At 47.1% G+C, this 72,089-nt stretch overlaps 2 protein-coding genes across 4 annotated transcripts; both read right to left on the reverse strand.

Annotated features, from left to right (window-relative positions):
* Positions 1–304: 304 nt before the first annotated feature.
* Positions 305–33,686, reverse strand: LOC143927260 (uncharacterized). 3 transcript variants are annotated; one of them, XM_077451263.1, is made up of 10 exons: positions 33,567–33,686; positions 21,716–21,850; positions 21,342–21,512; positions 19,529–19,637; positions 19,315–19,412; positions 13,377–13,427; positions 7,340–7,400; positions 5,697–5,797; positions 5,520–5,586; positions 305–1,018 (listed from the first exon to the last, which is right to left on the reverse strand). In XM_077451263.1, exons 1-10 carry the CDS (start codon positions 33,669–33,671, stop codon positions 570–572), a joined length of 1,347 nt encoding a protein of 448 aa, XP_077307389.1. In that variant the 5' UTR covers positions 33,672–33,686; the 3' UTR covers positions 305–569. The 3 variants fall into 3 exon arrangements, with proteins under 3 accessions (XP_077307389.1, XP_077307388.1, XP_077307390.1); XM_077451262.1 differs by having other exon boundaries at positions 13,377–13,430; XM_077451264.1 differs by lacking the exon at positions 33,567–33,686 and adding an exon at positions 24,211–24,364 and having other exon boundaries at positions 13,377–13,430.
* Positions 33,687–55,882: 22,196 nt separating this feature from the next.
* LOC143927263 (uncharacterized) lies at positions 55,883–71,356 on the reverse strand. The gene is made up of 4 exons (XM_077451267.1): positions 71,266–71,356; positions 59,306–59,839; positions 56,698–57,438; positions 55,883–56,030 (listed from the first exon to the last, which is right to left on the reverse strand). Exons 2-4 carry the CDS (start codon positions 59,831–59,833, stop codon positions 55,983–55,985), a joined length of 1,317 nt encoding a protein of 438 aa, XP_077307393.1. The 5' UTR covers positions 59,834–59,839; positions 71,266–71,356; the 3' UTR covers positions 55,883–55,982.
* Positions 71,357–72,089: the final 733 nt, after the last annotated feature.

Here is a 72,089-nt window from a genome sequence, read left to right on the forward strand (position 1 = left end):
AGAGGTGAAATGTTCCAATGGAGGTACCTGTTCCTTTGGTGGCCAAGGATTCATTTCTACTCATTTCCGGTTGTCACTGAAAAAGACAGAGGGGACATTTTCCTAAGGGGACACCTGTTCTTGTGATGGCTGAGGAAAGTTTTCTACTCACTTCCTGTTGCTCCTGGAAAATAAATAGGAGGGATACATTTTCCTGCGTGGACATCTGTGACAGCTAAGAAGAGATTTCCACTTGCTTGCTGTTGTGTCTCTCAAACAGGAAGTGAGGGTAAATCACTCCAATAATAATAACACAGGGCACAAAAAAAAGGTAGTGGCTTTAATTCTCTCCCACTCTATACAAAGGTTTTGCTTGGGGTGCCACTTTTAAAAGACCAGTAGCGAAAGTGGGAGCCCCTCACAGCGACCAGACCTGAGAACCCAACATCCCGTATCTCACAACGGGAGTCTCTGATTTACGAACCCATCTTATCATTTACCTTTCAGTAAAAAAAAAAAAAAAATAGTTAGTCTACATGCCCTGAGTAGGCCGAAAATACAGAATCTTCCTTTCTGAGTGGAGCAAGCCGCTAGTTCAGACCTAAAGTCGTTTTGGTGGCTGTACAGCGTCTCTCATGGCGCAGGAGGTTGCAGCTCTGGGAGAAGGAGCGTCCGCACTTGCCGCACACGAATGGCCTCTCCCCCGTGTGGACGCGCTGGTGTTTGACCAGTGTGGACTTCAGGGCAAAGCAACGTCCGCACTCCGTGCACTGGAACGGCTTCTCTCCGGAGTATCGGACGATGGTAGACCTGACCAAGAAGCTCCGCTCCCCCACACAGGGACTGGATGGCCTATCCAGGTGACAGCTTTGGTGCTTAAGAAACGTCGACTCAGACTTGAAGGAGAGCCGGCAGATGGCACAGGAGAAGTGGTGGTTGGCACTGTGTGCTTTCTGGTGGAAGGAGAAGTCCGAGGGGTCGGTGAAACATTCATCACACTCCATGCAGTGATACAACTTTACTTCCACTTCCGAATGGTCTGTCAGAGAGAAAATGTACAAAAAGGTCACAAGACTGAATGGTTTAGATCAGTGGTTCTCAACCACCAGGAGCTGGAGCCATGGCCTCCCTTTTCCCAGGCCTCCAGCTAGCTGCAGATTCCCTAACCTCCTACAAGGCCTCCCAGATTCCATAGGGTTATCCACCTCCCATAGCGGCTTGCAGTGCCCCTCAACCTCTCACAGTGCCCCCAGGCCTCATAAGAGCCCTCATTCCCCAACAACCTCACACAGTGCCCCCAGTCCCCAACAACCTCACACAGTGCCCCCAGGCCTCATAAGAGCCCTCATTCCCCAACAACCTCACACAGTGCCCCTATTCCCCCAACAAACTCACACAGTGCCCCCAGGCCTCATAAGAGCCCTAATTCCCCAACAACCTCCGTGCCCCCAGTCCCCAACAACCTCTCACAGTGCCCCCAGGCCTCATAAGAGCCCTCATTCCCCAACAACCTCACACAGTGCCCCCAGTCCCCAACAACCTCACACAGAGCCCCCAGTCCCCAACAACCTCACACAGTGCCCCAAGGCCTCATAAGAGCCCCCATTCCCCAACAACCTCACACAGTGCCCCAAGGCCTCATAAGAGCCCCCATTCCCCAACAACCTCACACAGTGCCCCCAGGCCTCATAAGAGCCCTCATTCCCCAACAACCTCACACAGTGCCCCTATCCCCCCAACAAACTCACACAGTGCCCCCAGGCCTCATAAGAGCCCTAATTCCCCAACAACCTCCGTGCCCCCAGTCCCCAACAACCTCTCACAGTGCCCCCAGGCCTCATAAGAGCCCTCATTCCCCAACAACCTCACACAGTGCCCCCAATCCCCAACAACCTCACACAGTGCCCCCATTCCCCAACAACTGTGCCCCCAGGCCTCATAAGAGCCCTCATTCCCCAACAACCTCAGTGCCCCCAGTCCCCAACAACCTCACACAGTGCCCCCAGGCCTCATAAGAGCCCTCAGTCCCCAACAACCTCAGTGCCCCCAGTCCCCAACAACCTCACACAGTGCCCTCAGGCCTCATAAGAGCCCTCAGTCCCCCCCAATATGTTGAGCCTAGTGCCCCTAACAGTGTCCCACAGAGCCCTCTAGTCTCCCCATTGCCCCAGACTTCTGGAAACACCAGCTTCCTCCAGAGACCCCCATCCCCCAGAGGCGTCCGCAGCTTCCTCCAGAAAACTCATCCCCTACATGGCCACCAAGTCTGCTGCAGAGCCCCCTTCAGAATCTTCATTCTACAACAGTGACAGCCAGACCCATCCAGAGCCTTCAAGCATTTTAATAAATATTTTGTATCTCCATACTTTTAATTTTGTGAGTAGAACCTTTTTTTGGGGGGCGGCATGGGCAGTTTTGGAAACATTTACCGGGCCCTGGTCTCATTAAGGTTGGGCAGCACTGGCTTAGATCACATGGGACACTGCACACAGCTGGTAACACAGCACAATCTTATTGGATCGCAACCTCTAGAAGCGTGACTGTAGTGCGAGGGCCCTCTTGGCTGTAGAAAAACAATTTGCCCCTGACGATACTTCTACAAATCAGCAGGGGGCATAAGCTTTACTGTTCGAAAAGAGCCGTCTCTGACTCAGCAAGGGGCGTGTTGGACCTCTGCAGAAAGACCACCGCTTCCACGTAGAGAGCAAGGTTTCTTCTCTACAGCTGCTGGGACAGAGCAGGCTTTTCTATTTAGACTGTGGCTGTTATCTAAAGAAAATGGACTGCGAGACTTGTCATGCCTTTTCTTACAATGGGCCTAAAATGTATTTAGATTTAAATATTCCTGGCCTATGTTTAGTTATTAATTATAAAAGAACACGGGTCAGCCATACTTCCTAATTATACGGTATGTGCAGAATCGACTTTACTTCCTGCTTTGTAGTGCACAACACTATGTGCCATATCACAGTCCCATCCCAAATCCTAACCTTAACCTCTGACTCAACTCCAAACCTTTGATTCCTGACCCTACCCCTAAATCTTTATCCCTTATCTTGACCTTACTTTAAGGGTATAGTTCATTTTTACCTAAAAACAAATGACTACGCAGATAAGGGAAGTCTGTAGATAAAAACAAGCTATTGGATGAACTCTTCATTTACATTGCATCCAGAAAGTATCTCACTCCCACCCGTACATCTCTGAATGGGAAATGAGACTTGGCAGTCTCTATAGATTTAGAGGACTGGAGCAAGGCCTGGTTGTCCGTAGCCAAAATGTTCCTTCAACATGGTCACCATATAAAAGTTCTCTTCCGCTGGTATTGGGTCCCAGCCCATGTAGCCCATTTGAACCCGTCATACAATGATAGATGCTTCAGGGAATGTGGCCAACGTGGAGAAGAGGTCCATATCTGGTGGTCTTGCCTGCATTTGGTGGGATTCTGGTTCAGGGTCTACCACCTCCTCTCAACCCTTCCACAAGCATGCCCAGCATGCACTTCTCCACTGCCCCCTCCCAGGCCTCTTCTCAAACCAACAAAAGCTGGCCACCGATGTCTTCATTACCGCAAAGCCTGCGACTGCCAGACCTTGGAGGAAAGCCCTCGTTGGGTTTCTACAGGAGAGGTGAAGAGCACTACCCTCATGCTGAATGAGAGGACGACCAGTATACTTCATGACTCTCATGCTACGTTCCTCAAAGTGTGGATCCCTTGGTGGTCCTTATGCTCTCTCCCCACTCTGCCCCGGCCAGCTTGGGTATTCCAGACCATGCTAATATACCATCGAACCCGCAGGCTCCACTCTTTCTCCCCGTCTAAGCTTACATCTCCTTTTTCTATTGTTGTCTTGACCTCCCAAGCTCCAAACCCCACCCCACCTAGTTTTGCATCTCTTTTCTTCCTTCTTTACTTTGCTCAGTTCTCACCTTTTTTTCCTCCTTCATCCCACCTCACCCTCTGCTTCCCTATTCCACTTCCCCCAATCCCCGCCCCCCCCCCCCCCCTTTTTTTCTCTTTATTCCCCTTTCCCCTCTCCTCCACCATGGGAAGACTATCCCACCCCCGTTGTCTTACCATGTCTCGGGGCCCGCTTACTCATTACCACCTCCAACACTAGTGCCGGATGCTTCTACTATTCACTTTAAAAAAACATTGGAAATGTGTTTTGTTTGTATTCCCAAGTAATTTGATGTTTTGTTCCCCTGCTCAGGGCCATTCTGCCTTGCAGAATGACTCCATTTACTTGAATGGGTCGTGCATGGCAGGTGCTACACCCACCAACCATGACAGGGTGTACAACTCCTGCAGCAGCTGCGACATGTGTACACCCCTGACCACTGCAGCTAAAGTGGGTGCGATTGGGGCAGGGGGTGATAAAACACGTATTACCACCCCCCAAACTGCAAATGTCAATGAACCCTTACTGTTCTGAGCCCCCTATAAAACTGCTTTCACAGCGATTGTCTGCGGTTTACCTGCATGGGTGCAGTGCATCTGCAACTTTCCTGGGAAGTTCTCTTCTTTCTTACTGCTGGCACCACTCTGGAGACCACTAGCCAAGATAAGAGGTGGAGTGCAGTTGGTATTAATCTGCATGGTACAGGAGCCGACACTACAGAGGAGGCATTGGCTTATGCGGCTCTTGCTCCCTACTACAGCTCCAACTTTACAAGTAGTTCCCTCTGCATTGCTCTCCGTTTGATGCTCTGGAATGTTGGGTCAGCAAGCCCAGTCCACAATCTACCAGTCACCTATCTACAGGTTGCTGATCCCTGGCCTATAGCAAGGACATCATTTAATTTTGGTGAAAGCTGCACATGGCTTTTTTTTTTTTTTACACATGCCCCTTACCTGCTTATGTAGTTTTATTAAGATAAACTAACCCTTTAGCTCAGGGGTCTCCAAACTTTTCAAACAAAGGGCCAGTTTAATGTCCTTCAGACTCTAGGAGGGCCGGATTGTAGCCAGCGGGGGCAGAAAATATCCCGGACCTGGCACCAGTGAGAGTAAATATGGCCTCAGGGTTGGTGGGCAATAGGAGGAGGAGGAGTGCCTCGATTAGTAGGAGGAAAAGTATCCCATCATTGGTATCAGTAGAATAAATAATTCTCCATTGTTAGTGTCAGTGGGAGGAATAGTGCTCCAAATCGGTGGGAGGAAGAGTGCCCCAGGGCCGGATAAAGGCTAGCAAAGGGCTACATCTGGCCCTCGGGCAGCAGTTTGGAGACCCCTGCTTTAGCTTATAACTTCTGACCCTCTTCGAACCTTAACCTCCAACCATTCCAACCCCCAATCAGCAACACTCCCCTTCTAATCCATACATCAGGGGTCTGAAACTGTTTGCCCTCCAGCTGTTGCGAAACTACAACTCCCAACATGCTTGTAACGGTCAGCCTTGCAATGCCTCATGGCACTTGTAGTTTCAGCTGGAGGGCCATTAGTTTGAGACCCCTTCCATACAGATTCTCCTTGCATTGTGTTTAAGTAAACTGGTACTGCAGATACAATTCTCTCTATTAGTTCAGTTCAATCTCACCTTCTGTGATGTGATCTGGTTCAATCTCTTCCTCCTTACATCGGATTATTAGATCTTCAGCCTCCACCTATCACATAAGAACACATTGTGCTGATCATGAAATGTCACAGAGAAGACAGGATACATGACACTGGAATGGACAGGAGGAGAAGAGGAGCCAGGAAAGTATAGTTATACCTGGTAATCCTCTGCATCTGTCCTGTTCTCCCTCTCTGTGCAGTCCTGAAGATAGGGGGCACTCCCACAGCTTTCTGCCCGTTTCCTCTTACTGCAGCCACCTGGATACAAATACATGAACACAGAAGTGTCAGTTTGTGAAAGTGAATCTAGGGGAAGAATTATACTTCAGCTACGTTTGCTTGCAGCCCAAAGCAACAGAGTGATATATACTATAGAATAATAAGAACCAAAATGACTGATAAACTGACAGTGGCCGGCACTCTGCTGACTGCAGACCATGAACTGAATTTCCTTTCCTGGCGCCAATCCACAGCAGCATACTAACCACATGTATGCTACCATGTTGGTGCTAGGAAAGTAGACTAGAGCTCAGGGCCAGGCTGAGGGGTAGGCAGAAGAGGCATCAGCCTGGGGTGCTTTAGAAAGAATGGTGGTGCAAAAGGTATAGGACCCGCAACCTAAGCCCCAATATGCTGCTTGCAGGACTTTTTTTTTCACAACCTGCAAGCGCACCGCCCCAGTGTGAAAGCACTCAGGCTTTCACACTGGGGGAGCGTTGAGAGGCGCTTTTCAGGTGCTATTTTTAGAGCAAAAACGAATGAAAAGCGTCCCAGTGTGAAAGGGGTCTTAAAGCAAACATCCTTTATTGACTGACTCCCAAATCCAGGATTTCTTTATTATAAAAGATCACCCCCATATCTAAATATTTTCTCCCTATTAATAATTCTCTCTCCAGTTTGCTGTGCAGTTCCATCTTTACCCATTCTTCTGCTGCTGCCATGCCCGGGATAGTGTTATCAAACATCTTGAGGTCTCTGAGCTGTGACCTACTCAATTAACAGGTTGCAGATCAAATACCTTTTGCACCACCATTCCGCTAAAGCACCCCAGGCTGATGCCTCTTCTGCCTACCCCTCGGCCCGGCCCGGAGGTCTAGTCTACTTTCCGAGCACTAACATGGTAGCATGCTGCTGTAGATTGGCACCAGGAAAGGAAATTAACGGTAGGGATTTAATACAATTTTCAGTTTTCCTGGTTCCGACAACATGTATGCTGCCATGGATTGGCACCAGGAAAGGAAAAATTACTGTAGGCATTTAAAGTGTAGCTCCACCCACTTTTAAAAGGTGGTCTTAAACTAGAAATCACCCCTCCACCCCTCGTTTTTGGATATAATTTTTTTTCCCTCTTACCTACCTTTTTAGAAAGAATAAATTTACTTCCCTCCTAGCCCAGCTGTGGCGCAGTACGTCACGTCCTCTTCTGCGGCTGGAACTCCGCTTAAAACTCTGCATTACAATTTTCCATTATCCTGGTGCCAACATGGCAGTTTACCAACCACATGTATGCTGTCGTGGACTGGCACCAGGAAAGGAAAACTACTGTAGGTATTTAATGCAATTTTTCAATTTTCTGGTACCAACATGGCAGCATACTAACCAAATTTATGCTGCCATGGCTTGGCACCAGGAAAAAGAAAGCTACTGTAGGTATTTAATACAATTTTCCATTTTAGATAATACTACAAACAGTGAGGAGCAGACCGTTATTCTCCCCAGCCCCTGTAGTTGACAACACCATCAATGAGAAATAAACAACATTTATTACTATGGCCATTCCAGGAACATTGCATGTCTGACCTGAGGTCATGTGATCAGCTTCTTCCCGCTTACACTGCTGGGGATATATCCAAGTCCCCTCCTGTACAAAAACACAGCACATCAACTCTTCACTCCTAACAGCCAATACAACACAATACAATACAATGGCTACAGAATTGTGAGAGTAATCATATAAAATTTCATTTTTTCACTTAAACAGAAATATGGCCAAAACTTTTTTTGGCCCCACTTCTCCTATGGATCACAAGAGTGCAGTTCATTCTGCACCTTTGTGACCAATTTTCAGTCAACAGCGAGCTAAAGCCCGTTGTTGGCTGACGTCACACAAAACCTTCCAGGACGGCAACACATGAGAGATGATAGGCTCCTCCCTACAGGAAACACAATCAAATCACAGCTGTTTATAAGACCCCACCTTACCCCTTGTCCCTCAGTTGTTGTGAAGTAATACTCCCAACCGATTCACAAGGGTTATTCCAAAATGTAGGCACTTACCACCTAGTGTGTATATACTCCTCCACCCATAACAGGCCGAGAAGTAGGTCTGCTGTCCTGGAAGGTTTCGTAGAAACACCATTATCGGCAAGACCCCTTTCACACCACACCGCCCATAGCGTGGGCGGTAAAACGCCGCTATTTTTAGCGGCGTTTTACCGCGCATTTCGGCCGCTAGCGGGGCGCTTTTACCCCCGCTAGCGGCCGAGAGAGGCAATAGCGGCTTTTTGCCGGCGGTATTACAGCGCTGCCCCATTGATTTCAATGGGGAGCAGCGGTGGAGGAGCGGTAAACACACCGCTCCTTCACCGCTCCAAAGAAGCTGCTGGCAGGACTTTTCACTGACGTCCTGTCAGCGCACCGCTGTAGTGTGAAAACCCTCGGGGCTTTCACACTACACACAATGGTGCAGCTTCTTTAGGGCGGATTGCAGGCGCTATTTCTAACGCTATAGCGCCTGCAAAACACCCTGGTGTGAAAGGGGTCTAAGTAACCGTCTCACCTCACCTTCCAGGACAGCAAAACATGAGGGTATAATAAAGTAATTCACATGTCTACCTTAGGGTAGGACCACTGCCTGTAACACTTTTTGACTGAAGGCTAGGTCTTGCTGTGATGGGACCTACACTCGGTAGGAAGGTGTCCTGACTGGACCAAGTGGCTGCACTATGAATTTGCTCCGAGGAGGCTCCTGCTTTTTCGGTCCAGGAGGTTGCTAGGGCTCTAGTTGAGTGTGCTTTCAACTTTAGTGGTGCAGGTATGCCTGAGCTTTTGTATGCTATAGTAATGGCTTGCCTTATCTACCTAGAGACTGGAGATTTTGAGGCTTGAAGTCCCTTTCGAGGTCCAGAGAAGAGGATTAAAAGATGATTAGATCTCCTGAATTATTTTACCCTCTGTAGATAAGGAGGTATCTCCTGACATCTAAACAATGAAATGTCTTATCCCCTTCATTCTTAGGGTTCTCGCAAAAGGATGGCAAGATTATTACCTGAATCCTATGGAAGGCTGAAGACACCTTAGGGCAGGGGTAGGGAACCTTGGCTCTCCAACTGTTTTGAGACTACAAATCCCATCATGCCTCTGCCTCTAGGAGTCATGCCTGTGATTGTTAGGGTCTTGCAATGTCTCATGGGACTTGTAGTTTCAAAACAACTAGAGAGCCAAGGTTTCCTACTCCTGCCTTAGGCAGATACAATGGATCTGGCTCGAGGATGATTCTATCTGGTAGGATCAACAAAAATGGTTCTTTAATGGATAGGCATTGTAAGTTCCCTACCCTCCTAGCTGTAGTAATTGCTACGAGAAAAGCTAGTTTTATGGACAAAAAAAAATAAAACTTCTAAAAGGTTCAATAGGATGTCTAGATAACGCCTCCAGAACCCTCCTTAGGTCCCAAGGTGGGGGTAATATCTTTCTTGACAGGAGTAGCCCTATACCTGGCTACCAAAAATCTTTTCAATAAAAGGTTCCTTCGCTACTCTAGCATCAGGAAAAACCCAAAAGAGCTGCCACTTGTACTCGAAGAGGGTTGACAGCAACACCCTTCTCTATCCCATCCTAGAAGAATTCCAGGATTACTGGAATAGAAGTGGAAACTGTTTTTGTTTACACCAAGTACAAAAGACTTTCCAAACCTTAAAGTAAACATTTTTCTTGTCACCGGCTTTCTGCTCAAGAGAAGAGTGTCTATCCCTCTGTCTGAGCAACCTTTGCCTTTAAAAGGCTCTGGCACTCACTAACCAGGCCATCAGATAAAAAAAAAACCTGGTCTGGGGTGCAGCACTGGACCCTGCGAGAGAAGGTCCGGAAGCTTCCAGGTAGGCGCTACTGATAGTGCCTTCAGGGTTCCAAACCAAGCCCTTCTTGGCCACCAGAATGATTTGCGGAATCAGTGCCGGGGGGGGGGAGGCGTAAGCTAACTGGAAAGTCCAGTTTCGTGCTAGAGAGCATCCCGGCCCTCTGACTCTTTCCGGAGAGGGAGAAAATAACTTCTTTACCTTCCTGTTCTTTTGATTGGCAAAGAAGTCCATCTCTGGGCAGCCAAACTTTTGAACCAGTACTCAAAATACTTTCAGGTCCAGTTCCCATTCTCCCTGTCTGACAGGTTGGCGACTGAGGAAGTCTGCTTCCTGGTTGTCTGTGCCCCTTATGTGGACCGCCGACAAAGAGACTACCCTGTGCTCGACCCAGGTCAGGATCCTGTTTGCTAAAGCTAGAAGGGTTTGGGACCTGGTCCCCCCCCCTGATGGTTCAGATAAGCTACAGCCGTAGCATTGTCTGAGCAGACCATGACTTCTTTCACTGTGACCGTTTTTTCAAAGGTTTTCCTGAGATTGGAAGAAGATCCGGCTACTTCCTTCTGCCAGGAGCCCTGTGCTTTGGCTTTCCCTAGGTGGGCTCCCCATCCCCGGGCACTTGCATCTGTGGTGGCCTTTAGTGGATCCCACTGACCCCAGGGTCTGCCTTGCCTACCAAATTGCCTGGGACTGACCACCACACCAAGTAGGATTTTACCTGGCGGGTAACGATTAGACTTAGCCCTCAAAAGGAGAGGTCAGACTTTTTTTTTTCACTTGGGAAAGGCTGGTGTCCAACTTAGGAACCTTTAAGAATTTTTCCGCTTCCTCCTCCTTGAAGGGGAACCTTCTCTTCCAGGTTTTAGGATTGACCAAACTCCTTTCAGGAAATCTCCACTCCTGAAGAACCATGTCTTTTAGAGACTGATGTAGGGGAAATACTCTAGCCTGGTTTTTAACCAACCCCCTGTACATCTCATCCTGTGCAGAGGTTTCCTTAACAGGTTCGGGAATTTCTTCAGTGGCATAGATAGAGGACTTTGAGGGACTCCTCCAGGCTAAGCCAAAGAGGTGTATACTTAACTTGATGACTTCTACATCACTATCTGGACCTAAGCCGGCCTCCTCTTCTGAAGAGAGCTCAGATATCGCATGGCTTTCGGTTTCCTCTATCTCATCCTCTTCCCTGGACTGAGGGGAGCTGAGGGAAGCCCGAGAGAAAGATAAAGAGATACTTGGTCCTGGCTTGGACAGTAAACTCTACTGTGATGAGGGACCCTCTTTAGGGGCGAGTTCCTCTGAAACTACTGCTAGAGCTGTGCGAGTAGAGGTGCAGAAGGATTGTATAGTGGGCAACATTTCCTCCTGAGAAAATCTTTCATTAATCCTGAGGCCTCTTTCCCAGCCAGTTTGTTAATACACCTATAAACAAAGAGGCTTGGTGTGGGATTTTGACAATATTTCCCCGCAATTACTGCATTTTTAACTGGCACTGGTGCTAGCGAATGAGGAAGATGGTTTGTCCAAGACCTCCTGTGCTCCTCTTGAGGAATCTGCAAGAAAAGAGGGAACAAGCCATAGTCACTCTTCCTGCCCCTGTATCATGGCTGCAAGCCTCCTTTCCCAGAGGTGAGAGCATGGGGGATTACCAGGGATCCTTCTAATCTGGTGTCACCCCTAATTAGGGAGGAAAATGACACTTACCCGGCCCCGGCTTGCTCTTGCCTGCAGCCACCTGTGCTGCCTTTCCATCCTCCTTGTCCATGAAGTGGGCTTAGACAGACTTTTAGCTCCTTACAGCTCACTGAGCCCTGCTGTGGGCAGGAATGCTTTAGTCTCCATGGGTCCGGCATATCCGCCACGCTTTAACCCACTTCCTGAGTCATGTTGGGCTCGCTCCACCCCTCTTCCTGCTGTGACAGGACGTTTTTAGCCTGAGAGTGAGGCTTGGAGCATACGAGTCCTCCCCTTGATGCTCAGACTGTTTGGACTCCGGCAAAATGGCACCCGCTGCACCAGGAGACTCGAACTTCTGAGTGGCGTGCAAAGGTGGGGGGCTTGAAAACACCCAGCTCGCCTGCACAAATGCTATTTTGGGGGCGACCTGTGAGAAGTTCTGAGGCAACAGGTTAGTGCAGCCCTCACCCGCATTCCTAAACCTGGCTCACAGGGGTACCATCCGACTCTCTTTTTAGTAACAAACTTTTCGCTGTGGGAGAAACAATTAATACTGAGGGACAAGGGGTAAGGTGGGGCTTTATAGACAGCTGTGATTTGATTGCGTTTCCTGTAGAGAGGAGCCTATTATTTCTCATGTGAGAAAATTATATAGTTACCTGTTGATCCTGCCAGTAGTTCCATTACCTGTAACAGGCTGACAACTCTGTTCTGCAGTGACATCACACAGCAGTGTTGTCACCCTGTGGACAGGGTAATCTTAGATGGACATTATGTATTAAGTATTTTAAAATGGACTTAAAGGGTTTCTTTTTAATAAAACAAACATATTATACTTATCTTCCCTGTGCGATGTTTTTGCACAGAACAGCCCTTATTCTCCTGTTTTGGGGTCCCCCCCCCGATGGCGCTCCCAACTCCTCTTGCCTTCAAGTATCCCCCCCAATACTCATGCAGGCTCACTCCCAAGCCCCACTGCCTGTGTCCATAGACACACTCCCACTCCCTTGTCAAAGGATTTGATTTACGGCACTGTGCCAGGTCTGGGAATGCTGTGAAAACACCTCTTTGCCTTAGGCTGCATTCACACCTGAGCGTTTTCAGCTCATAAAAACGCTGCGAAAAAAAAACACGCCTGAAAAATGCCCAACAAGCAAAATCCCATTTGTTTCAATGGCACCTGTTCACATCAGAGCGTTTTGTCACCTGAAGCAAAACGCCTGAAAAACGTCCTAAGCTCAAAAAAGAACACGAGCTTCTTTGGGGCAGATTGCAGGCGTTTTTTTTTCTGCCTTTTAGATTGGTGACCTGAACAAAATCGCAGCAAAATGTGGCAAAATCGCAGTAATGACACGTGACTTTGAAACGCTCAGGTGTGAATGCAGCCTAGATCACAGATCTGTACCTTTATTTCCAAATCTGACAAGAATAGGGGTAGGGTGGGTGGCATACAAGCTATACGTATACATACAGCCTATTTTTTTATTTTTTTTGTATGGGTTTAAAGCGACATTCTGCTTCTTTGCCTTCCTTAGCCATTAAGGCTCCATGCACACTGAAGCTCAAAAAAGCTTTTTCTGGATGCCTGATTGCTGGCAGAAAACATTGGTTGAAAAACGTGCTTTTAACAGTGTTTTGCACTAGCGTTTATGAGCGTTTTTTAGCGTTAGCGTTTATGGGCGTTTTTTATAAAAATACACAGAGGACACTCCAAAAATCCCACAGTGCATTCCAAACTCCCACAATGCATTAAAAAAAATAGAACGCCGAACGCTAATTAACATGTGTTTATGAGCGTTTTTTTGGCGGTGAAAAACTGCACTTTGAACGCAAATTTCTGGCGTTCAGAAAAAAGGCCCATAAACTCCACTGCTCATTAAAGCTAAAAAACGTCCATGTGTGCATGGACACATAGGCTAACATAGAGTGGAGTTTATGGGCTTTAAAAAAAAAATAAAAATAAAAAAAAACACGCCCAAACTCCAATAAACTGCAGTTTATGAGCTCCAGTGTGCATGGAGTCTTACTGTTTAGCTATTACACACAATGCAGTTCCAGTCAGCAGCAAATAATCAAACACTTACCCGCAGCTGCTGGGAGTTGACCTGTAAATTGTAACCATCACTGTACAAGTACTGCTGCCATAGAAAATAAAAAGAAGCAAAAAGAATGGCAAGTATACATAAGTGAATTATGCAAGTAAGTAATATAAGTTTACACAAGCTGAGGATGCAAGTATGATATAAAAACTTAAAGCCCTACTCTGGGCAAAAAAAGTATGGGAATGCAGTGGGGCTGTGCCAGCACTGCATGGTGTAACTGCTCATTCTTTTCTCTAGATCAGGGATATGCAATTAGCGGACCTCCAGCTGTTGCAAAACTACAAGTCCCATCATGGCTCTGCCTCTGGGTGCCATGCTTGTGGCTGTCAGAGTCTTGCTATGCCTCATGGGACTTGTAGTTCTGCAACAGCTGGAGGTCCGCTAATTGCATATCCCTGGTCTAGAGGATTGGAGAAGAATCCCCCCCCCCACATCTTGGCAGTCCTGTGAGGTGGACTGTTCCCGATGTCATCGTGCCCAAAGACCTGCTCTGGACATGAGGACGTCAGAACAGTCCACTGACGGATCATGGGGGAGCGCCGTTTGCCGGTGGAGCGAATGATAAGGAAAGGATAAGCTTTCTTCCCCCCCCCCCCCCCCCCCCTGGACAAAATAAGCAGTTAACTTGTGCAGTGTGGGCACAACACCACTGTATGGGAAAGCATTTTTTGCCCAGAGTTGGGCTTTAACCGCTTCCATACCACGCAAATTCCAGCACTCCTCTTCATATAAAAATCTTATATATTAGCAGACACCCTAGGGCAGTGATGGTGAACCTTGGCACCCCAGATGTTTTGGAACTACATTTCCCATGATGCTCTGGCACTCTGCAGTGTAGTGGAGCATCATGGGAAATGTAGTTCCAAAACATCTGGGGTGCCAAGGTTCGCCATCACTGCCCTAGGGAATAAAATGGGCATTATTGCAACATTTTATGTCACACAGTATTTGTGCAGTAATTTTTTGGGAAAAACACTTCATGAATACAAAAAAACAAAAAAAACAAACAAACAGTATTTAGCCCAATTTTTTGGTATAATGTGACAGATGATGTTACGCCCAAGTAAATTGACACCCAACATGTCACGCTGTAAAATTGCGCACAGTCGTGGAATGGCACCAAAATTCATTACTTAAAAATCTCCAGAGGTGACACTAATTTTTTTTTTTTTTTTTACAGGTTACCCGTTTATAGTTACAGAGGAAGTCTTTGGCTAGAATTATTGCTCTCGCTCCAACGTTCGTGGTGATACCTCCCATGTGTGGTTTGAACGCTGTTTACATAAACGTTGTCTACGTATGCGTTCGCTTTTGCGCGAGAGCTCCCAGGAAAACTTTTTCTATTTTTATTTTATATAAAATAAACAAGTTTTACACTTTCCCTTTATTTATTTATTTTTTAAATCACTTTTATTCCTATTAAAAGGAATGTAAACAGCCCTTGTAACGGGAATGGTGCGTGACAGATCCTCTATATCAGGGACGCCCAACCTTTCAAAGAGTGAGGGCCACTTAAGTGACTTGGTAACCAATCGCGGGCCACAATGAGTGGAGCGGGCGGATGACAGGTCTGTGTCCACTCTGCATATAGAGAGCAGACACGGATACAACCCACTCTACTCTATGGGCCCTCCGAGGTAGGTAGTGCACCTGCACCATGATGCTCAACTTCACTGCAGAGTGTATGAGCATCATGGGAAATGTAGTTCCAAAACATCTGGGGTGCCAAGGTTCTCCATCACTGCCCTAGGGTGACAACACTTTCTGTATCTATGAAGAAGCAGCATTGTCACCCTGTTGGCCATTGCAGAACAGATATGGCCATATTTGGTATCACTCCGCCTGTGACAGGAGCAAGCGCTATGCAGGAAGCATTGGCTTATGCGGCTCTGCTCCACAGCCGCTTGCTTTCTCCGTCGCCAGCTTCATTTACAACGCGGAGGCTCTAGGATCACGGATCGGGGATCTGGGCTTGCCAATCAGCCATCCCAGAGCAGGAGGTCGCGGGCCACTTTAGAAGGCTCCGCAGGCCACATGTGGCACCCGGGCCACTGGTTGGGCACCCCTGCTCTATATGGAGAGATGTGGGGAAGATGTTTCCTCAAGGCTGGAAAGATGGAGGTCAATAAATAAAAAAAATGAAAAAGTCTTTCCTGCTGTGTTCCCAGCTTTGTTTACTTCTGCCGGCCCGGATGTGACATCATAACGTCGCGCCCGGGCCTCCAAGAGTCAGAGATTGCCAGGGACCCTCTGTCTCTCAGTTAACTCTATGGCTTCCTTCTGGCGCATTCCTTCTCCAGGTCGCCGATTACCCGGGCAAGCCCAGAGAAGCACCGCCCCCTCCTGCCGCTGGTAATATTGATCAAGCCACTATGATTGTTCTTATGGTGTAGGGAATCGCTGGCTGAGAGAAAAACGATATCTGGATAGCTGCAGGCATTATTCAGATATTACCACTGGAAGCCGAGGACATCATATGACGGCCTGCGGTATGGAAGTGGTTAAACGGACATATTTATAAGGCAGTGAAGGTGACTTTCACCAAACATTCACTGGTGGTGAATCAACCATTGCCATTTAAAACACATGCACCAAGAGGAATCAGCTGCAGTGAATGTTTGGTAAATGTCAGATTTATACAAAGACCCCTAGGTATATGTAAGCCCTAATAATGAACTTCTCTTGTTTGCATGCTTTTGTTTAATATACAGTTGGAAAGATTTTGTTAGATCTGTTCCATAAGTCCAAAAAATATACACATCTGTTAATCCTGCCAGAAATCTTTTGAGGCGGTAACGTCCCGTGTTCTCCATCTTGTCAGTGCTCAAAGCTCTCTGCGAAATCACAGAGCACCTCCCACTCAAGTTATGTAGGAGGAGAGAGGGAAGCGTTTTGTAGTACTAGGGTGACAATACTGCTTCTTCATAGATACAGAAAGTGTTGTCACCCTAGGGCAATGATGGTGAACCTCGGCACCCCAGATGTTTTGGAACTACATTTCCCATGATGCTCATTCACTCTGCAGTGTAGTTGAGCATCATGGGAAATGTAGTTCCAAAATATCTGGGGTACCAAAGTTCCCCATCACTGCTCTAGAACGTGTTACTGCCAGGTTTACCAGCTGAAAATAAAAAGGACAAAAAAATAAAATAAAAAACACACATTCAAAATAAAAATAATGCAGCCACCACATCAGGGTGGATTTGATTTAAATCATGATTTTTAAAGAGCAACCATCATCTCTGTCCCACAGCAGCTCCTCCTCTGACCCGCTGTTGACTCCCCGAGAGTCCCATTCACTTTATTGGGGCGGCTGGTGATTGGTCAGTGACACAACGCGGTGAGGGACATGTCGGCAGCAGGCGAGTGGATGCCCGCTAACAGGCGCTGCCATGATGGATCTGAAACGACAGGTGCTCTTTAAATTTAAGGACTCATTCTTGCTGGTAGTTAGAATCTTTACTATTTTTAAATAAAATTAAGGTTTCCTATTTAGTATAATAAGCTGTCAGGTTAGTAAAACAGCGATATCCCAACCAATTCAATCATACAGTTTGTAGTGTACATAGATTTAAAAAACAATGGAATATTCCAGAACTTTGTTTTATCTCATGGTTACTGTGAAATTGTGTGAATGGATTCATTGAATGAGTTTACCACAAATGTAAATATTGCAGAATATACAGCCTCATGCTACATAACTAAGCTCCATTTCATGCCGAATAAACCCAATTATTAATGTATCTTAAAAAAGAAAACTATCTTTAGATAGAATTTTACTCCAAAAGCATTTTATTAAAAATTTTATAAAAATATCTCTCCCCAAAAAAATATAAAATCGATTCAATGAAAAAAAAAAAAAAAAACAAACAAACAAACAAAAAAAAAAAAAACAGATTTAAACCCACCCTGCACCACATCCAAGGACTGGCTGCACTATATTACATTTTAGTTCTTGGGTTTAAAAAAACACTTTAACCACTTGCTGTTTGGGGCAATTTTGACATTTTTCATATTCATGTTAAAATTATGGTAGCTTTTTTATTTGCTAGAAAATTACTTATCCAGCCCCCAAACATGATGTAGTTTGTGAAAGCGCAGGCCCTGGAGAATAAAATTGTGGCTGCTGCAATTTATGTTGCACAATATTTATCCCAGCCCTCTGATTCCTCCTATGTTAAAATGTATTGAAACTGTACTGTCTGTCTTCATGTTGCTGTGCAAACTGTTGGGGCTATATAAATCCTGTATAATAATAATACTACACTTAAAGCGGGAGTCCGCGTTTTTTTTTTTTTTTTTTAAAGTCAGCAGCTACAAATACTGCAGCTGCTGACTTTTAAAATAGTGACACTTACCTGTCCAGCGCGCCCGCGATGTCGTCACCCGAAGCCGATCTCTAGATTGTCACTCGAGTGCTGCCGCCGCCATCTTGGGTATGGGAATCAGGAAATGGAGCCTTTCAGCTTCATTTCCCGGTTCCCTACTGCGCATGCGCGAGCCGCGCTGCGCAATGAGGACGGTCCCCGCTGCCTCTGGGATCTGTGTGTTTCCCAGCAGGCAGCGGGGCACTTGCGGAAAGGGGCGTAATCTACGCCCCTTTCCGCAGAGAGCTAGCCCGGAAGTGGGTGCAGTTACCTGGATTATCCAGGTAACTGCACCCCCCTGAAAGGTGCCAATTGTGGCGCCGGAGGGGGGGAGGATTCCGATGAGCGGAAGGTCCATTTTAGGGTGGACCTCCGCTTTAAATGAACGCAATATAATACACCATTTTTAGGTAAAATATAAAATATGGAGGGAGCCTCCAACGAGATGAAACAACTGTACAAGGTGTACAAGGATAAATAAATAAAAAGTAGGGCAAAATATAAGAAGATTAAACATCAGCTGTTTGCACCTTATGATAAACACAGCAGACAGAGTATTCTCTATACAAAATTAAATACGTAAATATTAAAAACAGAACATATAGAAGCTCCATACAGAAGCGTCAATCCTCTTTCTGGTAACGTAACTAAAATAACTCAATATGTGTATAGGCTGAAAACGTACCCTTTAACCACTTCCTGCCCATGCTATAGCCGAAAGACGGCTATGGCGCGGCCTTAGTTTTCTGGGAGGTGATCCATGGATGTCCTCTTGTGATTCTGCTGCCCAAGCTTCGGACTCAGCAGATCACAGATCGGGGTAAAGGGACAATCACAGCGGCCCTATTACCACGTGGTCAACTGTGTCCAATGATGGCTGATCATGGAAGTAAACACAAGCCGGTCATCTGCTTTTCTTTCCTCACGCTGACAGCATGTGGGGAGAAAAAGAGAGCCGATAACTGGCTTGTTGTTAGAGGGACATCGGCACTGATCATCAGTGTCCTGACTATCAGTGCAGCCCCAATAGTGCCCACCAGTGCTGCCAATCACTGCCTCCTTTATCAGGGTCACCTATCAGTGCTCCCCATCAGTGCTGCCTACCAGTGCCACCCATCAGCGCCCTACAGTGCCTCCCATCAGTGCAGTCTCATCAGCGAAAGAGAAAAAAAAAATTACCCTTTTTTTAAAATATTTTAAAGAATGATGAAAATGTTTTGAGGATTTCAAAAAAAAAAAATTCTGGCCTTTGTTTAGCAAAAAAATAAAAATAAATAAAAAAAAAAACAAACAAAAAAAAAAAAAACAATGGTGATTAAATACCACCAAAAGAAAGCTCAATTTGTAAGAAAAAATAAAAATAAAAAAACGTCCTATGGGTATAGTGTTGCATGACTGAGCAATTGTCAAAGTGCAACAGCGCTGAAAGCTGAAAATTGGCCTGGGCAGGAAAAGGGGTAAAAATGCCCTGCAAGCAAGTGGTTAATAAAGGGGAGACCAATACTCCGATTCAACAAAGGTCTGGGAACACAGCTAACTAGAATGTCCTGTACCTCATAATCCCGAGCCATAACATGGTTATCTTCTGCCATACAGTCCTGAGGATAGGGGGCGTTCCCACAGCTTTCTACTGTATTCTCACTGCTGTCACCTGTAGGCGATATATAGAAAGCCACGTTTAGGAAATCCAACAATGGTTTTAATGCCCATTTATTAAACCTGCACCTCAATATAAAACATGTCTTCATATTAAGACATAACTCTTACCCACTGAGCCAGGAGTCTGTGGAGTATCCAGGTCACTGTCCTTATGTAACCTTGAATGGTCCCATTCTTTCAGGGACAAGCTGGGCACCTCTTCATCTTTTATGGAAACCTGCAATACAGAAGTGAAGTTTAAAGAGAAACGGTCATCACTAATGCAATATTTTCCTAATCAGTCTTTAACTACTGTATACAGTATCTGGGGGTGTGTAGGGAAGGAGCTCTTGGGTGATGTAGGGAAGGATCCTTGGGAGATTTAGCTCTGGGGTGTGTAGGGAAGGGCTCTTGGGTGATGTAGCTCTGGGAGTGTATAGGAAAGGAATCTTGGGTGATGTAGCTGGGGGGGGGGGGCTAGGGGTATAGGGAAAGACTCTTGGGTGATGTAGCTCTGGGGGTGTGTAGGGAAGGACTCTTGGGTGATGTAGCTCTTGGGGGTGTGTAGGGAAGGACTCTTGGGTGATGTAGCTCTGGGGAGGGGGGGTATAGGAAAAGGACTCTTGGGTGATGTAGCTCTGGGGGGGGGGTAGGGAAAGGACTCTTGGGTGATGTAGCTCTTGGGGGTGTGTAGGGAAAGGACTCTTGGGTGATTTAGCTCTTGGGAGGGGGGATAGAGGGGGGGTATAAGAAAAGGACTCTTGGGTGATGTAGCTCTTGGGGGTGTGTAGAGAAGGACTCTTGGGTGATGTAGCTCTTGGGGGGGTGTAGAGAAGGACTCTTGGGTGATTTAGCTCTGGGGAGGGGGGGGGGGTATAGGAAAAGGACTCTTGGGTGATGTAGCTCTGGGGAGGGGGGGGTATAGGAAAAGGACTCTTGGGTGGTGTAGCTCTGGGGGTGTGTAGGGAATGACTCTTGGGTGATGTAGCTCTGGGGGGGTGTAGGGAAGGACTCTTGGGTGATGTAGCTCTTGGGGGTGTGTAGGGAAGGACTCTTGGGTGATGTAGCTCTGGGGAGGGGGGGGGGTATAGGAAAAGGACTCTTGGGTGATGTAGCTCTGGGGGGGGGGGGGGGGGAAGGGCTCTTGGGTGATGTAGCTTTGGGGGGGGGGTAGGGAAAGGACTCTTGGGTGATGTAGCTCTGGGGGGGGGGGAAGGGCTCTTGGGTGATGTAGCTTTGGGGGGGGGTAGGGAAAGGACTCTTGGGTGATGTAGCTCTTGGGGGTGTGTAGGGAAAGGACTCTTGGGTGATGTAGCTCTTGGGAGGGGGGGTATAGGAAAAGGACTCTTGGGTGATGTAGCTCTGGGGGTGTGTAGGGAATGACTCTTGGGTGATGTAGCTCTGGGGGTGTGTAGGGAAGGACTCTTGGGTGATGTAGCTCTTGGGGGTGTGTAGGGAAGGACTCTTGGGTGATTTAGCTCTGGGGAGGGGGGGGGTATAGGAAAAGGACTCTTGGGTGATGTAGCTCTGGGGGTGTGTAGGGAATGACTCTTGGGTGATGTAGCTCTGGGGGTGTGTAGGGAAGGACTCTTGGGGGTGTGTAGGGAAGGACTCTTGGGTGATGTAGCTCTGGGGGTGTGTAGGGAAGGACTCTTGGGTGATGTAGCTCTGGGGGGAGGGAAGGGCTCTTGGGAGATGTAGCTCTGGGGGGGTGTAGAGAAAGGACTCTTGGGTGATGTAGCTCTTGGGGTATGTAGGGAAGGATTCTTGGGAGATTTAGCTCTGGGGGTATGTAGGGAAGAGGAGACAAGAATTGCTTCCTCCTGCCTGCAGCAGACTAATGACATAATCTCAGCCCAGGTAGTGTCACTAACTGGAGCATGAGCGGGTTTTAAATGATAAAAGGAAAGAGCTTTTTTTTTTTTTTAAACAAAAAAGTCACCTTTTTGGTTTTCTTCTGAGAGGTCATTACGGGTTGCAGGTCCATTTGGTCAAAGCTGCTATCCTCTGTCCCAGACTGAGACTCCGCCATGGGGCTCGTGGCCTTACTTCCTCTATCCGGGACGCTGCCATCTTTGAGGTGATCACGTGACTTCCTCACAACAACAAAATCCTACACAATAACCCAGAGCAACATAAAATAAGCGGAAAAATACACGTTAGACAAAATCTAATCACCATTACCCAAAGCAGATTTTTTTTAAACACCCTTTCAATACTAGATGTATTTAATTTTACCTATTATTTTATTATGATTTATTTAAATTTTATTTTTTAAATACTAAATACTACCAATTATAGCCAACGTGCCCTCACCTCCTTGGTCAGCAGGTGGATGATCTCCAGAGTGAAGTTCAGGAGTTTCTCTATGATCAGATCTTTGTTCCTGTCCAGGGTCAGCGTGTGGCGTATGTGTTCCATCAACTGGACCTCCATGTCTGCTGGCAATGTCTGAGGAGAGAACAGAGTGATGGGAACGTTGTACGAGATCGTTGTCCCTATACACAAGATCAGATGTTATTCTTCACAAAAGGAGGTCACTAGCCACATGGAGGGGTAATGGAGCCCACGGGTGAAGACATCTGGGAACCTGTATGGAGAGGTTGCAAGACCCACAGAGAGAGAGAGAGAGAGAGAGAGAGAGAGGGGAGGTCATAGAACCCACATAGAAGGGTGGGTTCAAATAAAGAACAGTAGAAGAGATCACAGAACCTACATTGAGGGGGGATCATGGAACGTACATAGAGAGGTAAAAAATAAAATAAAATAACCCACAAAAGGAGAGGACATAGAACTCACACACTGAAAGGTCGTGGAGCCCACAAGTTAAGAGGTCGTTGAACCCACATGAGGAGGAGGTGGTGGTCGTGGAACCCACACGAGGAGGAGGAGGAGGAGGTGGTGGTCGTGGAACCCACACGAGGAGGAGGAGGTGGTGGTCGTGGAACCCACACGAGGAGGAGGTCATGGAACCCACACGAGGAGGAGGAGGAGGTCATGGAACCCACACGAGGAGGAGGAGGAGGTCATGGAACCCACACGAGGAGGAGGAGGAGGTCGTGGAACCCACACGAGGAGGAGGAGGAGGTCGTGGAACCCACACGAGGAGGAGGAGGTCGTGGAACCCACACGAGGAGGAGGAGGAGGAGGAGGAGGAGGTCGTGGAACCCACACGAGGAGGAGGAGGAGGAGGTCGTAGAACCCACACGAGGAGGAGGAGGAGGAGGTCGTAGAACCCACACGAGGAGGAGGAGGAGGTCGTGGAACCCACACGAGGAGGAGGAGGAGGAGGTCGTGGAACCCACAGGAGGAGGAGGAGGAGGAGGTCGTGGAACCCACAGGAGGAGGAGGAGGAGGAGGAGGAGGTCGTGGAACCCACACGAGGAGGAGGAGGAGGAGGAGGAGGAGGAGGTCGTGGAACCCACACGAGGAGGAGGAGGAGGAGGAGGAGGTCGTGGAACCCACACGAGGAGGAGGAGGAGGAGGTCGTGGAACCCACACGAGGAGGAGGAGGTCGTGGAACCCACACGAGGAGGAGGAGGAGGAGGAGGAGGTCGTGGAACCCACACGAGGAGGAGGAGGAGGAGGAGGTCGTGGAACCCACACGAGGAGGAGGAGGAGGAGGAGGAGGAGGAGGTCGTGGAACCCACACGAGGAGGAGGAGGAGGAGGTCGTGGAACCCACACGAGGAGGAGGAGGAGGAGGTCGTGGAACCCACACGAGGAGGAGGAGGAGGAGGTCGTGGAACCCACACGAGGAGGAGGAGGAGGTCGTGGAACCCACACGAGGAGGAGGAGGAGGAGGAGGTCGTGGAACCCACAAGAGGAGGAGGAGGAGGAGGTCGTGGAACCCACACGAGGCGGAGGAGGTCGTGGAACCCACACGAGGAGTTGGAGGTCTTGGAACCCACACGAGGAGGAGGAGGTTGTGGAACCCACTCGAGGAGGAGGAGGTTGTGAAACCCACACGAGGAGGAGGAGGTCGTGGAACCCACACGAGGAGGAGGAGGTCGTGGAACCCACACGAGGAGGAGGAGGTCGTGGAACCCACACGAGGAGGAGGAGGTCGTGGAACCCAAACGAGGAGGAGGAGGTCGTGGAACCCAAAACGAGGAGGAGGAGGAGGTCGTGGAACCAACACGAGGAGGGGGTCGTGGAACCCACACAAAGGGGTGAAGTAAAAGAATCCACAGTGGAAGAGAACACAGAACTTGCATAGAGTGACCAGAAACCCACAAGGAGAGGCTCAAAGAACTTGCTTAGAGGAGTCACAGAACCCACACACAGAAAAGTTACGGAGCCCACAGAGGAATTGGTAAAAAAAAAAAAAAAACATGCATGAAGAGGTCACAGAAACCCACATGTAACCATAACAAAAAAAGAGGACTTTGGGGTCAACAAACCCCGGGACTTTAAAGGTGTTGAGAACCATGCAATAGATAAATATGAATATTCATAAAAATATATATTTTATTTGACAAATTCATAATACAAAACAGAATTTAAAAATACATTTCAATATACAGATTAAAGAAGCACCAAATGACCAAATTTTCTTGTATCAAACAATTAACTAGCAGTTCCATATATCCCGCTCTACATGTTTCGCTCATCTGAGCTTCCTCAGGAGTTTTAGGTACACAATGAAATAAGCTAGGAACAAAGAAATATAAATAATAAAGCTTCAGAACATGTATGAAATGTATGCAGGTAATTTACAAATGCACAAATATACACAACAAATTGAATGAATATATATCATAAACACAATTTAATTTTATATATAGCGTAAATGTCCACATGAAATCTTACCAGTTCTAACAAAGAAAACGGTTCGGATCGTGCCAAAAAGATGTTGACCAATTTTTTTTAAATATATTTTCAGTGTAAGGGCATATCAATATTAAGAGCAGTGGAAAATCCCTCTGTCAACCATACCAAAGTCCAACAAACTGAGGCCGCAGGACGATATATAGTAAATTCCTCAGCACTATGAGTAAAAAAGTAAATAAATGAATATCACCAAATATGTAAAGTGAATAAATCAATAATGAGTAAAGAAAAAAGTTGAAAATAATATTGTAATGATTGAATCCAATAATACAATGTATTGAAGATAAATTCCTCACCATATACAGAGATAAGCAGCCTTATGTACAATCAATTGAACACAGGGGCGGACTTACAACTCATGGGGCCCCTGGGCAATAAGAGATCGTGGGCCCCGTCCCCGCCCATGTGTTCCCACCCACACTCACACAAATCCCCACAATCATACTGCAAGGGAAATTCTTCCCACTGATCACCAATGTAAGGAACATTCTTCTCACTGATCACCAATGTAAGGAACATTCTTCCCACTGATCCCCAATGTAAGGAACATTCTTCCCCACTGATCACCAATGTAAGGAACATTCTTCCCACTGATCACCAATGTAAGGAACATTCTTCCCACTGATCACCAATGTAAGGGACATTCTTCCCACTGATCACCAATGTAAGGGACATTCTTCCCACTGATCACCAATGTAAGGATCATTCTTCTCACTGATCACCAATGTAAGGAACATTCTTCTCACTGATCACCAATGTAAGGAGCATTCTTCTCACTGATCACCAATGTAAGGAACATTCTTCTCACTGATCACCAATGTAAGGAACATTCTTCTCACTGATCACCAATGTAAGGAACATTCTTCTCACTGATCACCAATGTAAGGAACATTCTTCTCACTGACCACCAATGTAAGGAACATTCTTCCCACTGATCACCAATGTAAGGAACATTCTTCCCACTGATCACCAATGTAAGGAACATTCTTCCCACTGATCACCAATGTAAGGAGCATTCTTCCCACTGATCACCAATATAAGGAACATTCTTCTCACTGATCACCAATGTAAGGGACATTCTTCTCACTGATCACCAATGTAAGGAACATTCTTCCCACTGATCACCAATATAAGGAGCATTCTTCCCACTGATCACCAATATAAGGAGCATTCTTCTCACTGATCACCAATGTAAGGGACATTCTTCTCACTGACCACCAATATAAGGAACATTCTTCTCACTGATCACCAATGTAAGGAACATTCTTCTCACTGATCACCAATGTAAGGAACATTCTTCTCACTGATCACCAATGTAAGGAACATTCTTCTCACTGATCACCAATGTAAGGAACATTCTTCTCACTGATCACCAATGTAAGGAACATTCTTCCCACTGATCACCAATGTAAGGAACATTCTTCCCACTGATCACCAATGTAAGGAACATTCTTCCCACTGATCCCCAATGTAAGGAACATTCTTCCCACTGATCACCAATGTAAGGAACATTCTTCCCACTGATCACCAATGTAAGGAACATTCTTCCCACTGATCACCAATGTAAGGAACATTCTTCTCACTGATCACCAATGTAAGGAACATTCTTCCCACTGATCACCAATGTAAGGAACATTCTTCTCACTGATCCCCAATGTAAGGAACATTCTTCCCACTGATCCCCAATGTAAGGAACATTCTTCCCACTGATCACCAATGTAAGGGACATTCTTCCCACTGATCACCAATGTAAGGGACATTCTTCCCACTGATCACCAATGTAAGGATCATTCTTCTCACTGATCACCAATGTAAGGAACATTCTTCTCACTGATCACCAATGTAAGGAACATTCTTCTCACTGATCACCAATGTAAGGAACATTCTTCTCACTGATCACCAATGTAAGGAACATTCTTCCCACTGATCACCAATATAAGGAACATTCTTCTCACTGATCACCAATGTAAGGGACATTCTTCTCACTGATCACCAATGTAAGGAACATTCTTCCCACTGATCACCAATATAAGGAGCATTCTTCCCACTGATCACCAATATAAGGAGCATTCTTCTCACTGATCACCAATGTAAGGGAAATTCTTCTCACTGATCACCAATGTAAGGAACATTCTTCTCACTGATCACCAATGTAAGGAACATTCTTCTCACTGATCACCAATGTAAGGAACATTCTTCTCACTGATCACCAATGTAAGGAACATTCTTCCCACTGACCACCAATGTAAGGGACATTCTTCCCACTGATCACCAATATAAGGAACATTCTTCTCACTGATCACCAATGTAAGGGACATTCTTCTCACTGATCACCAATGTAAGGAACATTCTTCTCACTGATCACCAATGTAAGGAACATTCTTCCCACTGACCACCAATATAAGGAGCATTCTTCCCACTGATCACCAATATAAGGAGCATTCTTCTCACTGATCACAAATGTAAGGGACATTCTTCTCACTGATCACCAATGTAAGGGACATTCTTCTCACTGATCACCAATGTAAGGGACATTCTTCTCACTGATCACCAATGTAAGGAACATTCTTCCCACTGATCACCAATATAAGGAGCATTCTTCCCACTGATCACCAATATAAGGAGCATTCTTCCCACTGATCACCAATGTAAGGAACATTCTTCTCACTGATCACCAATGTAAGGAACATTCTTCTCACTGATCACCAATGTAAGGAACATTCTTCCCACTGATCACCAATGTAAGGAACATTCTTCCCACTGATCACCAATGTAAGGAACATTCTTCCCACTGATCACCAATGTAAGGAACATTCTTCCCACTGATCACCAATGTAAGGAACATTCTTCCCACTGATCACCAATATAAGGAACATTCTTCCCACTGATCACCAATGTAAGGAACATTCTTCTCACTGATCACCAATGTAAGGGACATTCTTCCCACTGATCACCAATGTAAGGAACATTCTTCCCACTGATCACCAATGTAAGGATCATTCTTCTCACTGATCACCAATGTAAGGAACATTCTTCTCACTGATCACCAATGTAAGGAACATTCTTCTCACTGATCACCAATGTAAGGAACATTCTTCTCACTGATCACCAATGTAAGGAACATTCTTCCCACTGATCACCAATGTAAGGAACATTCTTCTCACTGATCACCAATGTAAGGGACATTCTTCTCACTGATCACCAATGTAAGGGACATTCTTCTCACTGATCACCAATGTAAGGAGCATTCTTCCCACTGATCACCAATGTAAGGAGCATTCTTCCCACTGATCACCAATATAAGGAACATTCTTCTCACTGATCACCAATGTAAGGGACATTCTTCTCACTGATCACCAATGTAAGGAACATTCTTCCCACTGATCACCAATATAAGGAGCATTCTTCCCACTGATCACCAATATAAGGAGCATTCTTCTCACTGATCACCAATGTAAGGGACATTCTTCTCACTGACCACCAATATAAGGAACATTCTTCTCACTGATCACCAATGTAAGGAACATTCTTCTCACTGATCACCAATGTAAGGAACATTCTTCTCACTGATCACCAATGTAAGGAGCATTCTTCCCACTGATCACCAATGTAAGGAGCATTCTTCCCACTGATCACCAATATAAGGAACATTCTTCTCACTGATCACCAATGTAAGGGACATTCTTCTCACTGATCACCAATGTAAGGAACATTCTTCCCACTGATCACCAATATAAGGAGCATTCTTCCCACTGATCACCAATATAAGGAGCATTCTTCTCACTGATCACCAATGTAAGGGACATTCTTCTCACTGACCACCAATGTAAGGAACATTCTTCTCACTGATCACCAATGTAAGGGACATTCTTCTCACTGACCACCAATATAAGGAGCATTCTTCTCACTGATCACCAATGTAAGGGACATTCTTCTCACTGACCACCAATATAAGGAACATTCTTCTCACTGATCACCAATGTAAGGAACATTCTTCTCACTGATCACCAATGTAAGGAACATTCTTCTCACTGATCACCAATGTAAGGAACATTCTTCCCACTGATCACCAATGTAAGGGACATTCTCCTCACTGATCACCAATATAAGGAACATTCTTCTCACTGATCACCAATGTAAGGAACATTCTTCTCACTGATCACCAATGTAAGGAACATTCTTCTCACTGATCACCAATGTAAGGAACATTCTTCTCACTGATCACCAATGTAAGGAACATTCTTCTCACTGATCACCAATGTAAGGAACATTCTTCCCACTGATCACCAATGTAAGGGACATTGTTCTCACTGATCACCAATGTAAGGAACATTGTTCTCACTGATCACCAATGTAAGGAACATTGTTCTCACTGATCACCAATGTAAGGAACATTCTTCCCACTGATCACCAATGTAAGGAACATTCTTCTCACTGATCACCAATGTAAGGAGCATTCTTCCCAATGATCACCAATGTAAGGAACATTCTTCCCACTGATCACCAATGTAAGGAACATTCTTCCCACTGATCACCAATGTAAGGAACATTCTTCCCACTGATCACCAATGTAAGGAACATTCTTCCCACTGATCACCAATGTAAGGGACATTCTTCCCACTGATCACCAATGTAAGGAACATTCTTCCCACTGATCACCAATGTAAGGAACATTCTTCCCACTGATCACCAATGATTGTTCTTTCCGCTGAAGTGTACAGATATATCAGTGGTGTATATAAGGAATATCTGTCAGTATACAGATATCAGCGTTATGGAAAAGCACTCAGTGTATAGATGTCAGTGTAACACATAAGGAAATATCACAAAGTGCAATTCTCTATATATAACTGACATGTATACACTGAATGCTTTCTCTAACACTGATATCTGTATACTGACAGCTATTCCTTATATACAATACTGATATATCTGTACACCGAGGGGCACTCAGTGTACAGATATCAGTGTACTAAGGAATAGCACCTGGTAGATGGGCACTGGGGAAGGAACACACAGGCTGGTGATCAGAGACATGCTGCGACACTGACCTGCTGCTGCACACAAGGTAGGTCAGCTGACTGTCCCCGACATGATGACTCCACCCCTGTCCTCACTCTGCGGCCTCCAGCTCTCTCACTGGCTTTCCCCCGCGGCATGGATGTACACTGTGGCCCCGCTCCTCTGCTGAATTCCCCAGGAGGAGAGGTGGCCGGAGCACCTGTTACTGTTATCATCCTCATTGCTCCACGATCGCTCTGTAATCCCGGCCAGCACCCGTCCTCTCACATAGCCTCACCAACTGACATTGCTCACTACCTCCGCGGTGCATAAACTTCCCCAATCCCTCATAATAATAAGCTGTGGGCACATCCAAGGGCAGACTGAGCAGCTCATGGGGCCCCCCTGACTCCGGGGGCTCTCGGTCGGTGACCGAGTGACCCAATGGTCAGTCCGCCCCTGACTGAACAGCTGACAGCCACCAGCCTGAAAAGAGCCAAGGAGGTGAGCATCCAAAGTCTACAACAAAATATTTATTCTTTTAGCAAAGGGAAAAAGAAAGCAAATAAGAAAATCAATAAAAGACAAGTATATGGGAAAGAGGGGCTAAAAAGCAAATCATTACCTGATGATAGGAAAGGAGTATAGTGGCGGATAAGGGTGGAAGGCACAAAAACCTCCTCTCCCTACACAATAAGCCAGCATCAGAAGATAGCGGCGAACGCCGCCCTTATATATTCCTCCCAACCCGGCGGCGTCCGACGTCATCGCTGGGACGCGGACATTCAAAGAGGATTCCCCACAAGGCGGGCATAGAGGCGTGGCGTCGTATGTGACGCTAAACGCGTCACGGCCTCTACGGCGCATGAATGTAGTGTAAAGTAAACAAGCCGAAAGGATTGTATTAATACCGCGGCTCCATCTTGGAATTCGGGAAATTGCTCCCTGAATGTAAATATGACTAAAATTTTACCCCCCCGTACTTTACACTAAATTCAGGTGCATGCATTGAAAATGTCACGTCTGACGAAACGCGTCTGGAAGGGCACGCTGTGACGTCCCCACGCTGAATGAGAGGAGGATGGGCTCCTGAGTTTGCTGGCCGGCTTGTATTCATACGATCGAACATATTTTTATTTTTTTTTTATGCAAGTGCATTTCGTTTTATAATTAAAGGATTATCAATGGTTTTACACTATGGGGAGCTTCTCTTTCTATTCTGAGCATATTCCTTGTGTGGGAATGGGAGTGTGGAGCACCGCAATGATCTACAGAGTATGAAGTGTCGCCCCTGGGATAGCAAGACATCTGGTCCAGGCGAGAGGTTGCGATTGGCTCTTACCATAACGCTCCTTACGCTTTTACCATCTGGTAAGCGCAATCTTTTGTCGGGGGCGGGGCACATTTGTGAGATTTGTGTGGAATCACTGTGGTGCGCGATCTGAAGCTGAGCGATTTATTTCCAACTTAAAGAAACATTTTTACTATGGATTTTTGTTATCACAATAAGTGTAAGACTGTATGGTGAATGAAGTGCCCTTTACTTATAATTGTCACAGTTACTTTTATTTATTGGCGCAGCTCTTTTTTTTTTTTCTATTTCTACTGATTTTTTTCATTTATTTTTTCCATTTATATTCTTGATTGACATTTTTTAGGTCTCAGCGCGGTTTTACCCCCCCCCCCCCCCTTTTTGTTTTATTTCATCATGTACCTAAAACTCCTGAGGAAGCTCAGATGAGCGAAACATGTAGAGCGGTACATATGGAACTGCTAAGTAATTGTTTGATACAAGAAAATGTGGTCATTTGGTGCTTCTTAATATGTATATGGAAATGTATTTTTAAATTCTGTTTTGTATTCATTTGTCAAATAAAATATATTTTTTATGAATATTCATATTTATCTATTGCATGGTTCTCAACACCTTTAAAGTCCCGGGGTTTGTTGACCCCAAAGCCCTCTTTCTTGTTCTGTTCACATATCGGGATGTGGTGTCCAGTTTGATGTTGCTGCCCTTTCAATAATTGTTCCACATGTGACCGTCATTAAACATGCAGGCTCCGCTTCCTCCTCCATAGAGCATTTGACAATCAATAAATGTGCAGGCTCTGCTTCCTGCTCTGTAGCGCATCTGTCCACCGTTACATGTACAGGCCTCTGCGTCATAGAGCATTTGACAATGCTTCCTACAATCAGCTTCTGCTTCCTACACCACACAGCACCTGCCGATCATTAAACAAGCAGGCTCTGCTTCCACTTCCATACTACATCTGACCATTAATAAACAAGCAGGCTCTGCTTCCTCCTCCATACTACATCTATTAATAAACAAGCAGGCTCTGCTTCCACCTCCATACTGCATCTGACCATTAATAAACAAGCAGGCTCTGCTTCCTCCTCCATACTGCATCTGACCATTAACAAGCAGGCTCTGCTTCCTCCATACTGCATCCGACCATTAATAAACAAGCAGGCTCTGCTTCCACCTCCATACTGCATCTGACCATTAATAAACAAGCAGGCTCTGCTTCCTCCTCCATACTGCATCTGACCATTAACAAGCAGGCTCTGCTTCCTCCATACTGCATCCGACCATTAATAAACAAGCAGGCTCTGCTTCCTCCTCCATACTGCATCCGACCATTAATAAACAAGCAGGCTCTGCTTCCTCCTCCATACTGCATCCGACCATTAATAAACAAGCAGGCTCTGCTTCCTCCTCCATACTGCATCTGACCATTAACAAGCAGGCTCTGCTTCCTCCTCCATACTGCATCTGACCATTAATAAACAAGCAGGCTCTGCTTCCTCCTCCATACTGCATCTGACCATTAACAAGCAGGCTCTGCTTCCTCCTCCATACTGCATCTGACCATTAATAAACAAGCAGGCTCTGCTTCCTCCTCCATCTGACCATTAATAAACAAGCAGGCTCTGCTTCCACCTCCATACTGCATCTGACCATTAATAAACAAGCAGGCTCTGCTTCCTCCTCCATACTGCATCTGACCATTAACAAGCAGGCTCTGCTTCCTCCATACTGCATCCGACCATTAATAAACAAGCAGGCTCTGCTTCCTCCTCCATACTGCATCCGACCATTAATAAACAAGCAGGCTCTGCTTCCTCCTCCATACTGCATCCGACCATTAATAAACAAGCAGGCTCTGCTTCCTCCTCCATACTGCATCTGACCATTAACAAGCAGGCTCTGCTTCCTCCTCCATACTGCATCTGACCATTAATAAACAAGCAGGCTCTGCTTCCTCCTCCATACTGCATCTGACCATTAATAAACAAGCAGGCTCTGCTTCCTCCTCCATACTGCATCTGACCATTAATAAACAAGCAGGCTCTGCTTCCTCCTCCATACTGCATCTGACCATTAATAAACAAGCAGGCTCTGCTTCCTCCTCCATACTGCATCTGACCATTAACAAGCAGGCTCTGCTTCCTCCTCCATACTGCAGCTGACCATTAACAAGCAGGCTCTGCTTCCTCCTCCATCTGACCATTAATAAACAAGCAGGCTCTGCTTCCTCCTCCATACTGCATCTGACCATTAATAAACAAGCAGGCTCTGCTTCCTCCTCCATCTGACCATTAATAAACAAGCAGGCTCTGCCTCCACCTCCATACTGCATCTGACTATTAATAAACAAGCAGGCTTTGCATCTTGCTTCGTAGAGCACTTAATAATCATTAAACGCGCAGGCTCTGCATCCTCCTCCATAGAGCATTTGACAATCATCACATGTGAGGGCTCTGCTTCCTACTCCACCCCTTTTATTGCACATCTACTCCACCTCTATAGACTGGGAGCCGCTGAATTGCTCTTCTTACCCCAACAGCCAGTTAAGGAAAGAGCTGTGCTGATAGAAATAAACATTCTAATGGGAATGCTAGGTTCCTGGCTGTCCTGCTAATCCCCTGGCTTCAATGTTCAGAGGTAAAAACGTGTGCAGAGCAAAAGAAGTCAGGACTCCTGACACGTATTCTGCTTCTTTAAAGATTCCAAAGTGTGTTTGTGTGTGTCAGTGTGACAGCCAGGCAACTATCATTTCCCACGTCTCTTACTCTGCAGAGACCGATATACATACAGCTCCTAAAGAGGAGGCTTTAGCGTCTTTTAGTGTAATCAAATAGTGGAAATATGGTACAGCAAACTCGTGGTGAATTACTCTAAAAGGGAACCTTCCAATGATGACCAGAAACATGGACTTCCTGAAGGCTCTCCTTTAAAAATGTTGGCACCGGCACCCAGCGTGCCTCTAATATCCCTGGAAAACAATGAGAAGAGGACAGAAATGACACAAAAAAAAATTCCATACCTTTGTAGCCTGGCAGCAGAACGTATGTTCTGTTGTACCGCACGGTATCCCGCCCCGAGACAGGCGCCGCGCCGGAGCATCATGGGAATTGTAGTCCGCCTCCATGGTAAGTTAGGGGCTTTCCGCCATGTAAGAACTACAATACCCACAATCCCCTACTCCTCTCCGTCAGCGTCTGACTGATTAAAACGTAAACAAACACAGCTGTCCCCAGCACAGTGCACCAGGGGCGTTCGAGCGGCCTGAGGGTGGGTAGGGGGCGGCCATGCTTATGTAGACTGAACAAGACGGAGGCGGCGGCCATGTTTTTGTAGACCAAAAGTGAAGGCAGCGTGAGAGTTCCAGTAATAAAAACAAAGCTACTTCAAAGTTAAAGAGGGATTCCACCAAAAATAAATAAATATTAAAAGCCAGCAGCTATAAATACTACAGCTGCTGACTTTTTATAAATGGACACTCACCTGTCCCGGGTTCCAGCGATGCCGGCAGCCGAGGCCAATCGATCGCTCGGCTCTCGGCTGCTGCCGCTACCATTCTAGGTGAGGGAATCAGGAAGTGAAGCGAATCGGCTTCACTTCCCGGTTCCCTGCTGCTCATGCGCGAGTCGCGCAGCACAATAGGAATTCTCCGCTCTGTCTCTGAGACCCGTGTGTGTCCCAGCAGACAGTGCGGCAGGACAGGAAATGGCGTAGACGCCCACGGGCGTCTATGCTCGGAAGTGGGTGTAAATACCTGTCTTTGACAGGTATCTCCACCCCCCTCCCCACTGAAAGGTACCAATTGTGACACCGGAGGGGGGGAGGGTTCCGATCAGCGGAGGTTCCACTTTAGGGTGGAACCCCGCTTTAATTTAAAAGATTTTATATATATATATATATATTTTTTTTTAAGTTATTAATTGTTTTAGGTTATAAATGAAATTAGACAAGAAAATGAACACCTAGCAATTGAGAGCAAAAACTCTGAATTCAAAGTGGTCACCTGGACAGGAAGAGAGATGAAATCCCCCAATGTTCTGGTTTCCTTACTTTGGAAGGATTTTCTCTCACTTCCTGTTTCAACTATGGGACAGGAAGTGAAAGGAAACCCCCCAATGGGACACAGATTGCAAAAAAAAAAAAAAAATGTCTTCAGTTCAACTTTAGAAATATAGATATATATCATCAGCGGTAATCAGCATGGATTCATGAAGAATCGTTCTTGCCAACCAATCTATTAACCATAGCTCCCAACTGTCCCACTGTCCCTGATTTGGAGGAATGTCCCCCTGTCCTCCTCAATTGTCCCTCATTTTGGTCTGATCTATATATTTGTATATAAAATGCACTTTTTAGCTATCAAAAAGTGTAGTAATAGTGCAAGTACATAGCTCCCAACTGTCCCTGATTTTGAGGGACTGTCTCTGATTTAGAGCAATGTGCCTCTTTACTCCTCATTGGTCCATCTGATCTATATAGTTGTATATAAAATTCACTATTTTTCTTTCACAAAGTGTTCCCCAGAGCCAAACCTTTCATCAAATTTCTAAATTGCTGCATTTGTACATTTCAAAAGCCAATATAAAGGAATAGTAGTGATTAACCACTTAATAACCGCCCTATAGCCGAATGACAGCTTTAGGGCGGTTTCTTAACTGTGGGAGGCCGTCATATGACGTCTTCTCAGAATTCCGCTCTCGCGCGCCCCTTGGGGCGCGCACTCGAGAGCATCCGTGACCGCCGGGTCCACAGGACCCGGCGCATCACGGATCACGGTAAACGGCCGCTCGTCGCGGCCGTTTACCACGTGATCGCTCCGTCAAATGACGGAGTGATCACTTGTAAACAAACCGGCGTCATGTTATGACGCCGGTTCCTCCCTCCCCCTCTCTGTACCGATCAGAACAGCGGAGGGGGAGGAGATCGGTGTCAGCAGCGATGTGGGCTGCATCTGCAGTGCCCACATCGCTGCTCACCGAAAATTAACCCCTCAATTCCCTGCAAATACTCGGCCATTACTCTGCATTACTCTGCAATACCCTGCAATACCCTGCAATACCCCGCATTACTCTGCAATACCCCGCATTACTCTGCAATACCCCGCATTACTCTGCATTACCCTGCATTACCCTGCATTACTCTGCATTACTCTGCATTACCCTGCATTACCCTGCAATAGTCTGCATTACACTGCAATACTCTGCAATACCCTGCCATTACTCTGCATTACCCTGCATTACTCTGCATTACTCTGCATTACCCTGCATTACCCTGCATTACTCTGCATTACCCTGCATTACTCTGCATTACTCTGCATTACCCTGCATTACCCTGCAATAGTCTGCATTACACTGCAATACTCTGCAATACCCTGCCATTACTCTGCATTACCCTGCATTACTCTGCAATACCCTGCAATGCTCTGCAACACTCTGCAATGCTCTGCAACACCCACCAATACCCTGCAACACTCTGCAATGCTCTGCAACACCCGCCAATACCGTGCAACACTCTGCAATGCTCTGCAACACCCGCCAATACCGTGCAACACTCTGCAATGCTCTGCAACACCCTCCAATATCCTGCAACGCTCTGCAACGCTCTGCAACACCCGCCAATACCCTGCAACATTCTGCAATGCTCTGCAACACCCACCAATACCGTGCAACACTCTGCAATGCTCTGCAACACCCGCCAATACCGTGCAACACTCTGCAATGCTCTGCAACACCCTCCAATATCCTGCAATGCTCTGCAACGCAATACTCTGCAATGCCATACTCTGAGATACCCAGCCATACTCTGATATACCCAGCCATACCCAGCCATAGTCGGTGATACCCTGCAATACCCAGCCATAGACACCCCCCCTCCCTCCCGCCGCCCTCCGGTGCTTCTACCGACTCGCCAATACTATCAAATCCAGAATCTTTTTTTTTTTTTTTTTTTCAGGCTTCCCAGCTTAGAGGTGAGATGCGGGGTCTTATTGACCCCACATCTCACTGTAAAGAGGACCTGTCATGCCATATTCCTATTACAAGGGATGTTTACATTCCTTGTAATAGGAATAAAAGTGATCAAAAAATTTATTTTTGGGGAAAAAAATGTCAAACTAAAATAAATAAAGTAAAATGAACAATACATTTTTTTTTTTTTTTTTAAAGCGCCCCTGTCCCCATGTGCTCGCATGCAGAAGCAAACGCATACGTAAGTCCCGCCCACATATGAAAACGGTGTTCAAACCACACATGTGAGGTATCGCTGCGTACGTTGGAGCGAGAGCAATAATTCTAGCCCTAGACCTCCTCTGTAACTCAAAACATATAACCAGTAAAAAAAAAATTAAATCGTCGCCTATGGGGATTTTTAAGTAGCGACGTTTGGCGCCATTCCACGAGCCTGTGCAATTTTGAAGAGTGACATGTTAGGTATCGATTTACTCGGTGTAACTTCATCTTTCACATTATGCAAAAATTGGGCTAACTTTACTGTGTTTTTTTTTTTTTTTAAGCACGAAACAGTTTTTTTTCCAAAAAAAAGCATTCGAAAAATTGCTGCGCAAATACCGTGCGAGATAAAAAGTTGCAACGACCACCATTGTATTCTCCAGGGTGTTTGCTAAAAAAACATATATAATGTTTTGGGATTCAATGTAATTTTCTAGCAAATAAATGATGATTTTTACATGTAGGAGAGAAATGTCAGAATTGTCCTGGGTGCTCCAGAACGCCTGATGGCGCTCCCTGCATGTTGGGCCTCTGTATGTGGCCGCACTCTGTAAAAGTCTCACACATGTGGTATCGCCGTACACGGGAGTAATAGCAGAATGTGTTTTGGGGTGTAATTTGTGGTATGCATATGCTGTGTGAGAAATAAACTGATAATATGACAATTTTGTGAAAAAAAAGTAAAAAAAATCTTGATTTTGCAAAGAATTGTGGGAAAAAATGACAACTTCAAAAAACTCATCATGCCTCTTACTAAATACCTTGGAATGTCTTCTTTCCAAAAAGGGGTCATTTGGGGGGTATTTGTACTTTTCTGGCATGTTAGGTTCTCAAGAATTGAAATAGGCCGTCAGTACTTCAGGTGTGATCAATTTTCAGATATTGGCGCCATAGCTTGTGGACTCTATAACTTTCACAAAGACCAAATAATATCCACCAATTTGTACTTATTTTTACCAAAGATATGTAGTGGTATAAATTTTGGCCAAAATTTATGAAGAAAAAATTACTAATCTGCTAAATTTTATAACAGAAATGAAGAAAAATTCATTTTTTTACAGAATTTTCTGTATTTTTTCTTTTATAGCACAAAAAATAAAAAAACCCAGCGGTGATTAAATACCACCAAAAGAAAGCTCCATTTGTGTGAAAAAAAGGACAAAAATTTCATATAGGTCCAGTGTTGCATGACTGAGTAATTGTCATTCAAAATGTGAGAGCACCGAAAGCTGAAAATTGGTCTGGTTATTAAGGGTGTTTAAGTGCCCAGTGGTCAAGTGGTTAAAAAAAAAAAAAGGCCTTGTGGATTTAATTAACCTTTTTTTTTTTTGGTTAATTCTCCTTTAAGTGGGTGTGCCAGGGGGCGTGTCCTAAGCTTACATACATTTGTAAGTAAGTGTCCCTCATTCTCATCTCAGAATGTTGGGAGGTATACAAGTATAAGGGTAAATGGCGCTACCTATAGAATGAAAGGCGACAGACCCTATTCATTTGTTAGGTGCTATGCACCTCTATAGTGACTAATAAAAGTGCATATACCCAGGGCCGTCTTTAATATTGACTGGACCCTAGGCAAAACTTTTCTTGGGGCCCCCCCATGCAGTTTTGCTCTCCACCTGCTCTAGGGTGACCACATTTCCAAACTGCCATTCAGGGACAGACCCCCCACCCGCACCCACGCCTTCCCAAAAAAAGATATTTTTTATACTTTTGTTTGCCAATTTTTGGGAAAAAAAATGCAAACAGTGGTAACCACTCCTGTAAGCCGCATCTTTGGAGCAGTGAAGGAGCGGGTGTATACACCGCTCCTAAACCGCTCCTGCCCATTGATCTGAATGAGAACCCCCAGCAAAGCGCCACTGCGGCGGCGCTTTGCAGGTCATTTTAAGCCTTTTTCGGCTGCTAGCGGGGGTTAAAACCACCCCACTAGCGGCCAAATAGTGCCACTAAAACAACGGTAAAGCGGCGCTAAAAATAGTGCCACTTTACCGCCGACCACCAGGCGGCACAGTGTGAAAGGGGTCTGATACCAAGCTGGTCACACTATTTGAAATAGATAGCCAGACTTTCTGCCACACAGAAATACATATGTAAAAAAAAAAAAAGAAAAAAAAAAAAAAAAGGAAATAAAATAAATAGAAAAAAAACAGGATATTTCATTGTTACGAACATACAGTATCAGATTCTAAAAGGAACATTGTTAAAAGCAATATATCATTCATTGCAAGCATGCATATTCTCATGGAATAGTTTTAGTGAGTGAGTAGTGTACAAACCTGGAAGTTTGGCTGACGGGTTGTGGCCCTTGTGGGTGGGAGGAGGCTCAGAAGGAGAGAAGTCAGGCTGCTGGACTGGCAATAAGCTGCATGCAGCGGGAGTAGTCAGCTCTGGCACTGGCACTGGACAGTGGCACGGGCTGCCGTGGGGGATCCTGGATTACCAGCAGCATGGACTAGACTCAGGAGGAGGAGATACAGAAAATGCTCAGCTGCTCTCTCCCTCTCTCTGCTGCGGCTAGAGGCGGAGAAGGAGAAGAGGAGGTGGGTGGACTCGGAGGCGCGCTGCTCAGTGCAGGGATAGCTCTGGATAGCTTAGATCAGCCAACGTCACTGGTTGCTAGACGCGAGGAGGGTCCGCCCTAGCAACCAGTTTGTTCGACTGCTTCGGCAATGTTTATCAGGGTGGCGGACTGGCGGTATGTTTTTTTTTTCATTCCGGGACACTGTATTGTCCCGGAATGAAGGTGCCCGGGACCAGGGACACAAATATGCATTAAGGGACAATCCCGGGCAATCCGGGACACGTGGGCACCCTAACCTGCTCTGAAACATACAATAAATAGCAGATAGACTCGAAATCAGTTTACTGTATCAGATCAGGCAGCTATTGCAATTGGTTGCCAGAGGTTACAGTGTATCATTACCGCTCACTGGCTGGTTGCTAGAGGTTACAGCACATATTATAGCTCACTGGTTAGTTGCTAGAGATTACAGCACATGATTCCTGCTTGTTGATTAGTTGCTAGAGATTACTGTGGATATGACCTCAGGGGGCATGATATACATATGAATGCAGCTGGCCGCCCCTATTTACATATGAATGCCGCTAATTTACATGTAAACAAAGGGTCTGCAGGTGAGTCATCTGTAAACAACAATAGGGCAGAGCTGGGCAGCATTAGTAGCAGCACTTCACACTGAGATATTGGGACACAGCACAGGACTAAAACCTTTAGGGACGAGGGAATTTAAACCAGGATAGTTGGCAAGTACGAGGCAGCTGCTTTGGGCCCCACAACAATGACAGGGCCCAGGGCAGCTTCCCCTTTTGCCCTGCCTTAAAAACGGCCCTGCATATACCAATAGTGCAATCCTAATAAATTACCAATGTGCGTATACCAGTGGTGCAAACCTCACTAGGTTGCCAAATTAATATGAACTTGATAGAAATAAATGTTTAAAAGTGATACATAAACCGTGATACTCCAATGCCAAAAATGCAAGTATATAAAAAGTAAATAAAAATAACTATGTAGTTGTAGCGGCCATAACCCGTTGAAGGGCGGCCTTGACTTAATGGGCTTACCGTTTACCTTCTCTTGGCCTGCTCCTCCACGTCTAGGGGTTCTCAGGGTTGATACCCAACGACTTGTACACTGACACAGATGAATTCCTTTTAAAAGGTTTTATTTTGCAGTAGAACTTTCACAGACACATTCTCTTAGGGAACAGAGGGCACGGGTGAAGAACTCAGACACCTTGAACTGCAGGTCTAGCAAAGTCTTTAATTCCACCCAGAGAGTAGCCACTCGCAGCTGGGTACTTCATGGCTGAACAGATTAGCCAGAGATCATGGCAGTCAGCACGTTGACTCAAAAACTTGAACAATCAACTGAGGGTGAACCGGAACCTTTTTCCCACCATACCTGGAACGTTTTCCGCTTCCTCAATGGTACTGGAAAAGTGTGAACTCATCAATGTCCTTCCAAACTCAGTAACCAGGCACTTCCCAGGATGCCACTTGTCGGCCCTCCTCTGAAGAGTCCTCCCCAGGTCACTTCCATAAGCTGCGTTGTCCCTCCAAGCAGAGAGCACACCGGACACTGTGAATTCTCCCTCAGTTACTGCGCCTCGGACCAGCCAGTTCCGTGACTCAGGAACAGACGGACCCCCACCCCAGACCAGTCGGGTCTATCAGGGGCCACTGACAGGAACATGTTGCAGGATGTCGAACACCCCGTGACCGGGACCCCTCATAGGGCTACCCCGGTCCTGGAACCAGAACAGACCACACGGGTCTCACGAACAACTCCGGAACCCCGAACACGTGACCCACACCTGCTTAAGTACCCCCTCCAAGACTCCCCAACGGGCCCATGGCACTCCCGCTGATTGGCTCCAAGAGGGCCGATACTCAAACATCCAACCAGGCCAGGTTCTGGCCTGTCATGTGCACCTCACCGTTCACATGCCCAGGCAGAACCTTCAAACATTGCCTGGCCAGACTGGTGTTAAGGCCTAACCTACATAATTAACCCTCAGAACCTTTATTGTCCTGAGACCAAAAACGAAATTTACACTGCGCGTGACTTTTGATCCAAAATGCCATCCGCTACATGTATATATAAAAATAGTCCCAAAAGTGTAAGATAAATATGAAATAATAAAAAATAGTTGAAATGATAAAAAAATGACCCCAAAAAATTACTGTACCAAGTCCAAAAAAGGCATAAAAAAAATCAATCCATGTGATAATTAAGTGCTTGGCAACAATAAACAAAGGAACAAAATCCAGGTGACGTTTAAAGTGGTTGTGAACCCTTAGGCCGCATACACACGGGCGGACTGTTCGCCCAACCTTGTCCGCTGAACAGTGTTTGGGCGGACAGTCCGCTCGTGTGTGGGCTTTCAGCGGACAGTTTCAGCGGACAGTTGGACGGACAAAGTCTTTCGGAAATTCCGAAAAACTGTCCGCTGAAACTGTGTTTGAGCGAACAGTCCGCCCGTGTGTGGGCCTGTCCGCTGTACTTTCGAAATGAGCGTACTGTTCCCGCTCGGAAAGTCCGCCCATTTCGAGCGCGTGTACAGGTAGGCGGGGCTCCGCCGCCTGGAATGGGCTTAAAGGGGAACCCCAACGCCGAAAAAAATCGGCGTGGGGGTTCCCCCAAAGTCCACACCAGACCCTTGCCCGAGCACGCTACCCGGCCGGCCAGGAAAGGGGGGCGAGCGAGCGCGCCCCCCCTCCTGAGCCGTACCAGGCCGCGTGCCCTCAACATGGGGGGGGTGCCTTGGGGAAGGGGGGGCCGCGCGGCCCCCCCACCCCAAAGCACCTTGTCCCCATGTTGATGAGGACAAGGGCCTCTTCCCGACAACCCTGGCCGTTGGTTGTCGGGGTCTGCGGGCGGGGGGCTTATCGGAATCCGGGAGCCCCCTTTAAGAAGGGGGCCCCCGGATACCGGCCCCCCACCCTATGTGAATGAGTATGGGGTACAATGTACCCCTACCCATTCACCTGTGAAATAAAGTACAAAAAAAAACACAACACAGGGAAAAAATATTTTATTGCACAGCTCCGGGGGGTCTTCCGTCTTCGGGGGTCTTCTCGCCGGACTCCTCCGCTATCTGTGTGTAGCTCTTTTACTAGCGGAGGAGTCCGGCTTTCTTCCTCGCCGCCGCCGGCCTCTTCTCCCGACTTCGGGGGTCTTGTCCCCCTCTTCGGTTCTTCTGCCGGGCCACCGCGCCTTCTTGTAGCTCTTTTGCAGGCGGTGGCCCGGTCTTCTGTCGCCGCTGCCTTCCGTTCTTCTGTCGCCGCCTTCGGTTCTTCTGCCGGGCCACCGCGCCTTCTTGTAGCTCTTTTACAGGCGGTGGCCCGGTCTTCTGTCACCGCTGTCGTCGCCGCCGCCGCCGCCTTCCGTTCTTGTTCTTCTTCTTCTTGTTCTTCTTCTTCTTCTCCTGGAGATGTTGACTCGACGAGCTCTCCGGCCGGAATGCCAGGGCCGCGCTGTGCGGTCACTTATATAGTGACAATGGGGCGGTGTCACATGGTATATGTCACATGGGTTGGTCACATGGGTTGATGTCACATGGGGACTATGACATCGTAAGGGGGCGGGGTCACCATGTGACCAACCCATGTGACATATACCATGTGACACCGCCCCATTGTCACTATATAAGTGACCGCACAGCGCGGCTCTGGCATTCCGGCCGGAGAGCTCGTCGAGTCAACATCTCCAGGAGAAGAAGAAGAACAAGAAGAAGAACAAGAACGGAAGGCGGCGGCGGCGGCGACGACAGCGGTGACAGAAGACCGGGCCACCGCCTGTAAAAGAGCTACAAGAAGGCGCGGTGGCCCGGCAGAAGAACCGAAGGCGGCGACAGAAGAACGGAAGGCAGCGGCGACAGAAGACCGGGCCACCGCCTGTAAAAGAGCTACAAGAAGGCGCGGTGGCCCGGCAGAAGAACCGAAGGCGGCGACAGAAGAACGGAAGGCAGCGGCGACAGAAGACCGGGCCACCGCCTGTAAAAGAGCTACAAGAAGGCGCGGTGGCCCGGCAGAAGAACCGAAGAGGGGGACAAGACCCCCGAAGTCGGGAGAAGAGGCCGGCGGCGGGGAGGAAGAAAGCCGGACTCCTCCGCTAGTAAAAGAGCTACACACAGATAGCGGAGGAGTCCGGCGAGAAGACCCCCGAAGACGGAAGACCCCCCGGAGCTGTGCAATAAAATATTTTTTCCCTGTGTTGTGTTTTTTTTTGTACTTTATTTCACAGGTGAATGGGTAGGGGTACATTGTACCCCATACTCATTCACATAGGGTGGGGGGCCGGTATCCGGGGGCCCCCTTCTTAAAGGGGGCTCCCGGATTCCGATAAGCCCCCCGCCCGCAGACCCCGACAACCAACGGCCAGGGTTGTCAGGAAGAGGCCCTTGTCCTCATCAACATGGGGACAAGGTGCTTTGGGGTGGGGGGGCCGCGCGGCCCCCCCTTCCCCAAGGCACCCCCCCATGTTGAGGGCACGCGGCCTGGTACGGCTCAGGAGGGGGGGCGCGCTCGCTCGCCCCCCTTTCCTGGCCGGCCGGGTAGCGTGCTCGGGCAAGGGTCTGGTGTGGACTTTGGGGGAACCCCCACGCCGATTTTTTTCGGCGTTGGGGTTCCCCTTTAAGCCCATTCCAGGCGGCGGAGCCCGCGACGTCTCCTTCGCGGGCCCCGCCTACCTGTACACGCGCTCGAAATGGGCGGATTTGCCTCCTCCTTACGTGGGCGAGTCCGTTCATTTCAAAAGTTGAGCGAACTGTTTGGCAAACAGTTTGCTGAAACAGTCCGCTCGTGTGTGGGCAAGTCCGCTCATGCAAATTTTGAGCGGACTGTTTGCCGAAACTGTTTGACGAACAAGGTTGGGCAAACAGTCCGCGCGTGTGTACGCGGCCTTACAGACCACTTTGACTTACAGGTAAGCCAAGATTAAGGCTTACCTGTAAGTGCAAGAAATATCTCCTAAACCTACACGGTTTAGGAGATATTTGCAAAAGACAGGCACCCCTGTCAGCGGCGCGCAGGCGCACTGAGCGTGCCGCTGCCAATGGCGATCATGGCATTAGTGGCGGCTCTCGTGCACATGCGTGGGAGTGACGTCACCGCGGCTCCAGCCAATCACATCGCCGGAGCCACGATACCCAAAAGGAAGATGGACGCTCCGTGGAAGAGGGAGCAGCGATGACATCGCTGGCTCCTGTGTCAGGTAAGTGACACATAATGGGCTACTATGCGATGCATAGTAGCCCATTATGCTTTACCTTTGCAGGGAAACAAAGAGGAAGTAAAACCCATCAGGGTTTACTTCCTCTTTCAGTGCTCCCCCTCTTGGGTCCCCACTCACCAGCTCCAATAACCTCTACAGGGGTATCTCGCATAGCATATAGGCTTGATTTACTGATACTGTTCCCCAAGATAGATCATGCAGCCAGGCTCCAACCTTTCCAACCAGTATCCAGCTCCTATGGACTTTCCAAGGCTTCGTTTTATATCATTTCAACTATTCTTTATTATTTAATATTTATCTTACACTTTTGGGACTATTTTTTATATATACATTTGTAGCGGCGGGCTCCTGAAGAGCACGCGCTATGTGTTTTTCAAAATTAAACTCTACCTAAGCTGCAGTTAGGTTTGGGTATTATTTCTTCTGTATCAGTCTGACTGGACTGTGAGATGTTCAGCCTGGCCTCAGGGGGCACTGTCTCTTGTGGCAGGCGTGGAACTAGGGTCTGGTCAGGTGTTTAAATTACTCTCTCCCTTGGAGTCAGGTCAGTGGGAGTGGCCTTCTCGCTGTGCCCTCTGGGAGAGGGAATTTAAGATAAGGACGTCACGTGGTTGGGGGTTCCGGTCCAGTATGATGTGCTGATTACATGGTCCTGGTCCTCCTGACCAGCCCCCAGGAAGGCTATGGCCTGGAGTGCGGATCCACCCGACTGTAATGCCTCAGGGCTGGCTAGCTCAGGGCAAGGAAACTAAAGGAGGATTCTGAGGTGGTTGGGTGCCGTCTCCGGTTCGGGAGAGACCCATTGTACTTTGAGCATTCCAGGGGATGACTCTTTAGAAGAACACCATGTACGGGTTGGTTTTCTTAACAAGAGCCTGGAAGGGATGAAGTTACCGAAATAATCCGGTCTTGTGGATATCACCAAGCAGGCTGAAAGATCCAGTTATCCTACAAGTGTTCTACAGCTTAGTTTCCCTACGTGTTCTGCAACAACGTCAGTGACAGAGACTTGTTCCTGAGTAAACACCTGGTTGGCTGCTAGGCCTTATGAGAGAGGGACTGTCCAATCTGAGTGATCATCCAGCTGCGAATGGCTATTCTCTGGAGTTGGGATGAGCTTCGTGTTCGACTCGAACATCGACTGTTCGCACGTTCGGCGAATACCGAGCGTTATGGGCGGTTCGCGCCAAATTCGTGTGGCGCTCACGGCCCACAATGCACTGCGCCATGTCAGCCTTGCAATGCCTCATGGGACTTGTAGCTCCGCAACAGCTGGAGGGCTGCCAGTTAGCTGGTTGTACACAAGTCGATCTATCTATCGATCGACTTTTGTACAACCAGGCTGTCAGGCTTTTCACAAAAGATTACTGCAGGTGGCTATAGCCGGGGACACTAAGCATTATATTCTCCTGGCAAGGAATGCTATTAGAACACAATAACACAGCGGGAGGGATTCCCTCATCCATATCAAATATGTGTATATTGGGTATCAGTTCATTTTTGTTTTCGTTCAATTCACTGGTTAAGAAAAAAAGAAGAATCATGTATGGCCTGTCTTAGTTGGCTGTAAGGCTTCTTCCAGACATGTGGTAATGTTTGCCACCCTCTAAAAGGCGATCTGTGGTGAATTAATTTTCAGAGTGCAGTATAGCAGTTGCTGACAGACATTCAGGAGGGGCTACTGCCACATCTTGATGCCCATCTATTTTGTTTGGGGGGGGGGGGGGGGGTCCGTTTTCTTTTTTAATGTCTAGACGGCAATTTTAACTACTTCAGCTGTGGAAGGTTTACCCCCTTAATGACCAGGCCATTTTTTTTTGCGATACGGCACTGCGTTACTTTAACTGACAATTGTGCAGTCATGTGACACTGTACCCAAACAAAATTTATGTCCTTTTTTCCCCACAAATAGAGCTTTCTTTTGGTGGTATTTGATCACCTCTGCAATTGTTATTTTTTGCGCCATAAACAAAAAAAAAGCGACAATTTTGAAAGAATTTTTTTTTTTTTTTTTACTTTCTGCTATAAAACATATCCAATAAAAAATGTTAAATAAAATCGAATTTCTTCATCAATTTAGGTCAATATGTTTTCTGCTACATATTTTTGGTTAAAAAAATCCCAAATAAGCATATATTGATTGATTTGCACAAAAGTTATAGTGTCTACAAACTATGGGATATTTTTATTTGTAATTATTATTATTATTTTTTTTTTTACTAATAATGGCGGTGATTAGCGACTTATAGCAGGACTGCGATATTGTGGCAGACATTCGGACACCTAACTGACATTTTTTTTGGGGACCAGTGACACTGATACAGTGATCAGTGCTAAAAATATTCACTGTACTAATGACACTGGCTAGGAAGGGGTTAACATCAGGGGCGATCAAAGGGTTAACTGTGCGCTTAGCCGGTGTTTCCTGTCGCATCATGGCAGCATACACTCTGGGTTGTGACTCCGCCTCCACAACCTGATAGGACCGCATAGCTATAAGATGACGAGACGGCCCTCGCCCCAGTATTCCCTTGCTTTTCCTCACCTGTCAGGACCGCATGGATCAGCACCCCCTTAGCGCTTCGCCCCAGCCAGATTCTAGCCTCTCCTGGGTGGAAGTCCTTATCGGTACAGCCTCTAAACTAAGCTAAATGGAAGGAACCCCCCACTCTGGTGATCTCAGGGGTCTCTCTGGGACCTTGAATAAGCCTTAAACAGGCTTGAGTTTTATATTTGCCGCTGGTGTGAGCCTTAAACAGGTTCCAGTATTGCTATCCTGCTCCCAATGTAAGTCTTAAACGGGCTTAGCGATTGTTTAAATTGTCCCAGCATATAAGCCTTAAATAGGCTTGACTATTTTGCAGTGGTCTCCATATACCTCTTTCTTTTGTACCTCATTTTTGGCTTCTTTCCCCTTTTAATCAGGCTTCCTGGGCTCTGTGGTTCCTCTGGTAGACGCTGGGACGTTTGCTGAGTGCCCCAGTGCTTCCGCGCATGCTTCTAAGATGGCCCCAGCCGCCACACTACGCTATTGCGCAAGCGGGACGTGTCTCCGGCGGCAGATTTAAAAACAGATTTGAATGGATCTGCTATTGTACTTGTACCTAGAAGCCTGGATCTCCAGTGTTCTATCCTTTTGGGCACAGCTCTTTCATCCACCCTGTATAGGTGAGTGTCTGCCTGTTACCATACTAATTCTATTGCTCATTACTGTGCTCTTCTCCCTCTCTTCCCACTTGCATTCTACTTATCACTGTATGTTTCTTTACGCTTGCCTTACGCCTCTTTCCATGGAGACCACTGCCCCAGCAGAACACCATAAGCCTATTAGGTAAGGGGGGAGGATTTAAATCGGTAAGTAGTGAAGATCGAAAAAGAGAACAATCCTAACGCTACCTGAGTGGTTAGCCCTACCAGGTCTTCAAAGTCATCCAACTCAAGGCACAGAGAGACTTCATGCAGGAGAAGCCGTTCTGGCCACAGCGATAATGCAGAGAGGGGATGCTCAAGGACAGCAATCTGGCAGTCATGTTCCACAAGCTGCGGCATACTGCCAGGTTTGCTCCAGTGATGAAGAGGGAGGGGATGATGAGGTCACTGACTCCATGTGGGTGCCTGGTAGGAGAGAGGAGGAGGAGGCACATCTCCAACAAGGCAGGATGCCCTCCAGGGGCCATCGTAGGGACAGCACACTGACTGAATCACACCGCAGAGCTACGCCTGTGCAGGGCGCTGCCTCTGCGCGTTATTCTAAAATTTATTTGGTGTGGGCCTTTTTTGAGACGAGTGCATCAGATCGCACTGCTGCTATTTGCAACATATGTCTCAAGCGTATCTCGTGTGCCCAAAACATCAGCCGCTTGGGCACCACATGCTTGACCAGACATATGTTGACCTGCCATGCAGCTTATTGGCAAGCGTACCTCAAATACCCACACCAAAGAAAAAAGCGGACCTCTACTTGCTCCTCATCAGTTGGGATCTCCAACCCCACTAGACCTCTAGTCCTTTAGTCTGAAACCTGCACTGAGAGGAATGAAAGTGTAGAATTAGGTGTGTCACAGCCAAGTGCTTGAGGGCACTCTGCTAGCAGTACACCCACGTCTGACTGTAGTAGGCAAATTTCCCTGCCCCAGCTACTGGACCGTAGAAAGAAGTTCACTCCCAGCCATCCACATGCCCAGCGGTTGAATTCTAGCTTGTCTAAATTGCTAGCACTTCAACTGCTGCCTTTTCAGTTGGTAGACTCGGCCCCTTTCCGTGAGTTTGTGCGATGTGCGGTTCCTCAGTGGCAGGTCCCCAAACGCCACTTTTTTTCACGGAAGGCGATTCCGGCTCTCTACCGGCATGTGCAAGGCAATGTCCTTGGCTTGCTGGACAGGGCGGTCAGCGGTAAGGTGCATATTACTGCTGACTCATGGTCCAGCAGGCATGGTCAGGGACGTTACCTGTCTTTCACGGCCCATTGGGTCACTCTTCTGGCAGCTGGGAAGGATGCAGGACAAGGTGCAGTAGCGTTGGAGGTTGTTCCGCCACCAAAATGCTACTTCTGGTTGTGACACACCTCTCTCCTCCACCCCCTCCGCTTCTTCTTCCTCCATGGCCTCTTCAAGTGCTCTGTACTTGGAATCAGCAGTGCTCTGTAGGCGTTCAAGGGGCTACGCAAGTACGCAGGCAAAACGATGCCATGCGGTGCTTGCGCTGGTTTGTTTGGGGGACAGGAGCCACACTGGGGCAGATATTTTGGTCAGCTCTGCAGGGGCAGGCGGAGAGGTGGTTGACGCCACACCAGCTTAAGCCAGTAATGGTGGTTTGTGACAATGGCACCAACCTCCGCTCCGCCCTCCGACAGGGACAACTGACCCATGTGCCCTGTGTGGCTCACGTCCTTAACCTGGTGGTGCAGCGGTTCTTGGGCAGGTACCCGGGCTTACAAGATATCCTGAAGCAGGCCAGGAAAGTCTGTGTGCATTTCCGCCGATCATTTAATGCCAGTGCTTGGCTGGCTGAGCTTCAACAGGAGTTGAACCTGCCCAAGAACCGCCTTATATGTGACATGCCCACCAGATGGAACTCAACGTTGGCCATGCTGCAGCGGCTGCACACACAGCAGAGGGCCATCAATGAGTACCTGTGCGACTACGGCACCAGGACAGGGTCAGGGGAGCTCGGTTTTTTTCTCACCACGCCAGTGGGGCATGATCAGGGATGCATGCACTGTCCTGTCACCGTTTGAGGGGGCCACAAGGATGGTGAGCAGTGACAGTGCATGCATCAGTGACACTGTACCTCTTGTCCACCTCTTGGAGCATACGCTGCGTGGAATAATGGACAGGGCACTTGAGGCAGGAAGAGGAGGACATCCTTTCCTCTCAAGGCCCCCTTTATCCAGACAGTGTTCCTGCTGTCCCACCCATCACACAGGAAGAGGACGAGGAGGAGAAGGAAGATGATTGTGTCAGCATGGAGGTAGAGCCTGGCACTCAGCATCAGCAGTCTTGTAGGGATGATTTACAGTCCCAAGAAACCCGTGGACTTCTACGTGGCTGGGAGAAGGTGGCTGCGGATCATGTTGTCCTTAGTGACCCAGAGGACTCCGGACTGAATGCCTCAGCTAACCTATGCTGCATGGCCTCCCTGATCCTGCAAAGCCTGCGGAAGGATCCTCGTATTCTTCGGATCAAGGAGAGGGATGATTACTGGCTGGCCACTCTCCTTGACCCACGGTACAAGGGTAAGCTTGCGGACCTTATTTTGCTGTCGCAGAGGGAGCAGAGGATGAGACATCTCCGGGAAGCCTTGCAGAAAGGTCTGTGCAATGCGTTCCCAGAAACTGGGAGGTTACAAACTCCTTGTCCTGGACAACGTGTTGCTGAGGCTTCAGTCAGGAGTGGTGGAGAAGGTGGCCGTCTGACCGATGCGTTCAGACAATTTTTTAGTCCGCAGCCCCAAGGTATGATCGGTTCCAGCAACCATCGCCAGCGTCTGATTTACATGGTGCAGAAATACCTAGGGGCAAGGTCAGACTTGGACACCTTTCCCACCGAAAATCCTCTGGCTTACTGGGTCTTGAGGATGGATCACTAGCCAGAGCTTGCACAGTATGCAATTGAGCTACTGGCCTGTCCTGTATCCAGCGTTCTTTCAGAATGCACCTTCAGTGCTGCTGGTGGCTTTGTAATCGATCACAGGGTGCGCCTGTCCACCGACTTGGTTGATCGACTGACCTTCATAAAGATGAATCAGTCTTGGATCACCCACAGCTACCAAGCACCTGAAGCTGATGTATCCGAATATTTTTTTTTTTTAAATATCACATCCCTTCAAGACTGCCTATGCTGATGCTGAGTGACTGTCCTGTTATGTTGATTGTCTATCCTCTTCCTCCTCCGCTGATATCTTGGAAGAACATTTTTGGTTCTGGGTGATGCCACCAGCCCAATTTTTCAGCCCCTGTATAACAGGGGCGTGTAATTACACTTTTTGATGCAATGCTTTGGAGCAGGGCTCATTCCTGCACCACAACTAGAGTATATGGGAGAGGTTGCAGTGTCGTGGCACCAGCAAGCAGTGCCTAAGGCCCAATTTTTCAGCCCCTGTTTAACAGGGACATGTAATTACAATTCTTGATATAATATTTCACAGCAGGGCCCGTTCCTGTGCCCACCGAGAGTAACTGTGAGGACTTATAGTGTTGTGGCACCAGCACCATAACCACCAAAGGCCCAATTTTTCTACCACTGTTCAACAATGGCATGTAATTAAAATTCTTGATATAATCATTCACAGCAGGGCACTCCAGCGCCCACCAAGAGTCACTTTGAGGGCTTACAATGTTCTGGCAACACCAACACCTTAGGCCCCCATTTATGCAGAGCATATAGGGCAGGCCCCTACTTTCAAACATCCAACTTATAAACGTCTCCTACTTGCAAACGGAAGGAGACAACAGGAAGTGAGATGAAAAAAGACGGACGGCAAAAAACATTATACAGGGGTGATAACCCTTCCCTATGTTTTCCTAAAAGCTTAAAAATAGATTTTTTGACTGGAGCTACACTTTAAAAATATGTACCAGTTCAAAATTACAAACAGATTCTACTTAACACAACAAACCTACACAGTCCGTCTTGTTTGCACCGCTTGTATACTGCTGTTCTAAATATATAGGGCCTGGGGGCCCCACGCCTTTCCTTTTTTTTTAATATGGGTACGAGGTTCCCCTTTATATCTGTACAAGACCCAAAGGGGCTGGTAATGGGCGGGAGGGGGGCTACCCATGCCATTTTTCTCAATGATTTTCATCCATATTGGCGGAACCAGATATTACATTAAAACCGCAAGCAGTTTTACATGACTTTTTTTCCATTAAATGTCATTTTGTGCAGGGACTGTTCTAAACACAGGAAACACGTGGCACTTCACAGGCATACTATAGACACCCCGCAGGCACGATATTTAAAGGAATATTTCACTTTAATCATCATTAAAATCAGTGCTCCCGAAAAAACGGCCATTTTAAAAAACATTTTAGGCATTGACCCATGTCCCCTGGGGCAGGAGCCAGATCCCTAAACCCTTTTTAGGAGAATATCTTGCATATTAGCCATTAAAATTAGCACTTTTTATTTCGAACATACGAGTCCCATAGACTTCAATGGGGTTCTAAAGTTCGCATGAATTTTCGGTCCGTTCGAAAGTTCTGGTGCCAACCGAACTGGGGGGTGTTTGGCTCATCCCTAGTCCCCACTACGGAAATTTTATTTCCTTATTTGTCATGTTTGTTGCCATCATTAACCACTTCAATCCCGGGAACTTTCACCCCCTTCCTGCCCAGGCCAATTTTAGTAGTAGGTAAGGTTGAATAAAGACAACAGTACATCGAGTTCAACCTGTATAGGTGTACGTGTAGAAAAATAATTTCCCATATCCCCGTATATTGTTTTTACTAAGATGCACGTCCAAGAGTCTTTAAAATATCCATACTTCCTGCTCACACCACCGATTGTGGAAGAGATCCACATCATTACCGCCATGACAGTAAAAAAAAAAAAAAAAAAAACCCTGTGCAGCTTAAGGGAAAATCGATTATCTTCCAGTCTCATCGTGTGGCCACGTGTCCTTTTCCAGTCCCTGGGACTGAAAAGATTCTTACTTATGCTGGGATCACCACTATTGGCACTGATGGGCATTGATGGTGCTGCATTGATGGGCATTTATTGGCACTGATGAGGCGGCACTAATATGTTGCACTGATGGGGCTGCACTAATGATCAGGGCCCTGATTATACCCAACATTTGCATTAAAATGTTTTTGTTCCACAATCAGAAATATTCAGATATCTCCAAATCAAACATTTTTATACGCCTCTTCTTCTCAATTTAAATGTAAACTTACATATTTCTCAATTTGAAAGATTTTGTCTCAAGGAACCACACGCTAAAGGTCGTATTACATCATTGTATACACAATTGATATCTAATTCTAATACTGTTATACCTAAATATGTGGCCAAGTGGGGAAAAAGATTTGGATTGTACGATCGATTCTAGGTCTTGGTCCAACATATGGTCTTTCACAAAATCTTCCTCTATAAATATATTGGCGTCTGAATCATCATATAAAGTTCTCACACGCTGGTATTTGGTTCCTGCGAGAATCGCCAAATTCTCAACAGACAACACTGGCCTCTGCTTTCGTGGCTGTCCAGCAAAAGGTACCTATATACATACCTGGTGGCATTGCCCAATTGTACAATCATTTTGGAAAAAAAGATCTAATTACTAAATTTTTTGATCCTCCAATTTTTCCAGACCCAATTATAGCTCTCCTTAATTTAAAACCAGCCTTTCTGAATCAGAAAAAATTCTAATTAGTTCTTACGCTCCTGATAGCCGCAAAGCAGACTATAGCCAATGCGTGGAAAACAGACGTGGTGAATATTGCAGAAACCAAAACGTAGAATGAATCAATCTTTCATCCATGCTAAAATGGACGCTATAGATAAAAACCAGATGACAAAGTTTGATATCATATGGAAACCTTGGATTAATTATTATATGTCAGATAATATTGACAACCGAGTTTTATTGTTATGGTGATTACGATTTTTTATAGAATTACATTAGATGATATATAAAACCTCCTCCGGAGAATTATTCCCCTCCTATATACCTTTTATGTTCTTCCCTTACTATATAATAATAATACTATATAATACTTACTATAAACATACTTTAGAAGTTATGGTCAAAACTTTTAAATCATATATCTTCTTTTAGACATATTTATATTTTCTTGGGATTAAAATCTTTAAAACTCAGCTATAAGACTGTTTTCAAATTCTAAAATATATAAGGCCATTTATTGTCATTCCCACGAGAATATCTTGAAATTCTTCTTTGCTTTGTATCATCCGTACTTCAATATGTCTTTTTGTATCTGGTATCACATAATTTGTTTTATATTCTGTACATGTAATTTATTTTAACATAAAATAAAAACTTTTGAACGAGAAAAATGCATTTCTTTACTGGAGCAACTAATGAAAAAAAAAGAAGTACAGTTTGTTTTTCTTTTAATGTCTTTATTTGATTGCAAAACACCATTCATAGTTAGTAAGGTTGAATAAAGACACCAGTCCATCCAGTTCAACGTGAGCGAGTGTCAACCCCTATGCCTGTACATTGCACACTCACATTGGTCCCTACCCTCAAGGAGCCCACAATCTAAGGTCCCCATTTATATACTAGGGCCAATTTTGGAGAATGGAATTTTTGGTATGGGGGTATTAAGATAGCCGTTCACGCTAGCTTTTTATACTCAACCCAGACCAATGATTGGTGTTGGACCATACCGGTACTTTATATATAAAGAGAAAAAGAAAAATTTAGATAATAAAATTTAACACATGTTTAATAATTACAGAAAAGACAAAATACAAAGTATTTTATCTGAGGATATACTCTTAAATCTAGGGCCAATTTTGGACAGAAGCCAATTAACCTACCTGCAAGTCTTTGGGGTGTGGGAGGAAACCGGAGTACCCGGAGGAAACCCACGCAGGCACAGGGAGAACATGCAAACTCCAGGCAGGTGGTGTCGTGGTTGGGATTTGAACCAGCGACCCTTCTTACTGCTAGGTGAGAGTGCTAACCACTACACCACTGTGCCGCCCATTCATTGTACATGCAAAGTTATTCTTTGCCAGGTGGTGCATCTGCACGCTATGAAGCTCCCATTTGATGCACCGGTGTTAGTAGAATCTCATGTCTGCAATAGGGGTTTGGATGGATCTGTCTAATTTTCACAGCTGGTTGAAGTAATCTGCAGATTGCTGTATCACAGGATGGTCCATGTATGTGTCTCTTCTGATATCGGTCATGCAGAATACCATCATCTTCCTCCGCTTCTCCTCTTTATAGTGGGAGCTGCACACAGTAGGAGGTAAATACATTTCTAGACTTGGCCGGTGGTTTCCAATGCAGCAATGGCCAACTCCGAGTGGTTCAGATGCTCCATGTCAGGAAACTGTGGAGGCCAGGGCTGGACTGGGACAAAAATTTGGCCCTGGATTTCATCCAGACCGGCCCACTTTGACAGGTCTCACCCATGCCGGCCAAACCCGCCCCCTTCTCTTGTAATTAGAGAATACTCCCCCTCCTGGCTATGACACATGCCCCCCCCCCCACTAGGCAATGGCACATGCCCCTCCCACCAGGTAATGACACGGCCATATGAAGCACAAGGGGGGAGGTAGGAGCTTCACATCAACATTTTTCCATTGATGATGAAACATGTTGATGTGGAGCCCCGCCCTCCTCCCCTCCCCTCCCTCCCCCTTGTGCTCCACATGGGGGGCATGTGTCATTACCTAGTGGGGGGGCATGAGTCATAGCCAGGAGGGGGAGTATTCTGTAATTACCGCTCTCATGACCAGGCTGCAGTGATGTGGAGGTGCAGGATGTTGGGAAAAGGGCACTCCCCCTTCCTGGTAATGACACATGCCATCCCGCCTCCTCCTTGTAATGACAGATGACCCCCCCTCCTTCAAAAGCCCCCCCCCCTTTAGATAATCACAGATGACCTCCTTCTCCTGTAATTAGAGGTGCCTCAGGTGCCTTTGGTTAGCTGATGTTTCAAGTGGAGAGCATTTCAGCGATTTACTCTACCCATTGTGGTGTTGCTGGCCGTATAGCCATCATCTCCTTACTTGGAACAGCCATTGTCATTGCGAATCTCCTCTTTTGGGGAGGGGGCCAGAAGCCCACCACTCCTAGCACAACTCCCCCCCCCCCCCCACCCCACCCCCCCACCCCAATATTTCCCCTCCTAGAACAAATCTTACCTGTTCTTCCTCTCCTAAAACAAACCCCCCCCCCCAATATTTACTGTCCCAACTGAAGTTGGGTCCTGCTGTTACTCAGAACACTTTGCCTCACTGTGTTCTGATTAGTCAAGATTTTCGCACGTGCAGGCGCAGTTACAGGTGCAGGCATGCTGTGGAAAGAGAAGAAAAGGATTGATTAGTGGATATAATAGGACTTTTATAATAGGACTATCAACTTTCAGTTACATAACAGACAGCCTGTCACTTCTGCAATACTTCTCAGTATAGGACCTGGTTATTTATTTTACATATCAGGTCGGCCTGATAGGTGGCTGAGAATTCAGCCAAAGGTATAGGAACCCTTTCTACATGTTCATTCAGTGTCATTATTACCTTAAGAGTATAAACATCAAAAGGGGAGGATGTTATTTACTAGGGGTCATGAGGGAAGACCCTTAATGGATCCTCGACACCTTGACCAGGCTGAATAACCATTGCTGAGAAACTAGAACATTTCCTAATCACTATTCCTACCCTTGGAATAAGCGATAGTAGAAGATTCGGCCATCGCCAATCACCTATCCACCACCAATTCACAAGGAAAGATGCATTCATTACAGATCTCCAATTTAACACTGGACAACTTCTTATCAACTGTAATTGTGACCCCCCCTCATGAGGAAGAACGACCTCCAACTATCCAGAGCTCTTTGTTCTTCTTTCCTCTAGTCCTAAACTGCTACAGTTTGTGAGAGACTGTATTGCATATACCTGGGTCTTTCCTCAGCTATTTAACTATGTAACTACCTAAGCAGTATAATATTACACGGTACTTACTTTCATGCACGACTTCCACAGCGGTCCCAGAAGTAAAATCATGAGTACATTGCAGCAACGAGTTTTCTTGGTGGGTTGTTTTACAGGACGTGCGGTGCAATTACAGCCCAGAAAAATTTTTCTCCATTTCTTTTTTGTAGTCTTGACTTTTTTAGACTTTTCTTTCCCTTCACATTCTACCGCTTTACTTTTTTCCCCTGTACTCTTTTCATTTCCTTCCGCTGCACGCTCTTCACTTTCTTCCCCTGCACGCTCTTCACTTTCTTCCCCTGCACTTCCTTCACTTCCTTCCCCTGCACCTTCAACGTCTCTTCCTTCCCCATCATTTGTTTTAGTGTCACTTTCTTCAATGACACTTTCCCCCGTGCATTTGCTTCCTTCCCCCATGCATTTGCTTCCTTCCCCCGTGCTTTCTGCAACGTCACTTCCTTCCCCATCATTTGTTTTAGTGTCACTTTCTTCAATGACACTTTCCCCTGTGCATTTGCTTCCTACCCCCGTGCATTTGCTTCCTTCACCCGTGCTTTCTTCAACGTCACTTGGACGGGATTTCTTTCTCTCTCCTAGCTCATTCAGCCGGATGTTTTTCGCTTCGTTTACTTCCTTTTTCTCCTCTCTTTCCTGTGCTTCCTCTTTCCGCTTCTCTTTCATTTCCTCACCTGGCCCTGTCTGTTTTATCTTGCCCAGCTCACTTGCCTGGAACGTTTTCCCTTTGTCAGTTCCACTCCTCTCCATTTGAGCCTATAGGGAAAAAAAAAAACAAGGTGGTAAGTAGAAGTACAGATTTGTCACTCTACCCTTTCTTTAAAACAGAGTTCCACCCAAAAATGGAACTTCCGCTTCAAGTGATGGTGACCCCCTGACATGCCACATTTGGCATGTAATTTTTTTGGGGTAGGAGCGGGTACCCTGTTTTTAGAGGCACCCAGCTCCCACTTCCTCCCCTGGTGCCGGAAAGGAAGTTCACCTCTCCCCCTTCCCTGCAATCTTCTGGGACACGTCACGGGTCCCAGAAGATTGCCCAGCCACACAGTGCGCTGCTGTGAGTGGCGATGCATACTGGCATATTATGCCTTTTTACATTGCAGGGTTTTAAAAAATATATAAAGGGGTTGTAAAGGTAAATATTTTTTCACCTTAATGCATTCTATGCATTAAGGTGAAAAAACACCTGACAGTGCCGCCCCCCCGTTATACTTAATTGACCCCTCGAAAGTCCTGCGTTGGCCCCGGACGTCCTCTTCGCCACTCAGCCTGCCCGCTGATTGGCTAGAGTAGATGGATTGAAAGCAGCGCAGCCATTGGCTAGTGCTGCTGTCAATCACATCCAATGACGAGGTGCGGGGGGCGGGGCCGAGTGATACAGTGAGCGGCTGTATCACAGGAGCGAGCCCGGAAGTGCTTCTCACCATGCGAGAGAGTTCGCATGAACGCGAGACGTACTTGCAGGTGGAAGCCGAGACAGCCGCCGAGGGACCCCAGAAGAGCAGGTTCGGGGCCACTCTGTGCAAAATGAGCTGCACAGTGGAGGTAAGTATAACATGTTTGTTATTTAAAAAAAATGGAATGCATTAAAGGTGAAAAACCTTCAGCCTTTAGAACCACTTTAACTATAATTAAATCAGGAAGGTTGGCAACTCGGATGCTCTTGAATAAAAGTACTTTATTAGTTACATGGGCACACGGGTACAGGCTATAAGCTGGCACGTTTCGGCTAAGAAGCCTTCATTAACGCTTTGATGAAGGCTTCTTAGCCAAAACGCGTCAGTGTAGAGCCTGTACCCGTGTGCCCATGTAACTAATAAAGTACTTTCATTCAAGAGCATCCGAGTTGCCAGCCTTCTTGATTTAAGTATCGTATCTGTGGGGCCTGAACGTCCTGGCTAGAGCACCGGATCCCAGTCCATGGACTTTTATATTAGCAGTGGAGCTGGGGTGACAATTTGTTTCTCACTTTAACTATAACTACCTAAGCAAAAAAAGCCCATCCAGCACTCAGACCAAGGAACTACACCCAGGGGCCGTGGCACTTAATGATTTCAGCGATGTCGCCCTCCTCAGACCGGGCAATCTTCAGAAAAATGTAACAACATGTACAAGAGGGTGCAAATGCCTAGTGGAGGGGGTGGGCAACCTCGGCCCTCCAGCTGTTTTGAAACTACAAGTCCTATGAGACATTGCAAGACCCTGATAATCACAGGCATGACTCCCAAGAGGCAGAGGCATGATGGGAATTGTAGTTTCACCACAGCTGGAGGGCCGAAGCTGCCTACCCCTGGCCTAGCGCATCCCCTCCAAAATCATTTTATTTAAATATCATATAAAGTAATATACTTACAAAAGCCTTGACAAAAACAGCAATCCAGAAAGTGAGATCGGCATCACGACCGACGCCACATCATGAAGGAACTAACGCGTTTCGGGGGACAGACCCCCGTTTCAGTGCCCATCTCACTTGCTGCTATTGTCTAGCTTGATTCTAATCTGCTTTTTGAGTATATTACTTTATTTTAAATAAACAATTTTGGAGGTAATGCACAAGGCGCACGTGCCCTCTTGTACACGTTTTCATAACTACCTAAGCATTATAATATTATGGGATACTTACTATGCTGGGCTGGCTGTATGTAGCCTTCTCATCACTTCTGCTCCCTATTCCTCCTTGTTGCACTTCAATTTCTGCTCTTTCCTTCTCTTTTGTTTTTTCTACCTTCCCCTTGGACCCTCTCTGTGAATATTCGGAACCAGCTGAGATCGCTCTACTAAAGGACACCACTCCAGATATGGTACGGGAAGCGGTTCGCATGTCGTGTCCTTTCTTGCCGAGATCTTTGCCTTTCTGGGCTCTCTTGACTGGCACAGCCTCTGTCGGTTTCCTGCCCTTTACCGCAGCCACTTTATTTCTCTTCTCTTGGAGCTCTCTCTCTTTCTCTCTCTCCTTTTCCTCCTTCAACCTCATTTCCGTCTCCCTGAGTGTCCACCCAGCTTTGTCTTTCTCCCGTTGTCTCCTCCTCCTTGCTTCCCTCATCCTCGCTAACTCCGCCCTAACCTTGTCCGCTTTTTCTTTCTTCTTTTGTAACTCCTCCTTAGACTGATACACTTCCTCAGTCGGATACATCTCCTTTCCGTTTTGCATTTTTACCTAAAAAAATAAATAAAATATGGTGAGTTGACGTGAGATAGAAAAGTTAAAGTGGAACGCCGCTCAAAACTTTTTTGTTTAAAATTTTAGATGGGGAGGGGAAAGTATTTCCAAATATTTCTAAGGTTCGTTATTTTCGGTGAAAATTATATTACACTTTTTAAAAGAGTCACTAATCAGTTGGTGACTTAGCTATTACAAAAAGTTTTAAAGGATCTAAACAAAAAAAAACAAAAAAAGGGGGTGGGAATGAGTCGGAGCAGGTCTACTCTCCCCCCCCCCCCCCAGCATTTAGGCCCCATCTATAGTATTTATGCATATTAAAGTAATGTTTGTGCTCAGGAGGTGTGTAAATGGGGCACTTTGGTGACTATGTCTATATTGGGTTTACACCAGTGGTGGCCGGTGCTTAATATATTGGGGGGGGGGGAGCGGTAAACGAATTCCTACCCTCCCCACAACGTGAATGTGGCGATCGAACCCCCGCAACCCACGGGAGACAGATGGGAATGCAGTGATCGACCCACCCAACACCCCCCCCCCCCCACCCACATGTGGAAGACAGAAGGGACGGCGGCGATAAGGGCATTACCTTTGTAGTCAGGGGGAATGAAAAACCGGCCCGTCGATTAACCTCAATGGGGAACAGGAAGTGAGTCCTGCGACACGATTGGTCAGGGAGTCCTAAGACTCCCTGGCCAATCAGGTCACAGGAACTGAGTACTGATTGGCTGAGAGGAGACTCAGGAAGACAAAAAGCGAATATTAATTCACTATTGCCACACAAGTGGGTGAGCTCACCCTTTTTTTTAGGTCAATTAGAGCTTTATGCTCTAATCATGTGCTTCTAAAAAAACAAAAAAACAACACCCCACTGAAAACCATGCGTCCGGCATGTAGATTAGGGGCCAGAGCATTGATGGGGGGGGGGCTGAGTCCTGCTGCCTGTATCAATAGACACAGCAGCACTCAGGAGTAGTGATGGACGAACTTCCGACGGGACGTTTCGCGAACGCGAAACGCGAACGGGCACAAACGTTCGCGAAAACGACCGTTCGCCGCGGGCTCCATTGACTTCAATGGGAGGCGAATTTCGCAAACCTTTAGGTCGAATTTGCGGCCACGGGGTAATTATTAGGGGGTAGCACGTAGTCCCACCACCTGGACAATAGCATAATACATGTATGAGGTGAATTTGGGATCGATAACTACAAGCATTTTTTTTTTATTTGGGAAATTGTTCTGACAATTCAGGACTATGGAGCTAATGAAGGCAATGGAGGAGAGGGAAGGTCAGGGACCAGGGTAGGCAAACAAGAGGGTGCAGGAGATACAGAGCACTGACAGCAGCACCGTAATACAGAGCACTGACATCAGCACCGTGACATACAGCGCTGACAGCAGCTCCGTGACATACAGCGCTGACAGCAGCTCCGTGACATACAGCGCTGACAGCAGCTCCGTGACATACAGCGCTGACAGCAGCTCCGTGACATACAGCGCTGACAGCAGCTCCGTGACATACAGCGCTGACAGCAGCACCGTGACATACAGCGCTGACAGCAGCTCCGTGACATACAGCGCTGACAGCAGCTCCGTGACATACAGCGCTGACAGCAGCTCCGTGACATACAGCGCTGACAGCAGCTCCGTGACATACAGCGCTGACAGCAGCTCCGTGACATACAGCGCTGACAGCAGCACCGTGACATACAGCGCTGACAGCAGCTCCGTGACATACAGCGCTGACAGCAGCTCCGTGACATACAGCGCTGACAGCAGCTCCGTGACATACAGCGCTGACAGCAGCTCCGTGACATACAGCGCTGACAGCAGCTCCGTGACATACAGCGCTGACAGCAGCTCCGTGACATACAGCGCTGACAGCAGCTCCGTGACATACAGCGCTGACAGCAGCTCCGTGACATACAGCGCTGACAGCAGCTCCGTGACATACAGCGCTGACAGCAGCTCCGTGACATACAGCGCTGACAGCAGCTCCGTGACATACAGCGCTGACAGCAGCTCCGTGACATACAGCGCTGACAGCAGCACCGTAAGCAGCCCCAGGAGGAAGTCAGCACAGCACAGGGATGGTGTGATCCCCTCATAATAAGAACCCCCAGGAGGAAGTCAGCACAGCACAGGGATGGTGGGAGCCCCTCATAATAAGAACACCCAGGAGGAAGTCAGCACAGCACAGGGATGGTGGGAACCCCTCATAATAAGCAGCCCCAGTAGAAATATGACACCGCTCAACCTCTTCAAAGAGGAGGGTAGGGGCATATAGTACGGTGTGCTTTTTTGGGTCAGGGAAGTGAGCCAAATGAATTAAGAAGGTCTGTGTGCTTGATTCCAAAAATTGTTTATAGACATATACATGGTCTACTGATCACATGTGTTGAATTCCTCCGAGATCCATGCCTCATTCATTTTTAGAAATGTGAGGTAGTTAACACTGTGGTGAGCTAGGCGAGTACGCTTATCGGTCACAATCCCCCCTGCTGCGCTGAACGTCCTTTCGGACAGGACACTGGATGAGGGGCAAGCCAACAGTTCGATTGCAAATTGGGCAAGCTCTGGCCAGAGGTCAAGCCTGCCCACCCAGTAGTCTAGGGGTTCATCACTCCTCAGAGCGTCCACATCGGCCGTTAACCCAATGTAGTCGGACACCTGACGGTCTAGGCGTTCCCTGATGCTGGATCCGGATGACACCTGTCGATGGGTCGGCTGAAAGAATGACCTCATATCCGAAGTCACCAACACATCTTCAAACCGGCCTCTTCTTGCAGGCGCTGTTGGATTGGTACCCGCAAATCCTTCTCTGGGAGTGGGAATTGCTCCTCTGCCAGCGCACGCAAAAGCAGAATGCAGCATTTCTCGAAGCAAGGCCTGGAAGTGCTGCATTCTGACAGCCCTCTGCGACGGCGGTAACATTTCCGCCATTTTGTGTTTGTACCGGGGGTCTAAGTACGTTGCCACCCAGTACTGGTCCTTGACCCTCATGCTTTTTATACGGGGGTCCCTATTAAAACACTGGAGCATGAAGGCCCCCATTTGCACTAAAGTGGAAGCGGTGTGGTGGCCTGGCTCCTGCTCATCATCCAGGATAATGTCGTCCTCTTCATTCTCCTCTCCCCATCCTCGCACAACAGGGATCCCAGAAAGGTTTAAAGCATGCTCTTCTTGCTCCTGCTCATCCGCCCCGGCACCATCCTCCTCTGACTCCTCATCAGACTCCTGTTGTTGACTTGTCTCAGATAGAGTAGCCCCCCCTGGGAATTCATCCAGCATTGCGACTTCCTCATCTTCCCGCTCCTGCTCCTCCACAGCCTGATCAATGACACGACGCAATGCACGCTCCAGAAAGAAGGCATAAGGTACCATGTCACTGATGGCGCCATGGCTGCGACTGACCAGTTTGGTGATCTCCTCAAATGGCCGCAGAAGTCTGCATGTGTCGCGCATGAGCAGCCACTGGCGCGGTGAAAAAAAACCCAGCTCCCCAGAACCGTTTCTTTCGCAGAGTTCATACAGGTAGACGTTAACTGCACGTTTCTGCTGGAGCAGCCTATCAAGCATATAGAAGGTTGAGTTCCATCGCGTCGGGCAATCGCAAATAAGACGTCTGACCGGCAGATGGTGTCGCCGCTGAATGTCAGCAAGGCGAGCCATGGCCGTGTAAGATCTTCTGAAATGGGCCGAGATTTTCCTTGCCTGCCGCAAGATGTCCTGGACCCCAGGGTATTTGACAAGGAATCGCTGCACGACCAAGTTTAAGACGTGTGCCATGCACGGCACGTGCGTGATTTTGCCCTGTTTCAATGCGCTAAGCAGATTGGCACCGTTGTCACACACCACTTTACCAACTGTCAAATTGAGCGGTGTTAGCCACTCATCTGCCTGTGAACGCAAAGCTGAAAGGAGTGCCGGGCCAGTGTGGCTCTTTGCTTCCAGGCACAACAGACGCAGCACGGCATGGCAACGTCTCACCTGGCATGTGGAATAGGTTCTGGGGAGCTTGGGCGGTGCAGTGGAAGAGACGCTAGCAGCGGAAAAGGAGGAGGCAGCTGAGGAGGAGAGGGAGGAGGATGGAGTAGGAGGAGGAGAAGAAGAGTCAGGCCTGCATGCAATCCGTGGCGGTAAAACCAAATCTACACGGGTGCCACGGGTTACATGCTTGACGGCCGTCAGAAGGTTCACCCAGTGGGCAGTAAAACTGATATACCTTCCCTGCCCGTGTTTGCTAGACCACGTGTCTGTGGTCAGATGTATCTTGGCACCGACACTGTGTGCCAGAGATACATTCACTTGCCGCTGAACATGGCCATATAGCTCTGGGATGCCCTTCTCTGAGAAATACTTCCTTCCTGGGACCTTCCATTGTGGTGTTCCAATGGCCACAAATTTGCGAAAGGCCTCCGAGTCCACCAGTTTATATGGCAGTAGTTGGCGGGCTATGAGTTCTGACAAGCCAGCCGCCAACCGTTGGGCAAGAGGGTTATCCGGCGTCATCATTTTTTTACGCTCAAACATTAGGCCCACGGAAGCCTGCCTTTTTGCAGAAAAATGTGAGCTTGGCGTGATGGAAGGTGGAGTGGAGGACAATTGTGAGGAGAGAGGAGAAGGAGAAGTAGAAGACGAGGCTGGACGGTGAGAGCCTGCAGTGTGGCTTTGTGTGTTCCGTTGCTCCCACTGGGCTCGGTGATGGCTGCTCATGTGCCTTCTTAAGGCGGTCGTCCCTAGGTGAGTATTGGGCTTACCGCGACTAACGCGTTGACTGCAAAGATTGCAGATGGCAACGCTATTGTCAGCAGCGGACACGTTAAAAAAAGCCCACACTGCGGAGCCATGTGCCGGTGTCCTGGGAGCGCCAGATGTGACCGTACATGGTCGATGACTCGCTCCTGATACATTTGCAGTCTGCTTTGTCCCTGCTGTGCAATGTAAGTCATTGCTGCTTCTCCTCCCTATCTGCTGGTCCATATCTCCCTCTGAACTCCCCTCCTCTTCCTCTCTTGTGGGCACCCACGTGACATCACTAGACACGTCATCATCAACGTCACCTTCCCCACCGCTATAAGTAGAGTAGGCAGCAACACCGGGGACCAACCTCCTCCTTGGGCTGATCTGGGTACTGGCGTCAGACTGCTGAGTAGCGCTTGTTGCTACCTCCTCTTCCTGATCCAATACCAAGAGTGGCTGCGCATCAGAAATGTCCTCTTGATATGGATCGGAAAATAATTCCAGTGACTCAAGCGGAAGGTATGTGGTGGTGGTGGTGGTGGTCGTGTTGTTGGTGGTAGTGTCTTTGGGGGTGCACATAGCAGAGAGTGAAGAAGAGGGTGCAGATCGAGAGGATGAGGAGGGTGCAGAAGAGTAAGGCTGAGCGAGCCACTCAACCAAGTCTGGTGCATCCTTTAAAGTAATTGAACGCACCTTCTGCAACTTCCCACTTTGGCTCAAGCCTGTTGCTCCTGCCCTACCCCTACCACCCCTGCGGAAGGGCCTGCCTCTTCCTCTGCATGTCATTTTTTAAATGACCCTGTGACAAAACTCTTAGTCCCTATACCGCTGAAGGACTGCTGCAGTATAGGTGAGCGGTCAGCAGTGGTGCACGTCAACCCTATCTATTGTGGACCTATAGCGGTCCTTACAGAACAGCAGACTGTACCGCACTCAAGCCTATGTACCGTAGCACCCTATACCAAGTTACCAGTCCTTATAAGAACTTTTGTGGACCAAGCAGGTTGTGTATTAGTGTTTAGCAGACTGTACGTCAGTCCCTATACCGCTGAAGGACTGCTGCAGTATAGGGCAGCGGTCAGCAGTGGTGCACGTCAACCCTATCTATTGTGGACCTATAGCGGTCCTTACAGAACAGCAGACTGTACCGCACTCAAGCCTATGTACCGTAGCACCCTATACCAAGTTACCAGTCCTTATAAGAACTTTTGTGGACCAAGCAGGTTGTGTATTAGTGTTTAGCAGACTGTACGTCAGTCCCTATACCGCTGAAGGACTGCTGCAGTATAGGGCAGCGGTCAGCAGTGGTGCACGTCAACCCTATCTATTGTGGACCGATAGCGGTCCTTACAGAACAGCAGACTGTACCGCACTCAAGCCTATGTACCGTAGCACCCTATACCAAGTTACCAGTCCTTATAAGAACTTTTGTGGAACAAGCAGGTTGTGTGTTAGTGATTAGCAGACTGTACGTCAGTCCCTATACCAATGAAGGACTGCTGCAGTATAGGGCAGCGGTCAGCAGTAGTGCACGGCAACCCTATGTATTGTGGACCGATAGCGGTCCTTACAGAACAGCAGACTGTAACGCACTCAGGCCTATGTACCGTAGCACCCTATACCAAGTTACCAGTCCTTATAAGAACTTTTGTGGACCAAGCAGGTTGTGTGTTAGTGATTAGCAGACTGTACGTCAGTCCCTATACCAATGAAGGACTGCTGCAGTATAGGGCAGCGGTCAGCAGTAGTGCACGGCAACCCTATGTATTGTGGACCGATAGCGGTCCTTACAGAACAGCAGACTGTACTGCACTCAGGCCTATGTACCGTAGCACCCTATACCAAGTTACCAGTCCTTATAAAAACTTTTGTGGACCAAGCAGGTTGTGTGTTAGTGTTTAGCAGACTGTGCGTCAGTCCCTATACCGCTGAAGGACTGCTGCAGTATAGGGCAGCGGTCAGCAGTAGTGCACGGCAACCCTATGTATTGTGGACCGATAGCGGTCCTTACAGAACAGCAGACTGTAACGCACTCAGGCCTATGTACCGTAGCACCCTATACCAAGTTACCAGTCCTTATAAGAACTTTTGTGGACCAAGCAGGTTGTGTGTTAGTGATTAGCAGACTGTACGTCAGTCCCTATACCAATGAAGGACTGCTGCAGTATAGGGCAGCGGTCAGCAGTAGTGCACGGCAACCCTATGTATTGTGGACCGATAGCGGTCCTTACAGAACAGCAGACTGTAACGCACTCAGGCCTATGTACCGTAGCACCCTATACCAAGTTACCAGTCCTTATAAGAACTTTTGTGGACCAAGCAGGTTGTGTGTTAGTGATTAGCAGACTGTACGTCAGTCCCTATACCAATGAAGGACTGCTGCAGTATAGGGCAGCGGTCAGCAGTAGTGCACGGCAACCCTATGTATTGTGGACCGATAGCGGTCCTTACAGAACAGCAGACTGTAACGCACTCAGGCCTATGTACCGTAGCACCCTATACCAAGTTACCAGTCCTTATAAGAACTTTTGTGGACCAAGCAGGTTGTGTGTTAGTGATTAGCAGACTGTACGTCAGTCCCTATACCGCTGAAGGACTGCTGCAGTATAGGGCAGCGGTCAGCAGTAGTGCACGGCAACCCTATGTATTGTGGACCGATAGCGGTCCTTACAGAACAGCAGACTGTAACGCACTCAGGCCTATGTACCGTAGCACCCTATACCAAGTTACCAGTCCTTATAAGAACTTTTGTGGACCAAGCAGGTTGTGTGTTAGTGATTAGCAGACTGTACGTCAGTCCCTATACCAATGAAGGACTGCTGCAGTATAGGGCAGCGGTCAGCAGTAGTGCACGGCAACCCTATGTATTGTGGACCGATAGCGGTCCTTACAGAACAGCAGACTGTACTGCACTCAGGCCTATGTACCGTAGCACCCTATACCAAGTTACCAGTCCTTATAAAAACTTTTGTGGACCAAGCAGGTTGTGTGTTAGTGTTTAGCAGACTGTGCGTCAGTCCCTATACCGCTGAAGGACTGCTGCAGTATAGGGCAGCGGTCAGCAGTAGTGCACGGCAACCCTATGTATTGTGGACCGATAGCGGTCCTTACAGAACAGCAGACTGTAACGCACTCAGGCCTATGTACCGTAGCACCCTATACCAAGTTACCAGTCCTTATAAGAACTTTTGTGGACCAAGCAGGTTGTGTGTTAGTGATTAGCAGACTGTACGTCAGTCCCTATACCAATGAAGGACTGCTGCAGTATAGGGCAGCGGTCAGCAGTAGTGCACGGCAACCCTATGTATTGTGGACCGATAGCGGTCCTTACAGAACAGCAGACTGTAACGCACTCAGGCCTATGTACCGTAGCACCCTATACCAAGTTACCAGTCCTTATAAGAACTTTTGTGGACCAAGCAGGTTGTGTGTTAGTGATTAGCAGACTGTACGTCAGTCCCTATACCAATGAAGGACTGCTGCAGTATAGGGCAGCGGTCAGCAGTAGTGCACGGCAACCCTATGTATTGTGGACCGATAGCGGTCCTTACAGAACAGCAGACTGTAACGCACTCAGGCCTATGTACCGTAGCACCCTATACCAAGTTACCAGTCCTTATAAGAACTTTTGTGGACCAAGCAGGTTGTGTGTTAGTGATTAGCAGACTGTACGTCAGTCCCTATACCAATGAAGGACTGCTGCAGTATAGGGCAGCGGTCAGCAGTAGTGCACGGCAACCCTATGTATTGTGGACCGATAGCGGTCCTTACAGAACAGCAGACTGTACTGCACTCAGGCCTATGTACCGTAGCACCCTATACCAAGTTACCAGTCCTTATAAAAACTTTTGTGGACCAAGCAGGTTGTGTGTTAGTGTTTAGCAGACTGTGCGTCAGTCCCTATACCGCTGAAGGACTGCTGCAGTATAGGGCAGCGGTCAGCAGTAGTGCACGGCAACCCTATGTATTGTGGACCGATAGCGGTCCTTACAGAACAGCAGACTGTAACGCACTCAGGCCTATGTACCGTAGCACCCTATACCAAGTTACCAGTCCTTATAAGAACTTTTGTGGACCAAGCAGGTTGTGTGTTAGTGATTAGCAGACTGTACGTCAGTCCCTATACCAATGAAGGACTGCTGCAGTATAGGGCAGCGGTCAGCAGTAGTGCACGGCAACCCTATGTATTGTGGACCGATAGCGGTCCTTACAGAACAGCAGACTGTAACGCACTCAGGCCTATGTACCGTAGCACCCTATACCAAGTTACCAGTCCTTATAAGAACTTTTGTGGACCAAGCAGGTTGTGTGTTAGTGATTAGCAGACTGTACGTCAGTCCCTATACCAATGAAGGACTGCTGCAGTATAGGGCAGCGGTCAGCAGTAGTGCACGGCAACCCTATGTATTGTGGACCGATAGCGGTCCTTACAGAACAGCAGACTGTAACGCACTCAGGCCTATGTACCGTAGCACCCTATACCAAGTTACCAGTCCTTATAAGAACTTTTGTGGACCAAGCAGGTTGTGTGTTAGTGATTAGCAGACTGTACGTCAGTCCCTATACCAATGAAGGACTGCTGCAGTATAGGGCAGCGGTCAGCAGTAGTGCACGGCAACCCTATGTATTGTGGACCGATAGCGGTCCTTACAGAACAGCAGACTGTACTGCACTCAGGCCTATGTACCGTAGCACCCTATACCAAGTTACCAGTCCTTATAAAAACTTTTGTGGACCAAGCAGGTTGTGTGTTAGTGTTTAGCAGACTGTGCGTCAGTCCCTATACCGCTGAAGGACTGCTGCAGTATAGGGCAGCGGTCAGCAGTAGTGCACGGCAACCCTATGTATTGTGGACCGATAGCGGTCCTTACAGAACAGCAGACTGTAACGCACTCAGGCCTATGTACCGTAGCACCCTATACCAAGTTACCAGTCCTTATAAGAACTTTTGTGGACCAAGCAGGTTGTGTGTTAGTGATTAGCAGACTGTACGTCAGTCCCTATACCAATGAAGGACTGCTGCAGTATAGGGCAGCGGTCAGCAGTAGTGCACGGCAACCCTATGTATTGTGGACCGATAGCGGTCCTTACAGAACAGCAGACTGTAACGCACTCAGGCCTATGTACCGTAGCACCCTATACCAAGTTACCAGTCCTTATAAGAACTTTTGTGGACCAAGCAGGTTGTGTGTTAGTGATTAGCAGACTGTACGTCAGTCCCTATACCAATGAAGGACTGCTGCAGTATAGGGCAGCGGTCAGCAGTAGTGCACGGCAACCCTATGTATTGTGGACCGATAGCGGTCCTTACAGAACAGCAGACTGTAACGCACTCAGGCCTATGTACCGTAGCACCCTATACCAAGTTACCAGTCCTTATAAGAACTTTTGTGGACCAAGCAGGTTGTGTGTTAGTGATTAGCAGACTGTACGTCAGTCCCTATACCAATGAAGGACTGCTGCAGTATAGGGCAGCGGTCAGCAGTAGTGCACGGCAACCCTATGTATTGTGGACCGATAGCGGTCCTTACAGAACAGCAGACTGTACCGCACCCAAGCCTATGTACCGTAGCACCCTAGACAGACCAAGTTACCAGTCCTGATAAAGAGCTTTGTGGAACAAGTGAGTTGTGAATGATTAGCAGACTGCAGCAGAAGGGCAGCAGTCAAGTATAATATTCTTTCTATATTTGGAAGAAAGAATATTATACGTGTACAAGCCTATTACCGTACCACTGATACCAGTCCTGAAAAGAACCTTTGTGGAACTAATAGTAACAGCAAGTCTTTAAAATTATCCTCACTGCCTGACACACTGCTTCCTGCCTGTCCCTATACAAATTGGCAAAAAAGAGTAGGCTGGAACGATTAGCTGGAACAGCTCTTTTGTGGACCTGATAGTAACAGCTAATGATGATGATGATGATGATGATGAAGAAAGACTAATCTGGCTGAGCTGTCCCTAAAATAGCAGCATACAGCGCTCTGTCCCTTTATCTAAACTGACAAAAGAAACTCAGGCTGCTGACCTAACACCTATACCAGTCCTGAAAAGAACTTTTGTGTACCAAATAGCTAGCGTTTTCTCTGTCCCTACTCCACACAGGATCCTTTCCCTACAGTGACAGAAGAAAGAATGTAAAATGGCCACCGGATCGGGTGTATTTATAGGTTAGGGGGAATGTCCAAGTGTCCATGAGCTGTCATGTCTCAATTGGTTGTCCTGTAACACATGATAAACGTGTCACGAAAGGTTAAAGTTCTTGTATACATTAAACACGTAAGTCCGCCGGGGCGAACGACGGAAAAAGGCGTTCGAACCCGCGGACGGCGAAAGTCGGAAATTCGCCGCGAAACGACCGCCGGGCGAACCGTTCGGCCATCACTACTCAGGAGCGAGCCTGCACGGGCGCCCCCCCCCCACATGGAATGCGGCTCTCCATGGGGGCACTCGATTAAGAGGAGGGGCCAGGAGTGCCGCTGGGGGGGACCCCAGAAAAGGAGGATCGGGGCCACTCTGTGCAAAACCCCTTCAAAGAGCAGGTAAGTCTAAAGGAACCTTTACAATCACTTTAACATTAGTTTGTTTTTAGCTGAACTTCCACTTTAAGAAAACAAGACAATTATACAATTTTATATATTAAAGAGCACATATAATAAGGGTACAAAAAGATACTTACTGATTAGATCTGTCTTGACAATAAATTTAGAATCTAACTCTGAAAATTTTTTTCAAACGCTCAAAATAAGTCTAGAATAACTCCTAAATCTGCAGAGAGAAAAACAAAACGATTAATTTTTTTTCTTTTACTTTAAGGGGTTGTAACCCTATAAAAAAAAAAACTATATATATATATATAAAAACATTTTTATGAATGTGAGCCTATATACACAAGACTATATATATATATATATATATATATATATATATATATATATATATATATATATATATATATATAATACATGAGACTATATATATATATATATTATACATGAGACTGTGTATATATATATATATATACATACAGTTTTATGAATGTGGGCCTATATGCACGGGACTGTGAGATATATATATATATATATATAAAAATAAAAATAGACAGAGAGCTCCTGTTCCCTTATAGCAGATTAAACAGTACCGTTTTTATAAAACGATTTACAGAGCAGGTCTGGTAATAGAATTACTGCCCATAATCTGACAATCGCGGTGATACCTCACATGTGTGGGACGATCGCTGTTTGCATTGAACGGGGGGGGGGGGGTCACTTAAATATTTTTTTTAAATTTCATTATTAATTCATTTATTTTTACACTGCTGCTTTTAAAATGTACGCCTTTTTTGTAGCCGTTTCACGCCCATGCGCAATTTTAACGCATATTTTATATTTTACCAAACAATTGGGTTATGTGTTTTTATTTTTATTTTATTTTTGCATTACCATTAAAAAAAAAAAAGTGTATCCCCCCCAAAAAAATTGTGTTTGAAAAATCGCTGTGCAA

This window comes from Lithobates pipiens, unplaced genomic scaffold (assembly GCF_037356315.1).
Source record: "Lithobates pipiens isolate NorthernLeopardFrog02 unplaced genomic scaffold, aLitPip1_a1.2 Scaffold_23, whole genome shotgun sequence".
In the NCBI taxonomy this organism is placed as follows: Eukaryota; Metazoa; Chordata; class Amphibia; order Anura; family Ranidae; genus Lithobates; species Lithobates pipiens.

Bases quoted from the DNA above. Each gene is read 5' to 3' on its own strand.
- LOC143927260 (XM_077451262.1), bottom strand. From the start codon at position 33,671: ATGGAGGCGGACTACAATTCCCATGATGCTCCGGCGCGGCGCCTGTCT. The intron at 19,638-21,341 runs GTGACTTTTTTG...TCTGTATTGCAG, and splicing joins CTCAGAAGAAAACCAAAAAG to GTTTCCATAAAAGATGAAGA. The intron at 5,798-7,339 runs GTCAGACATGCA...ATTTGTATCCAG, and splicing joins AGCTGATCACATGACCTCAG to GTGGCTGCAGTAAGAGGAAA.
- LOC143927263 (XM_077451267.1), bottom strand. From the start codon at position 59,833: ATGCAAAACGGAAAGGAGATGTATCCGACTGAGGAAGTGTATCAGTCT. The intron at 57,439-59,305 runs GTAAGTATCCCA...TTTTCCCTATAG, and splicing joins CATACAGCCAGCCCAGCATA to GCTCAAATGGAGAGGAGTGG. The intron at 56,031-56,697 runs GTAAGTACCGTG...CTCTTTCCACAG, and splicing joins TGTGGAAGTCGTGCATGAAA to CATGCCTGCACCTGTAACTG.